Source organism: Amblyomma maculatum, chromosome 11 (genome assembly GCF_055883805.1).
Source record: "Amblyomma maculatum isolate TAMU_Amacu chromosome 11, ASM5588380v1, whole genome shotgun sequence".
Lineage (NCBI taxonomy): Eukaryota > Metazoa > Arthropoda > Arachnida > Ixodida > Ixodidae > Amblyomma > Amblyomma maculatum.
Genome location: NC_139354.1, coordinates 83913819 through 83985907, shown reverse-complemented (window position 1 = coordinate 83985907; position 72089 = coordinate 83913819). Strand labels below are relative to the sequence as shown.

The 72089-nt window shown below is 44.3% G+C and overlaps 2 protein-coding genes across 8 annotated transcripts; one reads left to right on the top strand and one right to left on the bottom strand.

Annotated features, from left to right (window-relative positions):
* The first annotated feature begins 13660 nt into the window (after positions 1–13660).
* Positions 13661–54263, top strand: LOC146174287 (bombyxin B-1 homolog). 7 transcript variants are annotated; one of them, XM_084584969.1, is made up of 4 exons: positions 13673–13763; positions 42261–42355; positions 42433–42658; positions 48389–48749. In XM_084584969.1, the coding sequence occupies exons 3-4, from the start codon at positions 42433–42435 to the stop codon at positions 48595–48597; spliced, it is 435 nt and encodes a 144-aa protein (XP_084441095.1). In that variant the 5' UTR covers positions 13673–13763; positions 42261–42355; the 3' UTR covers positions 48598–48749. The 7 variants fall into 7 exon arrangements, with proteins under 7 accessions (XP_084441094.1, XP_084441097.1, XP_084441095.1 ...); XM_084584968.1 differs by lacking the exon at positions 42261–42355 and having other exon boundaries at positions 13661–13763; XM_084584971.1 differs by lacking the exons at positions 42261–42355; positions 42433–42658; positions 48389–48749 and adding exons at positions 50692–50888; positions 53665–54263 and having other exon boundaries at positions 13666–13763.
* LOC146174288 (uncharacterized) lies at positions 23028–30366 on the bottom strand. Its single transcript, XM_084584080.1, has 5 exons — positions 30143–30366; positions 28237–28376; positions 26564–26652; positions 23453–23672; positions 23028–23210 (listed from the first exon to the last, which is right to left on the bottom strand). The coding sequence occupies exons 1-4, from the start codon at positions 30184–30186 to the stop codon at positions 23505–23507; spliced, it is 441 nt and encodes a 146-aa protein (XP_084440206.1). The 5' UTR covers positions 30187–30366; the 3' UTR covers positions 23028–23210; positions 23453–23504.
* Positions 54264–72089: the final 17826 nt, after the last annotated feature.

The window sequence follows — 72089 nt, the reverse complement described above, 5'->3', positions numbered from 1 at the left end:
ACGCCGGAGGTTGTTGAGAGAAATAACCAAATAATAAACATTAAAACAAAGATGACAAAATATCAAGTAGAAGGAATACAAAAAGTTTCAAATTAAAACTAAACACCAATAATACGATTATGCATCCTTGGTCACAGTAACAGCAGCAGAACTCGAGCTTTTGCATTCCTCCTGAGCAAGTTCTGCAGTGCTCTCAAAGTTTTCTTTTTATTTCTTCAATCGAGGAGACATTGTTACCTTGTTTTTTATTCAGTTCTTCCTTGGGCTCCGTAATCCGTTTTCACAGCACATAAGCATTGTTGTTCTTGTTGTTTTACCAACTAACATATTTCACATACCCACAGAGGGGGATCGGCCAAGATCTGATGATTACCTGCACCTCAAATATTCGCAGAGCGGGAACTTATGCCAGATCAAAAAACAGCTCGGCTACTTGGGACAAACAGAGAAGGGAGAATAACGGACAAGCGCTGACTAACAACTGAAGTTTATTCGAAAAAAGCACAGGTAATATACACTTTTTTTCTTCATGAACCAGGACGCATGCGCTCCCAAACAAGCATCAGTCTAATCATGGGAATCCAAATATACAATCTCAGTGTCATGCAGAAGCACCGATGGCGTGCTCACGCAACTATCCCCTTTTTTATGGATGTGATAGGCTTCCGATAACTCCCTGGTTAGTTGATCCTTATGCCTGTAGATTACATTAGTGTTGTTAAAAAGAGGTGTGCATAGTTTTTTATCAGGATATCTCTGATCATTATTTAAAGGGCAGTCCCTGTAGTGCAGGGCAAGGTTCGAAGATGGGGCATTTTTCAAAGATGCCTTATGTTGGCGTAGCCGGGTGTTGATACATTTACCTGTTTGGCCTATATACCTCCTTCCGCAAGAAACTTCTATGTCATACACCACGCCTTCAGCACATGGTACGAACTTAACCTGGTGATTTATTTTACACGACCTCCTCTCGCTTTTTTCACGGCCACTTAAGATTTCTCTAACAGGGCTGCGCTGCCGTATCCCACCTCTATATATTTACTTATCTGGTCTAGTACTTTGCCTATAGACAGCGCATATCGGTGAAAAAGCATCATTAGATCATACTTTTTTATTATTTTGCCGCCGCTTCACTGCGTTTAGAAGACGGGTGATAGAAAAGCAATTGCAGCACCCTGGCCTCAGTTTAAAAAACCAGACATTATTAATATTTGGCGCCACCATCCTTGGCCACAGTCACAGGTCTGTTTTTACCGCCATGAAACATTTTTTTTTTATGGAATCAAATCGTTTGCCTTGCTAAAATTTTTATAACAACACTTGTTCTACAAATCCCAGGGTCCATTTCTCGTGTGCTGCATTACTTTTGATTTTTATGTACTTTCTTTCACCTTTACATTTATTTTCCTATACCCCTCCGTTCATTTTCTTTTTAGACAAGTATACACTTGCAAGCATTCATGTAGAGCTAGAGAAATTGCAGTCGTCTTTCGTTTTTTTTTCTGCATTTTTCTACCGCTTATTTTGGACTCAGCGGGTATCATTCACTGCGTAATATTTCTTTAAGGCTGCCGTTTTCAATTGTATATTGAGCGCAACGTCATAATATATGGCCGCTTTTCAAAGTTAACCCCTTTTGTTTTCTGCGGAATGTTTTGTAGCGTTCAAAACACGAAGTTTCTTAAGAGCAGCAACTGGTGCGCATATCTAGCTCACTCAAGTTCGGGAGAAGTCAAAGGACAACTAAACGTGCGTAAGCAGTGTAGATTTGTTTTTCTAGCTCTGGTTATCAGCACTTCCGGCTGATGCCAGAGCCTGGCGTGATGTGCTTTTTTTTCCAGAAAGTGACCTTACACCGCAATATCAGTGCAAGAACGAGTTAAGATCATGTTATTATCGGTTGTTAATGCATGTTTCGTTAGCATTAGATACGGGGATAAACTTCGCGCAACGACATTCTGGTCAGTGTGGGATGCAAATAAACACGAGCAGCGTCTACGTGGAAGCATTCTTCGAACTTTGTGACGAAGATGAGTTTGAAACGGTGATTTTCAACGAAGCCCTGCATATCATTATATCAACTTGTACCAAAAAATCCCCAAATTCATTTTTCGAGCCTTTCTCCGGAGTTCCGGAGCTGGAGCCAGAGCCAAACCAATTAAGAGCTGTTCAGTGTCACCTATGCTAATATGCAGTATTTTGTGGTTCACTTAAGTTAATTTGCAAATAATTTTTGTTTTCTATTTACTTTCTTGAGAGAAAAAGTGTCAAGGTAAAAGTTGGAGACCTGGTCGAGAAAAGCCTACATTGCTAAGACAAAAGCCTTTCTAGGCTCAAGGAGCGAAATCACGTAGGCGACAGCTGTGGCACTTGTCAATCATTCTGCTGTTGTCATCAGAAAAATAAAAATCCTGCCTACTCCGCAAATCGAACCCCTATCCCTTGGATTCCCAGCAGAGCATTTTAACCAATTGCGCAACGGCCCGGATCGGGAAGCCCACATCATAATTCTCCTTTTCCCCGTGCGGATGATAGTAGTGATGACATTTATGAGATTAGCTATGATAATGAGGCGTATTTATTTTTTAATAATAATAAGAATAAAACGGTCTCATGGCCGAAACGTCATTGCATTTCTTTCTTCACCCCGTCTCACTTTTTTAAAACAAGTGAGAAGTGGTGAAGAAAATGTATTGACGTTACGGCCGCGCGATCGGCCTTCGTCCGAAAAAAAGAAAGAACGAATTGTCGTTTTTTGTCATCCCACGAATCCGAGTACCGCGGGCCGAAACATTATTACATGCTTTGCTTCACCACACGTGTATCTTAACGTATATATATATATATATATATATATATATATATATATATATATATATATATATATATATATATATATATATATATATATATATATATATATATATATATATATAATATATATATATTGTGGAAGAAGGCCAGGTCGAGACGGCAAGGCAAGGGATGCCGTGTCTGGCGTTTTACTCCGATGACAAAACCCAGGCGAGCGCCGGAGCCGGCGCCGCGGGACGATGATGATGGTATGTACAAATGAAAGAGGAAGATCATGGCATGTACAAATTAATAAACGTTCACAGAAGGCTCACACAATCTGCCCGGGGGGTCGGAAGCGGCCAGCCTGGCCGCTACTAACTAACCGATGCATCGCGGAGCACAAATGGTTTCAAGCGAGACACATGAACAATTTCAGTTCCACGGTGGCGTCGATCAGCTGGGGGATTAACAGGCGTCACTTTGTAGTTCACTGGGGAAGTTTGGCTTATGACCTCATAGGGACCTACGTAGCGGTGGTGGAATTTGTCGCTAAAGCCAGGGGTGCGCAATGGTGTATAAAGCAGCACTTCGTCACCAGGACGAAAAGGGACCACTCGATGTGTAGAATCATAGCGAGTCTTGTGGTCTTTCTGGCACGCTGCCGTGTTGAGGCTGGCAAGATGACGGCATCTGGCCAAACGAGATAAAAAATGGGCAGGTACTGACGTGGAGTAGTAGGGCGTAGAGAAGAAGGAAGCGTCGAGAATTGTAGTGGGAGGACGGCCATAAAGAAGAAAAAATGGAGAGTAACCGGTAGTTTGCTGTACTGCTGTATTATAGGCGAATGTGACGAATGGTAGAACAGTATCCCAATTTCGATGATCTGGTGTGATGTACATAAATATCATGTCCGATAAGGTGCGATGAAATCGTTCAGTGAGACCGTTAGTCTGGGGGTGGTAGCTTGAGGTTGTCTTATGAAGGGTGGATGACGCGTGAAGAACTTCGGCAACGACTTTCGATAACAAGGCTGTACCGCGGTCACTTAGGAGCACCCGAGGAGCGCCATGACGCAATACAATTGACTGCACAAAAGAAATTTGGTACTTCTTCAGCGGAACCAGTCGGTGCAGGTGCTGTCTCAGCGTAGCGTGTGAGGTGGTCGACAGCCGCTATAATCCAATGGTTACCCCCATCGGAGAGAGGTAGGGGACCATATAAGTCGATGCCGACTACGTCGAATGGCGTGGCGGGACAAGGAAGAGGTTGTAGAAGGCCAGCGGGCGAAGAAGTCAGCCGTTTGCGACGTTGGCACAGAGGGCAGGGTGCGACGTATTTGGCAACGGTGGAAGATAAGCCAGGCCAAAAGAATCGTTTTCTCACGCGGTCGTAGGTTTGGTCAAAACCAAGATGACCTGCAGTAGCGTCATCTTGGAGAGCCGCCAGTATACGTGGGCGAAGCACACGCGGCACGACTGGGATCCAGCGAGTTCCATCAGGGCAATACACATAGCGGAGTAGGATGCCATCTTCGAGCTTGAAATTGCGAAGCTGTCGGCGAAGCCTAGCATTGGGTGGGTCCGAAACGCCGGTAAGGCGGTCGATAATAGGACGGCAGTAGGCATCGGCTAATTGCTGTGGGAGGAGAGCGTGCTTGTTCTCAGAGTCGTCAAAACAAACGGTTGTGATATACGTCGGGCAAAGAGACGGTCGGCTCTGGTCAGAGGTGGTAATGCATTGGGAAGAAAACCAGCAAGTTGATTCCGAGAGGGGACAGCGAGAGGGAGCGTCGGCGTCTTGGTGTTGGCGACCAGATTTATAAGTGACGTCGAAATGGTATTCTTGCAGGGGTAGAATCCAGCGGCCAAGTCGGCCTGTCGAATTTTTGAGTGAAGACAACCAGCAAAGAGCATGGTGGTCGGTCACAACTGTGAAATGCCGACCGTATAGGTAAGGGCGAAATTTTTGGACAGCCCAGACGACGGCAATACACTCCTGCTCGGTAATGGTTTAGTTTTTCGCAGCTGGAGTCAAGGTCCGACTGGCAAAGGCAATCACTTTCTCACGCGATGTTGCATCACGCTGCAGAAGTACAGCGCCAAGACCGTGACCACTGGCATCGGTGTGCAGGATAGTTGGAGCGCTGTCATTGAAGTGGCCAAGAACAGGAACTGATGTAAGGGCCTGCTTTAGGTCATTAAAAGCAGTTTCGCACTGTTCAGTCCACACGAAAGGGCTGCGTGCTTTAAGTAGCTCATGAAGTGGATCAGCAATAGTTGCAAAATGCCTTATAAAACGCCGGAAATAAGACGCAAGGCCGAGGAAACTGCGCAAATCTGTAGTCCGTTGTGGACGAGCAAAGTTCAAGACCGCGATGATTTTTTCAGGATCTGGGTGAATGCCGTCATGGCTGACCAGATGTCCCAATATTCTAATTTCCTTCTGTGCAAAGTGGCACTTCTTGATGTTGAGCTGAAGGCCTGCCGAAGCGAGACAGGTGAGGACTTCATTCAGGTGCGTGAGATGGTCATTAAAGGTTGCCGAAAAGACAACAATGTCGTCCAAGTAACACAAACAGGTTCTCCATCTTAGGCCACGAAGCACAGTATCGATCATTCTTTCAAATGTCGCTGGTGCGTTACAAAGTCTGAAAGGCATAACATTAAATTCGTCAAGGCCATCGGGTGTTGCGAAAGCAGTTTTTTCTTTGTCGTCCTCGTGCATAGGTATTTGCCAATAACCTGAGCGGAGGTCTAAGGTCGAGAAATATTCGGAGCCTTGGAGAGAGTCAATGGCGTCATCAATTCGCGGCATCGGATATACATCCTTGCGGGTAATTTTGTTGAGTGCGCGGTAATCAACACAAAAGCTTACCGAGCCGTCCTTTTTTTTTTAACTAGCACTACTGAGGAGGACCACGGGCTTGTTGAGGGACGAATTATATTGCGATGGAGCATGTCATTTACATTTTCTTCAATTACTTTTCGTTCGGAGAGGGAAACCCGATAAGGCCGTCGGCGAACGATAGAGTTACCTTCAGTAATGATGCGATGGTGCGCAACACTAGTCTGTCCCAGTGGTGTGGAAGTGGCATCAAAAATGGCTTGGTGGTGTCGAAGCAATGTCAGCAGTTCTTGGCGTTGGTTCGGCGTGAGTTTAGGAATAATAGTCTTTGCGAGAACAGAAAGAGAGATGTCTGACGAAACATGTTGCTGAGGCGGAGGGGCGGTGAGCACCATCAAGGAAAAAGGTTGAACATCCACCATGCAATGCAGTTAAGTTCCTTTCGGGAGCACGAGGGATTCACGTGAAGTGTTAGTGGCCACTACTGTCGCTGAGCCGTTGTGGAACAGGACAAGACTTGACGGGAAGGCGATGCCGCGTGCAAGATGACTATATGATGGTGCTATGAGGACGTCCCTGTCAGTTATGTGGTCAGAAACAACAGTAAGTAGTTTTTCGCACTGAGGAGGCAAAACAGTATCAGCGGCGGCAACGAGGGGATGATGTCGTTCAGAAAAGTCAGATGAAAAATCGCTGTCTGTCATATGGATAACACGCTCACCACAAAAATTAGCTCTGAAGCGGTTGACAAAAAATTCCATCCAAAAATCATCAGATGCGCACAAGGTGAGAGCACAGCAAACTGCACATGATGGCGGAAGCCGTTGAAAACAACTTGTAAGGTGCACTTCGCTGAAGGGCGCAAAGGGACGTCATTGGCTCCATGGAGGTCAGGCCCATCATATGGTGTGAGTTTTCGCAAACGGTAGCACAAATCAGCGTGAATGACAGAAATTGCAGCCCCTGTATCAATCAAAGCTTCAACCGGTAAACCTTCAGCGATAACAGCAATCACGTTATACGGGCGATCAGGAGGACTTTTAGTAAGTTCGCAGAGTGCAGTTTGATCTCCGGAAACTGCAACACTTAGTTTTCCGGATGGCGGACAGGGAGAGTGGTTGCGGGGCGGAGAGGGGAAACTGAGCGGCGGTATGAGGAAAGGGACCGGCGTCGAGATACATGGGCGCCATTTGGTTCAGACGAGGATACCGGCGGTGGGGAGGATCGACAAGGTGGGCTGGGAATAGGTCGCCGCTGATAATATGAGGGTACGTCACTTTCGAAGGCGTCGTAACCACGCCGCTAGTTTTGAATGCGTCGACTACAGAAGCGGGATATATGCCCTCGGATTCCACAGTAGTAGCACACTGGGCGAGAGGGGCGCCAAGGTGCGTAATAGGGTGGCGTAGGCTGAGCCGTCGTAACGGCGTTGATGTGGTTGTAGGGCGGTGCCAGTTGGGGCGGCGGAACAAAAGAAGGGGGTGATGCTGCGACGTGTGCGTAAGTCGATGCTGGGTGGGGTGCAAGAGGGTCGGACACCATAGGCCGAGTGATTGTTGCCAGCTCATCCTTAATGATGTTGCGGAGACCGGCGTCATTAGAAGGTACCGAAGAATGATCGCACCCGTGTTGACAGACAGGCTTGAGGGCTTGGAGCTCCTCCCGGATGATGGCTCGAATCAGTGCCCGCAGATCTAGGTCAGCAGAGGTTGGGCCAGTAGCAATGCCGGGCTGCAATTGGGAGGATTGCAGCTGGTCGATACGTTGGCAGGTCGCAATAATGGCGTCAACAGTAGAAGGATTCTGGGCAATCAGGGTGTTATATGCCACTGAATTAATTCCTTTCAAGATGTGGTGTACGCGTTCAGGTTCCGGCATGGTGGGACTAACACGCCGGCAAAGTGCAAGTATGGCCTCTATGTAAGACGCGTACGACTCATCGGGACCTTTGAGGCGAGAGGCGAGCTTATTCTTCGCGACCTCAGTCCGAACTGCTGGGTCCGCAAAATATTGGCGGAACTGCTGCTTGAACGTGGTCCAGTTAGTGATGTGGGGTTCGCGGTTAATAAACCAGGTTCTGGCGACTTCAATGAGGTAGAAAGAAACATTAAGAAATTTTAGAGCATCGTCCCACCGGTTGTAGTTGCTGCAGCGTTCATAGGTGTCCAGCCAGTCATCGACGTCTTCATCGCGACGACCAGCGAACAGCGGCGGGTCGCGTTGTCGTGTGGGCACAGTAAGAGGGGGTGGTGCAGCCGAGGTAGAGGGTGCTGCCGATTCGTGGGTACTCTCGGTAGTCATAACGATGGTGGCAGGCGGTAAACAGCGACCGGAACGTAGCTTCAACGAGAGGCAGGGCACAAAACAGCAAGGGGATCAAGTCCTACCTCCACCATTTGTGGAAGAAGGCCAGGTCGAGACGGCAAGGTCGAGACGGCAAGGCAAGGGATGCCATGTCTAGCGTTTTACTCCGATGACAAAACCCAGGCGCGCGCCGGAGCCGGCGCCGCGGGACGATGATGATGGTATGTACAAATGAGAGAGGAAGATCATGGCATGTACAAATTAAAGAACGTTCACAGAAGGCTCACAATATATATATATATATATATATATATATATATATATATATTAGAAATTTTAGTTAATAATATTTGATAATAGCGGAAAAACTAAAATATAACTGCTGACGGACGTTACGCTTCCCCCGATAACAGCACTGGTTCATAGTGGCCACCATTAGCCTTTCGGATGAGCTCTGCGCCTCTCTGTGGTTAGTGCAGCTTTGCGCTATTCTTGCATCCCACATCCTTTCGGAGAGAGAGACCGCGTCGACTGAACTGTGCCGACGAAAGAACGGACTTTATCTGTGCGCTGTTTAGAGGCTATCCAGGTGTTTCTGTCCTGTAAGCATGGAAATAAGCCTGCATCCTTTGCTTCTTTAAACTAACTTTTTGAACTACAAAACCAATAACATATTGAAATAATCGAAGTGCAATTTTCCGGATTTTATTACTTGCATTTCGAAAGCTTACGCTAAGCGTGAAACGTCAATCACAGTAACTGAACACATTCATTTTTCTGATTAAAATTCGATTTTTGATCTCTTTCTAAATGGCAGGAAAAAAGACATTTTACACAAATATCTTTCCACCAGTGGATTCTAACCCTTGGCGTTCTCGCCAAGAAAGTGGAGCTTAAGCCTAAAATCAGTGTCGGCGGATGATTTATTATTTCTCTTTTTTTTTTTTTGTATCGGAAATGCTTGTACTTATGCTTATAGAATAAGAATCAAAATTTATTCAATGCAATGACTGAATACAAAGATGTTGGTAAATACAGGAGGAGGTCCCAAAATCAGTGTCGGCGGATGATTTATTATTTCTCTTTTTTTTTGTATCGGAAATGCTTGTACTTATGCTTATAGAATAAGAATCAAAATTTATTCAATGCAATGACTGAATACAAAGATGTTGGTAAATACAGGAGGAGGTCCCAAAGCCAATGGCTGCACAGGGGACCTTTTTTTTTACAAGCGTGCAAAATAGAAATGATTAAAGGGACAGAACACTGGCCAAAATATGTCATGAGATTATGGTGGAGATGAAAAGATCTTGCCTCATATAGTACAGATCGAGCACTACAATATCGAAGAAAAGAGGCTTTACATTTTTAATTTGCCATTGAAAATCGCATAAAAAAACCGAGGCGCTGCCTAGCAGAGAAACGCTAGTACTTTCAGTGTAGCCCCCCACGTGACCACATGTCAGCAAAATATCGCTGATTTTCAAACTGCACACTGTTTTCTTTTCTTCTAGGAGTGCTTGCCAAAATTTATTATACTTTGCGCTCTCTCCAGTGCGTCCTTATATAAAAACCACCCATGCTTTCGCACCGTGAGAGGTATGCTTTCAAGTTTTGCCACTAGATGGCACCACAGTGCTTGCAATTTCGTGAATGAAGCAATGACAGTGCCCACTAAAACTTTCGCCGACGAGGGCGTGCGTTATTGTGCCGTAACAGCATTAAGTGCGAAACTGAAAGGACGTTACTCTACGCAAAAAATGACTGATTACTGTCTGGCGAGTGAAAGTTATATTTGTTTTCGGTACGTCTTTTTTGTCGACCACCAGTCATCATCGCGGTCGCTGCTCATGGTTTCCAGCATCGGACTACATAAAAACGGGCCCACGCATTGATCGAAAAATTCCCAATAAAATTTTCTACAGCGTTTCTAACAAAACCGTTATGGAATGGAACATTTTAGACATCAATGTTTCCACTGCGGCAAAAAAAATAGACCTAAATTCCAGTGTTCTGTCCCTTAAGTACAAATTACAGCGGGGAAAAACTGCAACTGTTATATAATATAACTGTTCCTTCTTGCGTTTCGTTTTAGAAATGGGATTTCTGTATCTCAAAAAAGTTCACTTTTCATTGGAAAAAACTTGTTTTGGAATATAATACTGTATAGTATTGATATTGATAACTTTGTTTATTTTTTTCAAAATAAAATTTCAATCGGAGGTGTAATGATAGTGCGTTGACTATCGCATTGATTGAAATCAAACACAGGGAATATAACAGTTTTCACGCACTTCATTCTTTGGTATTCTCCTCTTGCTTTTATTTATCTTCCTTCATTCCCCTTCCTAGGTAACACGGTGTTGCTTAGCTAACCTCCCTGTTTTTCCTTATTTTGCATCTCTTTTGTGCCAATCCGGCAGAACCATGAAAAATGAGCCTATCGGTAACACAGCCTGAACATGTTTGATTTTGTACATTGGGTGAGAAAACTAAAATAATGAAATAAATCAACCACGCTGGCTCAGCAACTAAGGAAGAAAAAAAGGAGGAGGGGAGATAGGGATGTTAGAAGCTAAGGGGGTTGGCTGCAGACACCGAGGGAGGCAAAAGTTGAGTTTGTTTGCATTGTGCGAGGTAAGTGCAGGCTCATTAAATACATCGCGTCGAAATAAAGCCGCAGACCTCCACTGCGGCAGCCTGCCATGTCGATGTCGTTGTGCGACGCTAAAAAAATGAGGAGAACGAGCTCCAGCAGCGCTTGCGCCGTAGACCCTACACTGATCATCGCACAAGTCGACAGCTGCCTATACATTGTTAAATGCGACCAACGGCTCTACACTATTCCTCATAAACTACATGAATAAATAAAAATATTATGAAGGATGCATAACCTTCGCCATAACGTAGGCCCGCTTCAACTATTTAACGTGTCTGCATGGCCTGAGTAGCTTGAATGCAAATGTGGTAACAGTCTTATTACGATATCTCCCTTCTAAATGAAAGGAGAGACACGAGTTGGCAGCTCCTGCCATTCATTACTTGAACAACCTACGTTCTGTCATTTCGCGGCCATGTCAGATGCCAGCTACCTCCTAGCAGTAATACGCTCGTGATTTACCTGTCACAATGCCAGCGCCCGCTGCCGGGCACGATACCGGAATTTCGGTAAACGTGCCTTGAACGCTATCGCGTTAAGAGTCAGCAAGAACCCAGCAGCTGAATTTTCACCCAGCAGTGCTTGTGTGCCTGAACCTAAGCTCTTTTTGGTCGAACTGCCGGGAGAATCAAAATTACACGTGATGCGAAACTGCGCGATACATCAATTTTTGCAGCGCCGTTATGTAGTCAATCACTTGCAATGCGTAAATTTCCGAGAAGATGTGCATGCTGCACAAGGCTTTTCAAGATCAACTATGCAATTTTTTTACGTTCTTAAATTTTACTGAAATCTCCACAGTACGGTGATCGCAGCTTTTTGTCGTTTCTTGAAAACGTTAGCAGCAAGGCGACATTTTATGTCAGCTAAATAGAATTTTAAGATTTGTAATTTCATGATTCTAATAGGAAAGCTTTCAGATGACAACCTTGCAGATGTGACACCGCTGGATGTGATCTGTCGGCATTTGCTTTGCGTATGCTGAAAGATAAAACAACGACCTTGTTTTCGTAATCTCAGAGATACAGTGGCTTATGCCGTCGGTCACAATCGCCAGTTTATCCCAACAACTCACATGCTGAATGCATTGGGACCGTAGGTTACACACTTTGACGGTCTGCACTAACATCACAGCTTCATCGACCCCCAGTTTTAGTTTGTGTTTCCTTCTTCTTGCTATTTTAAATCACTCTTGTTCGGCATTCCGAAAAACGTTTTTTTTTTCCTTGGAGAAACAGAAACGTAACTATTGAGAAAGTGACTCAATCGTTTAAACTGAAACAGCTGAAAAAAAAAACTTGTATCAGCCCTAAAAAGTACCCCATGGCTGGGGCCCCAGGCATTGCTTCAATAAACATTTTTCTAAGAAGATGCGTCTAGCGACCTTTTGGCCGCAATACAAAATTTCCTGTAAGCGTCGTAGACTGTTTTTCCTTCATTTTAAAATTTGGAGAACTAATGGCCCACTTATATACTTTTTTTTTTTGCATTTTACAATGCTCATTCCAATCGTACTTTTATATATAAGAAAACTGTGGACGGACGTTCGTCGTATTTAAAAAAAACATCACAGATGTCTGAAGTCACAAGACGCGATGAGAGAGCTCAGAAAAGTTAGTTTAATTCATGCACGTTTTCCTCGAAAGTTACGAGAGACATTCGAGAAGTAAATATTGGGATCTGAAGATACTTTTCATTTGTCTTGAGATGAATGACACTTTTCCTTGCGTCCAATTCTCCTTCCCGGATGTTGTAAAGAGCAATGAAATCTTTCTGCACCCGCAAACACAAGTAAAGTTATCACTGGAACGTTTGGCATGCGCAGGAAAATGTCTCAGCCGCGATTTTATATTCGACTAAGAAATTCATAACAAGCCGCTAATAAGCTTCTATTTCGATTACTGTTTCCCGCTTGAAAACCAGTGAGATATTTCAATGCAAACTAAATCCAGAAATGATTACAGTGCTAGAATGTTATCTGACACGCACGTATAGGATTACCCTATTGAAACAGGGAGATAGATTTCTGAACTCTTCTGGAAAAGTGCTACACAAAGTTCCTCTGCTTTATTTAGACACAAAAAGAATGTGCAGTCAGACGCAAGGTACGGTTCACCATATCTCGAATACAATAGTGCCGGAGGCTGAAATCGGCATTGAGTTGGTCGTTCAAGTCCATGCTGTACCAGTTCTCTAAATGGCTAGGAATCAAGGAGCACGTCCTCTCAGTCAATGTGTTCGCGCCAATTCAGTCGCGCTCATTATTGTTAGTATGGAGCAGGCAACTGTCTAGGGCCTAATCTTTTCAGACGCCGTTGTTACTTCAGTCCAAACAACACTTTTCTCGCTGTAATCATATCTACGTGTAACTGGCGAGCAGAAAGTCTTGCAATGGGCCATAATGATTGTTTAAAATAGTGAAAGACATAATGATATTTTATATTATTGTATAAAAAGTGCGCAGCGACGTTAAGCTGCCTTTCAACTTAAAAGGTTAACATCGCTGCAGAAATGAGACCATTTCATATTGTTGCTGGCGGTACATAGTACCTGAAAAAACAAAGGCACAGAATATGGTGGTGGACGAACAGTAAGCAAAATGTTATTTACTGCTCTTCTTGATCGGTGTCAAAAGAACGCGATTTGGGTAGCTAATGAAGCCGCACTGACCTGAAAAAAAAAATCAGCTGTGTGCAGCACATAACAACAAATTGCTGAGAATTAAGTTTGTTAACTATTGGGAATAACGTGATTTATCTCAAGAAACTACACGTGTAAAGTCGCACGCATTTCTTATGACTAATTTTTTCGGCTTCACATAATCTTTAGCAGTACAAAAGTTAACTGGTTCCACTTACTCTCTTTTGGGACATCCCGGATGCCAAATTTCGGACCACGTGCAGCACCATGCCCCGGCGGGTATTAAGTGGCGCTGCTGTTGTCAGAGTGCCTAGGGAGTGCCTAGGGAAAGCGGCGGGGGCACGCCCCCTCCCTAGGCGAAGCTGACGTAAGCCGGAGCTCCCGTGGCAACTAATCCCCCGCGCTCAGTCGCGCCGGCGTGGGCCAGCCGGGCAGGCTCCTATAAAAGCGCGGCGAGACGTGCACGTGGCCCAAGCCGGGGTTCTACCAGCACCGGAGACCACCGACAAAACCCCCAGAGGTAAGCTCTTAGAAGAGCGCAGGAGACGAATGTGCGTTGAGCTACACGCTGCATGGCAGGTAAATTTTCCCAAAAGGCTCAATGAGACCATTTGAAGGAAGGAATATGTTATTTTCTCCCTATTACCCCAGTCTCAACGATGCTATATTTTTCCGGCACTGTTACAGGGACATTACTTTATATTTCCCCGCGCACTGCATCATCGCTTTGTGAGGCGTGACACTTCGAAAATCCATAATACGCAATATCTTGCGGCGAAAATATAAGTATGCGATAAATGACATACGTTTCTCACTTAAAACATGATGTTGCCAGGCTTACGTTCGTTCGCAGCTATTCGAGTGATACATGGCTCACTGCTCCCATCTGTTCAAGTTTCGGCATTGTTACTCCACGGAGAACACAAATTTCTCTTTGCTCCATTTACAGACCAGTTTTAGCGTGTTAAAATGTCTATTTGGCTTGCTTTACTAGTAGTTTTTATGCTGCGCTTTATTTATTGCAATGTATGCTTTTTTTTAGAGCCTGCCTTTGTCACTTTGCCCGCAGGAGAAATGGTTTGCCATTGCCAGGGGATATAAACTGATAAAGTAAAATTCTTTACAGACTCACAATTTGATACTACTATTGAAAATATTCGTAACCGCTTTACGACGAGTGCACAATATTCAGTTTAAGTTCTAATAAATGCAAAGGTAGTAGAGTTATTGATGCATATCCCTTGCTTTCATAGTGACCTCTATTTGAGGAACAAGTTATCGGATGCTTAATGATTTGTTAATATGTAATGCTTGTTGCAAATGAAAAGTTAAAGGCACGGCCAAATCAGAATTTGAGAAATGAGCGAGCAGTTTTTCCGTAGCGGCCCGTGGAATTATTCCGTCATCGGCCACAAGAGGCGTGCACTGCCTGCTAATGGGCCACCCCTGTGAGAGAAGGTGGCAGAGGCAGATGCCACTGCTGTTTCTTCAGCGATGGTTCGATCAATAATTCGTGAACTAGCCTTCTTCCGAATAATATATTTGGTTGCATGACATGATTACTTCGGGAAGGGTTCAGCCAAAAGGACTTTATTTACCTGTCACCTTAAACTTCTATGGCAAGAACGGAGTTGTCGTTTAGATTGTTGCTTCTGCCAATGGCATCCTTGGAGTGGGCTTGGTTAGAGCACTGACGGCAACATGCTTAGAAACCCGCTCTGTTTAGTGGCTCACGTTTTTCTTTGTGATGATCTGACAGTGTTCTTTGTCTTCACTGTGCTTTGTTGCCAGCGATTATTTTTATGCTTGTTATTTTCTCACCTTTCTAAAATCGCATGTTGAAAGCAGTATTTTTAAATAACATAAATACAATGAATTGTATAATAGGACCTACGTTTTCCTCTAAGGGAACCAACGATCTCTTAGCTTTTGGCAGAAACTTGTGCGGTTTTAATATCTGCAAGGCAACCTTGTAGGCGCGTTCTCTCTTCAGACCAGCGTCTTTGACCACAGCTTTCCACTTTGATGCGAAAACGCTTTGAAATTGAAAAAACGACGTATAGAAAGCGTGAATATGACACCTGGCGGCGTTCGCAGGAGTCAAGTACGCGACCGACGGGCTCGAAGTCAAAGTGGCAGGCTGCTAGAGACTTTATTTTACCGTAAAAAAAAATGATTATGTATGCGCAATCAGGATAACACGAAATATGACCAGGCGGCTTCTGGGGCAGGATATACCCGCGAAATGAAACAGCGCGGGACACTGTCTTGACAGCGAGTTCATTGACCCCAGTGCAAGCGGCTCTGGAGCTGTGGGCTTTCCAATGAAACCGCGCGCTAGGGAAGAGCGAAAGGCACGCGCGTATGTAGTCGGAAACGTAGGACTCAACTTCAGCAAAAGATGTCTCATGAGAGGAGTAATTCTGCGCGAACTCACTGAAACATCCATCGTTCCATGTCGATGAAATCGCCGAAACTGAAGGTCTGTGTTCGCCAGGCTAAGAAGTCTTAGGTACATGCTCATATGACTGCTGTTAAGTGCAAGCAATTTGTTCTTTGTAAGTTTGCCTATAATTGGCTGTATGGTATTTTAGCTGTTCAAAGAACTGATGTTCTGAGCTGCATCATTCCACGTTTTTATATTACTCTTCCCCATCGTTTGCGGCGCCTTATTGCACTAGCTAGCATAGCACATTTATGCTTACGCCTTGTCTAACCGGTATTCTTATATTTTTCTATGATATACAAAATATTCAAGGAAAGCATCATCTGCCCATTAGTGGTCTCTCTGCTATGCCTACCTTGATGCGTTCTCAAGTTTACGAAAAAAATATCCTCGTAATTCCCCACAAACTGCCGCTTCACTTGACCCTAAGCGCACTTTCCAGACGGCGAGTCTTCAGTGTTCTTGGAATGCGCAAATGACATGCACTAACTACTGCTTCCTACTGGAGAAAGCCGGAACTTTGAAGGAGAATTGCACACGTGACATCGAATGATTAGCCAAAACTCGCACTGTTCTTTTTCGTTAGGTTTTACATGGAGCTTAAGGATTAATCTGAAATTAAAAAAAAAAGGTTTCCAACCTCTGAACTCCAACTGATATGGACCTGCAGCCAAAGTTGTTGAGAGCACACAGTTCAGCTGTTATTCTGTGCTTTTTATTCGCACATTGGGATAAATTTTCCACAACTGCAGATGCTTCACGTGAGTGCTTAGAATGCTCATATTCAGTTCATACGAAATGTTCCACCTTCTATGAGAGGCCTCGATAAATTTCATTTGTGTAATTTTAAAATGAATAAAGTCTTCATGAACGCCAATTTCATAACACTGAGCCAACTGGGAAGACAGTTTATTCCTCGAGCATCATCGCATAGGAACTTTGTACTAACGTAGACGTCAATACTGTAAGAAAATGTTTCTTCACCTTTTTATCTCATCAATCGAAGTAACACAACAATACTCAAGGACATTGAATTACATGTTTTTTTTTTCAATATAACGATGGCCATGTTTCATCGCCCATTTAGTGTAAATCAAGAAGAAGAAATGGGCATAGGCAAGACATGTAGTGCGAAGAAAGGATAACCGATGATCGCTTATGGTAACAAACTTGATTTCAAGGGAAGGAAAGCGTAGCAAGGGGCGGCAGAAAGTTAGGTGGGCGGATGAGGATACGATGTTCGCAGGGGTCAAGTATATGCAGTTAGCACAGAACCGGGTTAATTGGAGAAATATGGGAGAGGCCTTCGCCCTGCAGTGGGTATAGTCAGGCTAATGATGATGATGATGTTTCATCGCATCTCGATGGCTAGCATACTTATAGCATTTGTAAAATATTGTTACAATATTCATATAACAGTGCGGAAGAGAAGGAAGCGTGGTGTTCCATGTTCGGATAAGCAGAGTCATCCTCATCAGCATCGGCAGCAGCAGCCTGACTATACCCACTGCAGACCGAGAGTCTCTCTCATATTTCTCCAATTAACCCGGTTTGTGCTGGCTGCATCCCCTTGACCGCTGCGAAGTTCTTAACTCATCCGCCCACCTAACTTTGTGCCGCCTCCTGCTACGCTTCCCTTCTCTTGCAATTCAGTTTGTTACCCTAAGCGACCATCGGTTATCCTTTCTTCGCACTACATGCCCTGCCCATGCCCGTTTCTTTTTCTTGAATTCCACTAGAATGTCAGTAACTTAAGTTATTTTTCTGACCCACTCTGCACGCTTCCTATCTCTTAATGTTACCCCAAGCATTTTTCGTTCCATAGCCTCCTGCGTTGCCCTCAACTTAAGTAATTAAGAGTCACTGCTCCACTAAAGTTGGCAGTGTTAACTACTCTTCTACTCAAATCAATAGTTCGGCTTCCACCAGATACTTTAATATCGAGCATTGCAGTGCGTTAACTCCCCCCCCCCCCCTCACACATATACGGAAGGTAAACAAGGCAAATACACGATCAATTATGCGCCTGTTTATGCCTTCATCTATGAGTTGATTGATGGCAAGCGCTAGGCAAAATATATTGTACCAGCCAAATTGGTTCCGTCCTGTAATATCTGGTAAACGTTACTGGTCATACCTTGACGAAGCACTTTTTCTCTCGAACTGCATTATATAAGTGTGTCGGGGGCACAGTAAAAGCATGGCTGCTCAGACTTCGATGTTCTGGACCAAACTTTTGGTCTTCGATAACTTTTCCGGGAACACAAGCTCATTGAACAGCGAGCTTAAGTAGTTTAAAAACATGAGCCCGACCTTAAATATTACGGCCATTACGGTTATCCTTCTTCTTGCAGACACCTTTTCGTTTATGCCAAGAAAGCGTAAGCAGTGTCGGCTGAACGCCTCTAGAAAGGCCGATTGAAAAATTTCCGCTAGTAGGCTCAGGGCTGGGTAACACGTGCATATCTTTTTTCGTAAACCAGTTGGCCGTCGAAGTCGCTGCAGAGCGCGGCGATGCTCCTCGAGAGGGCGGTCCGATAGGCAGCGTACGGTTGACACGGGTAGCGCCTGAAGCGCGCTCCGCTTTTTTTGTCAGCCGCGGAGTCGTGTCGCGCCAGAAGGAGCAGCAGCAGCGTTATCTCGCGTTGTGGTCGCGCGGCGTCCTCCCGACGACATGTGGCAGGCAGCAAGGAAACGCGGCCTCGGCGCCGATGACCGTGGCCGACAGCAAACCGGACAGCCGTAAACAGTGTGCTCGTGGTGGTGGCTTTCAACCGGGTGGACTCGCGGTTGAGCACCACTACTTGTCGGCGGGTACAGTTTGGGGCCTATTTGGCTGTACATCAACGCTTTGGTGAGTCGGTTTGAAGTGACAGTAAGGCAACTGAACAGACGGGAGAGGAATGAGCAACAATGTCATAGTGCATACGCCAATGGTTTTCCTTCAATATATTTAAAAATTATAAAACCGACATTACTGCAACCTCTGCTAGCCAGTCTGTTTAGGAAATGCCTCTTGCTGATATGTTACAGTACCAGGGCGTTTGTTCAGAATAATGGAGAAAAACGAAACAACACACAAAGACTAATTTACAAAGGAATTCATTTTAGCTATTCTGCATTTATGAAACCGTAGTCGAAATTTACCGATATTTAAAACAAAAACAAGTACAAAATAGGTTTTTCTTTAGGAACACACTGCCGTCATTGGGTGCTAACGAGTAGTTTTTATTATAACAGTCTTTAAAAACCTGGAAAACTCTTCCTCTGAACTATATTTATCTGAGCGGCACTTGCAGCGTGCAGGTGAGCGAAGCACGTGTATTTTTCTCGTATTCTGGGGTGGAGTTATCTTGGAATTTTATTCACGCCCGGAAGTCCTAGTACGGATAATGCAGATATGCCAGGAGCGCATTCCTTGGTATTGATAGACAGTCTCCGAATTCATATCTTTATTTATGTGACACAGCTGAAATCAAGATGGTACAGAGCGTGCAAACAACTGGGCGCAGCACCTCAAGTGAATTAGCTCTGTGTGAACATTTTTTTATTAATGTTTTTATTGCCACTGGGCATAAAGGAGCATGCTCTGTGTGAACATATTAGCTGTTGTTATTTTGATCGTGACGTTACAGGTGCCCAAACAAATATTTTGTGGACAATTAGGCTTTAAATTGATGTTTATGGCGCGACAATGTTAACGGCTTCCTTATATATATTTAAAATTCTGATCGTCGTTTCCGTACTTTCCAATTCCTGCGGCCGTAATTGCTAATTCCTGAATTTTAGCCTCCATTATCACACGTTATTTTCAAACAGTCTTAAGCAACTTCATAATATGATAGACCACCTGACATAGATGCAAAGCTTCGAATCAATGAAGGCATGCAAACCTGCCAATACAACTCGTTACTCAGGATTCAACAGCCCCGTGGGTTTTGTTGTCATCTTAAGGGAGCGGCAGGAGCTGGCAGCTGTCATCTTAAGGGAGCGGCAGGAGTTGGCAGCTTCTGGCACGTGATGTTGTCGAGGGACGTAACGCAGCCCACACACCAAATATCACCGCTCCATGTCACGTGCCCAATACGCGCCCTATCACCCTTGACCGGGATCTGTTACTAAGAATGCCTGACTTCGTCGACAACAGCCCTGTTAGATATACATAAAGCCCCAGCGCTAAAACATTATGCAGAGTGGAAAGTTATGAAGTACGCAAATGAAGTCATCCGCGCTCGCGTTCATTCAGATCGCTGAGTCCCGGCCCTTATGGTCGGCGTGTTACGTAATTATTTTAGAGCACTAAAGGAGGTTAGAGGGGGCGGGGGATCTTCAGTTCGTAAGTGGAGCCAACGTTTTGCCTGTGCCTTGTGTTCGCTCAGGCGAAGAAAACTTCATTTGTCGAAACATTGGCTCAACATGCGAACTCAGGCTTCCCCCCTCTACGCTTATTCAGTGCTTTCTTATACCGCGTTGTCATCTTTTTTCTCTCGTGCTTGCCTGTAATTACTTTAGCTTAGATTTGTGTATAAGTAGTTGGAGTTCGCATATTTGGTTCGCAGCCCGGTGACATTTGGCATCGTGTATGTAGCGAAAAACATTACGCTCTAAGTTCATGGCAAATAGAACGTAGGTTTCTTGAAATATTAACCACGTATTAGTAATTCATGGCGGAGCCTGTCGCTAACCGCAGAATGACGGATTTAACTGACTCAAGTGCGTTCTTCTATCGAAGATGGTGGTGGTAATTAGATGCGAATAGGACATATTACGGTGTCTAGCGGACAAAATGGTAAAAATAACGAGAGAAAAACAACGAAAGACCATTGTTTGTTCTTTGACAACCAAGGTTATCTGTGCGGCTACACAAGACAGCTCGCAATCTGAATCACGATAAGTATAGTCGCATGTGTAGCAGCAGAAATAGGCAATCATTGGGAAGATACAAGAGCAGGCGGTCCTTGAGATAGTGCACGTTAAGTTTGCCCACGCGACCAGATAGGGCGCGTGGCAGAGACGAAAACACCTTTTTTTTTTCGGCTGTTAAAAATGGCGTGATGGTGTGCTAGTATCTGGTTTTTGGGATTACAGAATAAAAGCGAGATTCGCACTAGATTTCATGTCATAATTGGTTCTTGCCTTGTTTAAGAATCTAGTGGCAAATGTACTTTTTGTACTGAGAGGCCAGCAGAGCAACTGCTTACATCTTAAATGTAAGACCTAATCTCGCCCCGATATGCGACACCACTTACCACTAGAGCGACAGTCAGGGTCAGTGCAGTGCTTAGAAAGGCAGCGTCTAGGTTTACAGCGCGTTCACACTGCCGCGTTACTAAGTATATGTTTATGCTGTACTAACGAACGAAGAATCTATTTTGCATATCCACAGCAGGGCGTTGTGGTGTCTTGGGAACATATCATTTATGAACCGAATAAACTCGCTCTGAGAGTCTGTTACGATTTTTGTACTTTTGTGGACCTTCATAATTTGAGCGATAGGACTGAAGTGCGATCAATCTCCATCCGCTGCTCAGTGAGAAGAAGTAGAATTATATTCAGGAAGAGTATCTTGTTGGAAGTGTGTTTGTAATTGTTGCATTCAAGTGCAGTTACCGTTCTTTTATTAGAGCACATGTGTCCATCCTTTCCTAGTTTTTCTGAGGCATGTTAACTTAAGCATTTCAAACAAAATTAAAAGCCCCTTTTCTCAATAAGAGTTCAGTCCTTTTTTTTGTTGAGAAAATGTTTACCTTTTGATGATATTATAGCAATAAATACCTCGAACACTCGCGCAAGACGACAAATTCGCCGACATAGACAAAAGAGCGGATGCCGATTCGGGCTGTGCACCTTCTGTCGGGCTATGACCGCCAGCCGCGCGAATGTTAGGGCCTAACCATGGCATCAAAACTTTGCTCAATTCCTGGGCGAGGGCGCGGCTCATCACTGAATAGTCTTCACCAGTATCAAGTAAAGGGACCGTGTCAGTTCCGTTAATTGTCACACAGAAATCAGAGGTAGTTCGCCGCATGCTGTCGCTACCCTGCCCCTGTAAGAAATCAGCGTAATGGTATGTCGGCGTCGGAGGACCTTCATTTTTCTAGGCAGCAGCGGCCTTGCCTCCGGAGATCACTGGAATTAGTTTTTCCGGCATGGACTGGGTGAACGCCGCTCAGGATAGCTGGCATCTCGGCGAGGACTTAGGGGACGGTAACGCAGTGGAGATGACAATCTAGAGTGATAGCGGCCGTATCCAGGCCATGACACAGGCCTCTTACGGGCCGATAGATGAGCTTCAATTTTGAGTGGGCGTTCGCCGTTCCGCGTGCGAGGGTCGTCGGGAGAGAAACCACGCAGACCAACTCGGCGGTACGGGCAGGCCCTGTAAAGATGACCGGCCTCACCACAGTGGTAGCAGAGTAGGCGCCGGTCCGGTGGACGCCACGCATTACATTTCCGTGGCCGTTGATAGACTGGTCGAGCAGGCACACTGGAAAGGCCAGTCTGCTGCACTGTTGAGTCGCGGTATTCACGTCGTAGCCTGGTGCTGGCGCCCGACAGAAGACAGATGCATAGGTAGGTCTGACCTCAGTCTATCTAGGAATCTCAGAGAGTTGTTGCTGCTGCCCTGCCAGGCACACCTCATCCCGGACGACTTCAGACAGCGATGTAACAGACGGCACGCTAGGAGGCAGCCTCTTTAATTCCTCCCTGACGATCGACCTGATTAGGTCACGTAACGGCTACATCACTCCCTAGCGGCATTGAAGAAACAGTGGGCCCAAGCGTGCTAACATCTCGATTGTATTACCGGAATTATTGAAGGAGCGTCGCCTCCATGGTGGTCGCTTCATTGAGGAATTCGGCAACAGTGCGCGTTGGGCTGCGCACAAGACCGGCGAGAAGCTCCTGCCTGACCCCGCGCATGAGGTGGCGAAGCTTTGCCTCCTCGTCCATGGAGGGGTTAGCACGCTTGAAAAGGCGCGTCATGTCCTCCACATGCATGCGGACGCTTTGGTTAGTCTGCCGGTTACGCGGGCGTGACCCTTATAAAAATGGGAACATCCTTTGAGTTCAATGTGAACTCAAAAAAGTTAGAAGGAGGCAACTTCTTCTGAACTGAGAATTGGCTACTGATTTTGAATTCACAGTGAATTAAATTTCTCTGACCATCCTGTGAATTTCCTGTGAATTTCCTTTGAGCTCCCAGTGAACAGACCGTTGTCAGTTTGAGTTGAGTTCACAGGCAGTGGCCAATTATGGGTTCAAAGGAAGTTCGAAGGAATGTTGACTATGGGATATTTGGTGGATGTTCGAAGGAAGTATGTTCAGACTGAAACATTTGTTTGTATGAGCTTATATTTATTTGAATAGATGTACTTCCTCTGTTTAGGCCTTGCAATTAGGCCTGCTTTCGAAGACCCTGCGACAAAAAATCGAATCACTGCCCACAATCCCAGTGCAAACATGCGCAGCTGCCGGTGACCACCTTGGCCAGTACTCCATTGAGCAAGCAGGTGTAGGCTGCAAAAAGAAAAACATTAGAAGCATGACTGCAATGAACAAGCTAGAGTACATCCAGCCTTCCTTAGCTTTTGTAAATTAAATATACAGAGCACAGACAGTGTGAGCACCATGCAGGCACCACAGCATTATGCATTAAGGCAAGCATTATGGCCCTGACCATCACTGAAAAGTCAGCTGTTTGGACAATATTTCAGAATGCTCTTGCATCACATGCACAGGCTATGAGCTCGAGGACTTACAGATAACAGCATCCAATTTTGGGCAGTCCAGTGCCTTCTTTGGAGCTTCTTCCTAGCGGGCATTGCAGACACGGCCGTAGAGTGAGCTTTCTTCCAGTTCTTCGGGTGAGAACACAACCCGCACCAAGTTACACGCAAACTTTGTTGCTTGATTGCCCGCACTGAGTTTCATGCTGTCAATCAACTGCTGATTTACCATAATATTGCTGCCAATGTGCACCTGCAAGAAAAAAAAGCAAATATTAGTACTATGACCAGTATAGTAACATACAACAATATTCCTTAATATGCAATAAGAAAATGAAGGGGCTTTACAAACAACAAAAAACTTAGACCAGCTTCAGAACATTCAAAGAAACCCCAAAACGCATAATTAAGGTCATTTGTTTGCAAGTAAAAATACACATTCAAGAAGCCATACTTTAACATGTACAACAATGAAGGCATACGAAAACTATTGGATGTTTTTGACACCTTCCCGAGCGGTGTTTTGATCTAATTTTTAATGCTGCCAAACATCTTTTAACATTTTTATTAGCGTAACCTGACAATTCTGTACTATGTACCTAAGGTAACTAGCCAAAAAGAGGGCACACAATGCCCCGCAAAGGATTGAGAACTAATAGTGCATTGCTATAGCAGAAGAAAAAACAAGAAATAAGAGATTTTTTAATGACCTAATTTATGCTTGCATTTCAACAATAAAAAAAACAAACAGATTTTAAGTCAGAAAATAAAGGGATTTACTCATTATTAACATTGCAAAGGCCATTAAAAGCCAGTTTAGACAGAGCACAGTGCCCACATTGTCACCTCCTGTTTAAAAATACTAACATCCTCTTCGTACATCAGAAGCTCAACCAATTAAAAAAACTGCCAATGAAGGTTTAGTAAAAGCATGCACTCCCTGCTCTGTATGTGCTACTTTGAGGCAACATTTAGTTTCCAGCTTGCACAGCTAGCTTTCATAATTTAACCCCTCAAGAGCTTTGGACAAGCAGCTCGTCCTTGTAAAGCTGCCCTCAAGCCATTTTGGACGAGTGTAGCTTGTCCTTGCAGGATAGATCCTCACCCTGAGAGTTTTAGGCGAGTACAGCGCTCCTCTGTGGCTTAGGTCATGCGCCATTTGACAGATGGCACCACTGACCCGTTAACTGCTTTTTGTTCTACCGCTTGAAAGCCTTTTAAGCAGCCTTAATGAGAAAAATGGTGCCTGGCAGAGGCAACGCATGCACTGTTGGCCCGTCATCGCAGAAAAGAAGCTTTTCTAAGCTTTTCTTTGTTGCCATCCTCGCCATCCGAAGATGGCTCAGACACCAATTTTTGCATTGTTATGGGAAGCGAAGACGACAGTGATGACATGAGTAGTTCTTCCGACGAAGATGATGACAGCTCAGACGATACTATTGCAAGTTCTGTGTCAGTGGATGAAAATTGACAACATTCCGATGAAACCCCCTGGGCTTCCATTCTTAGTCGTCCCTTGTAAAACATTTCCAGTTACCTCGCTATATGTTACTCGACTAGATTGCTGCTTATTGGCGGGCAGTTGATTTTTCACGTAATGAGCAATAAACTTCACTGCGCTCATTTGACTTAGTTTCTGGTTCAAATATTTTTGTCTCTGATACCTCCTTTTTTATTACACTACCAATAGAAACCAGCAGTAAAAATAAAAACTAAAGGGACACTTAAGCTCCGCATTTAAGGGTATGATGCGACCAGTGTAGGCTACCACCCAACATATAAAGCTCTGCTTTAACCAAGCTGTATCAACATGTCTGCGTTGCCTAGGTGTAGCAAGCCTGACTCAGCATTGAAGAGCACTGGAATGTTGATTCGTATTTCACCTTCCCACCTCAAATGAACGACCGGAGTTAGCAGCTCCTCCTAACTTTTGGATATCATGTGGTCTCGTTAAGCCACACAAATCATCGAAGAATGTGTGTTCGGCCATGCCACTTGCCAGCGCCATGCTCTTAATGTTTCACTTACAACACAGACAACAAATTTTCATGTAATGGGGCCTTTAACGATATCGTAATTTTAAGCAATTTTAGTTAGAAATCTCGAAATAATAGTGCTCAAGGGGTTAAAGTGAAATTGAACTATTGTTGGATCAGCTTAAGAAGCGACAACTCCTCAAAGGAGACCCTCCTGGCAATACCATGGTGGTTAATTGCCTTTGACTTGCCAGAGTGACATTGCAGGTGGCTGTCAGGTGCAAGTGGATTATCTGCACATTAGCTTGAATACCATGATGACTGGCCCAAGTCGCTAAAATGACTGATTAGAGAAGCACCAGCTGCGTCATTCGAGTTGTAGTGCAAAAAGATGGCCTTCCGAGATCGATAACCTAAGAAATTGCTGAATATTAAACAAGCTAATGGAAATCTCTTTTCTGATGAAAAGGGCTTTGCTATAGCCCGAGCGAAGTATGCTCAACAGGAAGCGTAAACAAAAGTAACCTTGCACTTCCGATCACTACAGCTTTCACAAAAACTCTTCCAAATCAAAGTACACACGAATGAACTAACAGTCACTAAAATGAAAAGAAGCAGTTGGGATATTTTTTCATGGTTGTTTTGACGAATTTAAGAAAATAGCACTGTCTGTCTTTTGTCGTTTCTATTAAATTGACATTCATTTAAAATATCATTATACTACTAATTATGCAGTCTGTGAGCCCAGCCTCATAAAGAGCATCCCGGCCACGGCAGCCGCTTTTCAGTGGAGGCGAAACGCAAGGTGCCCGTGTGCTCTGTGTTGTCGGTGCACGTTAAAGAACCCCAGGTGGTCGAAATTTCTAGAGCCTTGCACTACAGCATCTCTCATAGCCTGAGTCGCTTTGGACATTAAACCCTAAGAGCCAACCAATCATAAAGAGCATTGCTTCTTGCCTATCTCTGAATTCAGTGACTGCTGACTTCATTCACATGGATAATGAGCTCCTCGTTTCCCTATCCCTGCACACTTCTCAATGGAAGTGCATGACTTGTGGCAGTGCTATCATAAAGCTAGAACCAAGTTCTTGTGTGACCCTTAAAAAAGCTTCATCGAGAAAGGCAGTAATGAGGACAACCATGCAGACACTAAACTAAAGCAACTAACCTGAGCCTCGGTTGGCGGCACAACTGCTTGTGTTGTACACGCAGCATTATTAATGGATTCCGTCAGCTGATTGACCAGCTCAGCAACATCTGAAAAAAAAAAAAACATACTATTTCATCACTAGCAGCAGCAGCAGCAGCCCATGTAACATTCACCGCAGGAGAAAAGCCTTTTCTTTGCCCTTGACTGCACGACCAACCCCTTTCTGTCACCAAATGCGTCATTCAAAATTTAGCTGCTAGACACTGGCATCACTCACGCACTCACGGCGCCCTATCAGCGGTACATAATCTAGGGGATGCTGATAGCAATTGATGAAGCCAATGCTGACATCCCACTTCTGATCTCTTTGTTCACTGTGGAAATGCCTGGATTGAATTAACTGCGGAGGACGTTGTAACTACAGTGCAACTGATGGGAGCTGCTATTGCTTATAATGAATTCATGGGTGCGGATGATGATGCCGAGATAGCTGTGAGCGCTTTAACAGAAGTTAGTCAGATCACATCGCTGAAAAAATTTGTCGGTAGCAAGGGCCTTGAAGAGGTCAGCATGCAATATACATGTATGGCGGCAGCAATACGCCATACATTTGGACAAAGGCTGACACTCGGGTGTGTAGCTGATACTCGATAGCCCATGTTTCACCTATCTCGTGTCTGTCTTTCGTGTCGACATTTGCTAACATGGTGTAGTGACCGAGTTAAGTTAGGCAGATTGCTGAGCCAGCACAAGCATAAATTTCCTGTTGTGAAAAAAAAAAACACCACCTAAGTGACCAAAATGGCACAGGAAAATGAAGCGCATGCCATAAGGACTCCAAGGTCCAAGACAGGACGAGGCCACATATGATAATTTCATACAAATTTAGATTTTTTGGTGTATCTCCTGCGCTCAATCTAGATGCACCTGATCATTTGCAGGAGACTCTGATGTTAAAATCTGAGGGAATCAAGGGTTCCATTCAGATACGCCGTCCACAGTAATGCAAGAGCACCACAGACCTGCCGCAGCCATCTGGCTACAGCTTATACCCCGTGAATGTGTTTGAACCTAATGCAGCTCTCCGGGTTCACTGGAGTGTTGTTGTCACCGACCACTCCAGAACAGAAAGGAACCCGATCCCGTGCCTGTTTTTCGGCCTCGGCTTGAGCAGCACAAACCAGCACAGGGGCTCACCTCGAGTGGCATTTGTTTACCATGCATTTTCATGCAGCTATCACATACGACAACAGGCTCAATTTCAGATGCATGCCGATCCCAAGCAATGACATGTGACACGCAAGTCACTGTAACACAAACAAAGCATGCTTGCAGAGCAGGAGTGGCAGCAGTTCATCTGCTATGTGCACTGCAAGCGTGGTGGGTGGTGCATCATGCAGCAGCGTCACGGTGTAGCTGAGCACTACTGTACACCTACAATGTGTTGCAAAGACAACTACAGGAAGAACACCGATCCTAATCCTCAGTGTAGGGCGAACCTTATTGCAGCAACATAATCTTACTGGTGCTTTTACTAGGACGTGCTACAGACCAAGAGGTCTTATTCATTTAAGAGTTAGCACTTGAATTTGTTATGCTTTACGTAGCATCTGGTGACACAGGAAATAATTTCAGTCTCATAGCAATGGAGATCAGCATTCCAATGGCTTCAGAAAAAAGTGATCACATACCAAGCATCTGACCTGCTTCATCTCTTGCGGCCTTATATTTCTTCATTCTTTTTTTTTGCAGACTCCACTTCATCCTCAACCTCCAGGACTCTCTTTTTTGCGTCTGTTGGCTTAGACATTTTGTCACAGCTGCAGTTTTCCTGCAAAACGTCATGTGGCAAGTCTATTCACTAAATTGTATTTGCACTCAAATGCATCATACAAAAATTAATCAGTATAACGCATTGTGCAGATATCTGGTTCCACACATGAGATTAGCAAAATAGTGACCAAATGAAGACCACTGACAAGAGAAACGTAGCATGGACACTGTTTAGGGTTCAAAGCAACACTTCTTAAGGAGGAACATTAGCCCTTGAGCAAATCTTGGCACATAAAAGGACACGGTAATGTTTAACTGCGAGCTGACACCATCCAGCATCACTACTGCTCAAGTGGGCAGAATGCCCACTTGAGCAGTAGTGGACGAAACAAAGGATGCATTTCCAGAAAAACAGTTTGAGCTCCCACGCATACCGTAAAACATAGCCACTCTGCTTTATGGTAGGTTCATGGTGTTTTATGTCCCAAAGCGACTTTAGCTATAGCTAAGAGGGATGCCGTAGTGGTGGGATCACCTGGGGTTTTTTAATGTGCAAATGACATCATACAGTACAAAGTCAACTTGCATTTCACCTCCACTGAAATGCGGCCATGATTGCTGGGATTGTACCCATGTACAGTCGTGAGCTTAATGAAAGGGAGCACGCGATCCCGTGGCAGACAACCTCGTCCTGAACTAGCGGCAAAGCGCAACGGCAGCATTGAAAATGAAGTGGAAAGAGCGGTGCTCTTCCACCTGTTGGCCGTACCCCATGCATTGGGAGCAACTTTTAGATCGGCAGCTAAAAATCATTGCAGCATTATGCTTGGAAGTAGGATGGACAGTTGGGCGAGTTGGTACAATTGCATAGTCGGTGGAACAGCGCGAAAAGACGAAACACACTCTCTTCTTGTGTGCTTCGTCTTTTCGTGCTGTTCCACCCATTAAGCATTATGCTATTGGTAACTGATATCACTGCTTGCCTTGCTACGTTCTGACCTAGCGACCCAGCGTAGTCTGGTAACTCAGGCAAAAGCGGCAGCCCAGGCCACTGCGGTCTTGGAATGGCGACTCCATGCACTGCACCCCCCCCCCCCCACACACACACATACATTCTTTTGTTTTCCTTTTTTTAAATAAAGTTTTCTCTGCGCGAAATCTGGAGAATGGCTGGTAGCGAAGAAAGGAAGCATGTTTGATGCTTCAATAAAAAGAAACAAAGAAATGAACATGAAAATAAATGAATGCGACAAAACGTTGGGCGCTTTTATCTGCTTAAATTTCAGTCGCCTGCAGCTGTGAAAGCGTCCGTTTCGCTGCTACACTACCAGTTGTCTCGGAACGAGCACCCTGGGCATCTTTAAAACTTGTTCTAAATCAGCTTCAATAATCAAGGAGCTGCCATTCTCTATGCCGCACCGTACCGAGACAACGGTGAGAACAGAATCCTTTTTTTTTTACGGAGCCCAAATTGGAAGCCTACTCCTGTTATCACGAAACACCGAGAAATGCCATTTGCTGTGTAAACAGGGAAAATCAGGTCCACGTAACGATAGCAGGCGCGTTTATTCTACTTCTTATTTCCGCAAATTCTATTCATTAGGCTTTTTTTTTTATTTCACGTAATTCCCGGAATCAACTGTCTGTCTACACCGTGCACCATGTGCACTACTGTCACCTGCTGGTTACTGTCACCTGCCGGTCGTAATGCGGGCATGTAAACGACTTCGCGACACGACTCACTGCGAGTAGCAAAGGAAGGTGTTTTCACCGGTGAACATTATTACGAAAACGAAAAGAGACAATAGACGTTTGACTACTTACCCACTCCGAGGCTGAACGCAGGAGAGTACGACCCCTCCTTCCATCGGACATGTAGTACTCCTTGGTACAGAATAATCTTCCAGTATTTTGGATTATCGACCAGTTTCGCCTGTAGTTCTTTTGGTTGTAGGTTATTTACGTACCACTTCTGAGCGGTCGCCCATTTAACCAAGACGTGATCGGCCATTTGCACTACTCACGCTGTGAAAACACGACGCACACAACGAACGCGAACAATCAACTTCCTACAGTCATGAAATACATAGTGAAGTATGCCGCCGGCTGTTTTCACGAAAACGATAGCGCTAGTGTCTCAAGTGCCAATTTGAACGAATCAAAATTTAAATTCACTTTTGCAAATTTACCAACTTTGAAAATAAAAACTATGATTAAAAAACAACCTTAAGAGTTTGTTTTTTACTAATGATATGTGATGCGTAACAAACGCAAATAATTTAAGCAAATTATTGTCACTAGCAACAGCAGCGCTCTTTTTTTTTTTGCAGCGGAATTTATGTGATGCGTGTCAATCTTCATTGTTTTTACTCAACGTGAGAATGTTGGTTTTACTGGCAGTACTTGGAAACCTCGGCTGCGTGGGCTTCTTGTGCGCGATGGTACGGTCTTTAAACTGCGATAGGAGGTAAACGAGCTTGACTTTCGTGAATAGTGTGTCATCCGGCACTAGGCACATCGTGAAGTGCATTTAACCGCAGGCTTTTGAAGCCGTTATCGATGGTGCTGCGATAGCCGCCTACCCGCCGCCTACCTGTCGCACGCACTGGAAATGCCACCGCGGTAAAACCGTACTTGCGCGACGTCAACGTCGCGCCGTACCGAGGTGCACTAAATCACGACGGAAGCAGGCCTCGCTTGCTAACAGCGTCGCTACGAGCCAAGCGTTGCCAGGCTGCAGTGCCGACCCAAATCATACTGAAGAACCCTGCCAGCCCTACGCCGAGCTTCGTTGCGTACCGTGTCAGAGTGCTGAAGCAGCGGTCACAGATGTAGACGCCGTCTCGCGCATGCATCGCCATCGAAGCAGCGGGCTGCGAAAGCGATGAATTTGAACCACTTGAATGAAAATTCTTGAATGTGCTATATTTTATGTAAAAAAAAATTTAGAGGGGCAAGACATAGAACAAGTAATGCCACACACACAAAAATAAGCACAAGAAATGGATGAAATGAAATTATCTTTACACTTAAGGACAAAGGGAGGAAGGGGTGAATATTCTTGGTCCTTGTGTGGTGACTGAGAAGAAACTCGCGCTAAAAATAAGATCTAGCGCATGAAAAAAAAAATAGCATGGATTCAAAATAAAATGAAAATGATATTTACTTGCACAGCAAAGAAACGAATGCGATTGTGTATATTTTGATGAATGTATGATTGGTTTATTCTAAAAAGTTCAGAAGTTAAAAAAGTGCAAGGGATACTCATGAAAGAAAAAAACGAGAAGTAGAGCTGAAAAGAATGAGCTTCATATGTTTTCACTTAAGAACAAAAAAAAAGAAGGTTATGATGCATAAAAAGTAAAGGGAACTTACTTCCTCTTTACTTGAGGACAAACGAAGGAAGGTCATTATTGGTATTGCCAAAGAGAGCCAGTTTAAAAATGAGCTTCCTTCTGTCAAAAGAAAGGAAAGTCTCAACAAGGTGAGTTTAAAGGAAACTTCCTTTAGTCAAAAGAAAGGAAAAGTCTATAGGAAGGCAGTTCAGGAAGCAAAAAGGAAAAACAAAGGAAGTAAAAAGGCAAATTCCATTTTCATAAGGGGAAGCGCAGCTTCTGCTTTCTTCCACCAGCTTTGTGCACACAGAAGCAACGAGTGAGAAGCATGTTTTTGTAAAACGGCCTAAAGAGTATGGTGCAGCTTCCGAGAGGGTGCGAGGAGGCGAACCACACGATGCTAATTCAAGAGCGGCGGCATACACCGTGCGGCGGACTTCCCACCATCGCTCATCCAACGACAAGTGTAGTCGAACCCCGTCTCCGTCAGCGCGCGCTGACAGAGAAGGAGCCAAAATCACATTCAAGCGCTTGTCGCTTCGCTCGTGCGTCGTTAATTCCGTCCAAAAGTCATCCGCTTTATACAAATAATTCAATTCACATTCATTTGCTTGGCTGCATTTTGAGCGCCCTCAACACCGGAGCAATAGCAGTGGGAAATGATTCGATGGAAAGCCACAGTCGACTAGCCATCATTTCTACAAGTGAACTCACTACCCAGTTTCGTCTCACCTTTAATTCTTCTTCAATGTGATTTTTATTCTAAAAAACTTCCATCTCCCTGACTGCTCTATGCCATCTATAGGGTTCCATACGATATCAATTCCACAACCTTGTGTACAGCAGTCTTTGCCAGTATATATACGAGTGTATATATATCCACAAGAAAGTGTCGTGTTAGAAGAGAAAAAAAGAGCACTTTTCTTATTGCGCGGTCGAATATATATATATATATATATATATATATATATATATATATATATATATATATATATATATATTATTTATTTATTTATTTGAAAGATGACATACAAATACGAGCCTGCCCAAGCCAACAATGGGCTTGTGGGGCAGCGCTCGGCAGAATGGAGCAAGCCAGGGAGCGGCACCGTAAGTCAATATTGCACAAGACTAAAAATAAAACTAAAGAAAGGCAGTAAGAAATGACGGGGGAAAAAGAAAATAAAAAAGAAAGAAAGACAAGAAAACAAAATTACACATGCAAATGAAAGATATAAGATTTAACTTCTTTCCGTGTGCTGGAAGATAAAACATTATCTGGGAGGTCGTTCAACACATCAGGTATCAAGAAGGCACGGACACGTTTGATATATCTTGTCCGTACTCTTGGTAAGGTAAAGCGGTCGCGTGGACGTAATGTTCTGGCGGGGACTTTGCTGTTTCTACTGGAGTATGTTTGAAGCACAATATTTCTGTGGATATAGGTGGCCGTCTATTGCTGCCCAGTCAGCACAGAAAGGTAAAACTATCAGCCTCCAACTATCAGTTTCTTTTTGTGTTTGCTTGTTCGTGTCTGACACGCGAAATTCCAATGTTCCTTGCAAGTTCGATGGCCGCTGTCTGCTTCGGGCCAACTGTGTGTCTACGAGCCGCCAAGCTAACCGCAGAGTTATCTTAACTCTGAACGAGTAAGGCCGGACAGTCCTTCTCACCCTAGAAAGAAAAAAATAACTGACCAACTAAGGACATATGAAAGCATGAAAGAACAACATTTAGCCGGCTTGTCTTATCCTGCAAGCAGCGCGACTGTCCTTTCTCTGTATCTCTTGCGAAGTGCCAAAAATAGGAGTATACTTACGGTAACCCATTTAGACTCTGATCTTATAGGCACCGTAGAAAAAGAAAAGACAATAATGTTTAGGCCGTTCATATACTCCAAGGCAAACTTGAGGGATATTGTAGGGCATTTATTAATGCGTGGACCAAGGAGCGGCCTGCTTGAAGCTATTTGTGGCCGCATTGCAAATGTGGGAGAATTGAAGCGCTTGGCAGACCGCGTCCGGGCACAGGAAAAATCCCAAGTGGCTCAGGAGTACGCGCCGATTTAGATTCAGCGCGGAAAATTTGGTGAGGTTGTTTTTGAAATCGCCAAAGTATGTTTGAAAATTGTCCTTGGCTCTTGAATTCTCAATTACGTAGTATGCGTCCTAAGTTCTACGTTACTGCTCGATGTTTTCCGATAAAACCATTTTCTAGAAATTTGCTCTACTTCTACGTAAAAGACATCTCTAGAGAATGGAGACATAGTGCAAGTACAAAGTATCAAAAGGCCATTCACAGACTGTGGTATAAATGATGTTAAGTTTGTTTCGTATATCATAAAAAGGCCTCCAGCAAACATTACGAACTAAACCTTTATGTTGTCAGTGCACCGCTGGGGTTTCTATCAATTGCGCTAGATGTGCTGGATACATTTGAATTCGTATATCAAACACTGATAAAAATCACTGGGCAAAATATATACGAAACAAAAACTGCGAACTTTTACCACTGAGATCGAGGGCTGATAAGACGCACAGAACATAGCGTAGCAACATTTTTGTCACCGTAAAAATCAAACAGGTAAGCATATTTTCCAGCCTCCTAGCAGGCGGCATTTTATGGCCTGTTCTTTCAAAGTTTCTGTCACTAATTACGCGAACGTTCTGCCGAGGTGTTTAAAATGTCCGCTTTATAGTCGCTGACCTGTCGGAAAGCGACATATGGTACTAATAACAGTTTGTCTGAGAGATCCATTACATGCCTGCCCCTCTTCCTCGCCTTCAAGGGAGGCCTATTTGGAGAGCACAAGGGCACAGTGCGTCCTTGCGACGAAAGACAGTGATTGATGGACATTTGAAGTAGTTGAGGATCCCATCTTTGTGGAATGTCCGCCGCAATATTACCAGGCTCGTATGGCCGCAGATCAATCGTCGAGCTGCGCGTCACCAATACAGGGATGCACTGCTTCTATGACCGAAAAAAAAAAAAAAAACGAAACATGAACTCATAAGTAAAAGAAGTGGCAACGGAAACACTTAATCGTCCAGTGCCATCTCGTGCTCCCCTTTCATTCGTACTTCCGTGGTATTTTGCTAATCGGTAGTATGTTGTAGAAACAGGCCAGATTGTTTTCACGCAATACATTCCCGAAGGTCAAGCAATGTTTTCACAGCACTGGTGGAAAGATAATGACATCCAGTAGTAAAGTCGTACGCGATCTGCAGGGTACAGGACTGCTAATGTGACATGAGTGCTTGATGTCGAGGGTGATGAGATAGGTACCAAATTCACTTCAGATAAGGAGTAGCAAATTTAACGTTGCCTGTACTTCCATTGCCATTACTCACAGAATATTGAAGGAACATTCTACTGGCTACACAGTCTTATTCACACCCAGATATCGCATGCAGCTGGCTTTTAGTGAATAATTTTCTTTAATGCTAAGATTTGTTGGTGCTTTTCTATATAGGTGAGAAACAGAGGCAAGTTTGAGTTGTGTGCAGTGATTCCAAAAGGCCAAAAAGCAAATGCAAACAACTCCCCTACTTAAAAAAAAATAAAAGAATTTCCATAACTGTCGTAGGGGCAGCACCGAATTTGTTTGCAGCGAAATGACAAAGACCGACGAACACAAGACGCGGAACAAAGGTCGCTGCTTAATATTTTGGATATTTTGGAAGAAAGAGCTAGCCGTGCTCATACAGGTGCTCAGAATCCGCTGTTTTTACTTCGGCATCGAAGCACGCGATCAAGAGTTTGGACAATCCTCATCGATTAAGATAAGTGATAGAGTCGGATATAACTTGTTTGTCGTTACCGCCACACAAAATTCCTCCGTGACAGAAGGAGTCAGCTGTAATATATTTCTCGGTTGTCTGTATAAGAAACTGACTCTCAGATCAAGTTAAAATATGAGGTCAGGAAATTTGATGCCACTGGCTTGTAATTGTACAGCCAAGTATCAAAAACTGATCACGTTTACAGTTCAGCCAAGTAATACACACCCGGCGGACCACTTCGCATAGCTAGCAGCTGCTGTTTTATTTCAGTTGTATTCTAGTAGAGAAACAAACGTATTAAAACAATACGGGGCTCTAGATCTCATGTCTATTAGAAATATGTTCCCGAAGTATTTGCCGAAATAGCTTTTTTTTTTTTTTTTTTAGTGACATCAAAGTGATGCTGGGTGTATGGTGGTGGCGGCATTGGAGATCTGAATATTTTCTGTCACTTGCCCATTTTTGTTGCATTTCATGCGAGGGTAAGTGCGCTCAACTTCCCTCGCCCATTTGGTGAGTGCCGGGCACCGTGGCACAGCCGGCATCAGAAGAAGAGAGGGCGTAAACATCTGCTTATAGATTGTGATAGCTTACCGTTACACTCCTTGAACCCATTTTTTCTCTCATTGGCCTTCAAAAGCGCTGGCGGAAATTTAAGGGAGAATAAATATCAAGGCGGCAAACCTAAAAACAATTGTGCACTGCGCGAGAGGTAGTAAAGGTGTAGGAATCTGTAAAGACAGCGGGAAGCAAAGCTTACACTTTGCGCCGTGGTCTGAACTACGCTGGTGGCAGACTTCTTCCGCTGTATAGCAATCCGACCGAAAATGTCTGAGTAATCCAGTTCAATTAGGGGCTCATGTTCCGCGTCACCTTCTGTCATCTTCACCTTAATGTGATAGTGTTATTCCGCTTATATTCAAGATAATGGCATACGGAATCATTTCATAAATACTACGTTTACTATTCTACCATAGCCGCGAGAAGGAGATAAGCATTCGGAATTAGCCCAAAGACGTGGTGATCGCATGACAGCGATGCCGTGCTCTCCAGAACGAATAGAGGAAAAGCAATTGCAAAAAAAACATTAAGAAATTACTTTCAACAGCAAATCTAGCAGACAAGAACTTGCGCTAAGAGGAACGCGATAATTGGTTGTGGCGGTTCCCACTGTCAGGCGGCGCAGGCGAGTGCGGCGAGCGGGCCCTTTCGGACTGGACAGTCGGGGAAACGCCGAATGAGTCATCGTGCCCTGAACGCTTCATTGACCCCCAGTAGGACGCAGGCGGGGTCGGAAACCAACTCCCTTCCCGATCTCGTAGAGCGCCCATCAACCTAATCAAGCGTTCTGTTCGCGAACAAATGATGGATGACAATGCAAGACGGGTCCCAGCCGCATTAACTGGTCTCTTTCTGTCTCTCTTAAGCAACTCCTTTTTCAGCTGAAGGATATACAAGGGCATGAGAAAATATGCGCAGTGAGAACAAGTTGATAATTTAGTCAATAAGATATCTGCTACGTAAAAAATCTTGAATTTTAAAATCTCGAACTTATAATGGTAAAACTATCAAGACTCAGTGTGGGCTAACGGTTCAACAAAGCGCGGGGTGACTAAAAAAAAAACCATGTCACACCCCAAAGTTATTAAAAACTTTCTTCAAAAACAAGTTGTTGATGAACTCATTTTTTTCTTGAGAGGCAACATTGTATGGTAAAAATAAATTTCCCCTGAGGATGCTTGCATTTTGCATTATTAACGATATAACACTCAAAATCCCTCCTATGTGGCATCCTTAGCAGCGAGGTGGGAGCAGTGCCCAAATGTTTAAGCAAGAATTTTCTACGAACCGCAAGGTTCTACCATTCCCTTCAGAGCTTCAATAAATATTCCTTGCAATATTCCACAATGCCTCATAATAAAAAGGTATGTATTATAATACTTGTAGCTGTATTTTCAGCATCAAATGCAACAAGAGGAATAAAAAAGATGACGTGAAAAACTACTTGAGAAAATACCAGCAGAAATCTACTTAGAATTAGCACCTCTATTATTTGTCTTCGTTGTGAAAAGTCCTCCGCTTGGATGTGTTCATTCATTGTGCCTAAATTTATAATTTCGTAGCCAATTATTTTACGTTCCTGTTCATCATAATCATCCGCTTTTGCTCCCTGAGCTCCAAGCCCTATCACTACCAGGGAAGGAACATGCTTAAAGGAGGTATCGTGAAAGAAGCGCACTGTACGGTGCGTGTGAATTACACCGTACGTCCTGTTTTTAAATGCTCGCGTGTCGTGATGCCAACAGTGCACTTACCTGTATGCACATCGACCATTTTACGCTTTCCTGCAAATCAGAACAGGCGCCTGCGTGCGGGTTAGACGCTCAGCTTGTCTCTCGAAGCGGAACACATTTTTGAGGGCATGCGGAAAACCTTTTTATGTTTCCGCAGAAATGCGATCGAAGTAAGGGATATGGCGCTATAATAACCGCCTCTGTGAAATGAAGACATTTAGGTTGAGTATTGCAATAGGGTGGCGTAGTTGGACACTCAGGAGGGGCGAGTTCTGCGGTAGATCTTCGTACATATGGTGCTCAGCGAAGCACCGAACAAGTACAAAGCAGATAAGCAGATTGGAATTAAACTGAGAAAGGATAGAATAATTTTTCGCGTGCACGAAAATAAAAGTAGAATACCTTGCAACAACATTGCGAGAGCAGCTTAGATTTCAGCGCCGCCGGGTTGGCCGGGGTGGCGCAGTGGTTATGGTGCTCGACTGCTGTGCCCAAGGACGCGGGATCGAATCGGCAGCTGCTTTTCGGTGAAGGCGGAAAGCTAGGCGTCCGTGGGCTGAGCGACGTTAGTGCAGGTTAAAGAGCCTCAGGTGGTCGAAATTTTAGTAGCCCTCTACTACGGCGTCTCATAGAACGAGTCGCTTTGGAGCGCTAAACCCCTTACAGCAACTAACCAACCAACCGGATTAAATTACTGTGAAGTTAGCGACTGTAGCAAAACAGAAACCGCTGGTTACAGTAATCTCACGACACGTGACGCAAACAACCGCCAGAGCAGCATAACTAGTTATCGACGAGGCTAATGGAAGCGAAATGCACGCGGAGGATGAGATACGGGCGTCTGGCATATTTCGCCTTCCGTCCGCTGACCCCGTATAGTTCTCGGGTGTTTAAAAAATACACGACGCCACGACCAGAGCCCGCCGCCATCGCTGCCTCCTAGGCTGATCTCGGCAATACTCAACGTCAAACAGCATCCACCACTGCACAGACGCTAATCTTGACCGTGTCCTGGTGGACCATGAATGTGCGACGAGCAAGCGATAGCAGTTCAACTCTGTCGGTTGGGAGAGTATACTATAGCAAATGTTTCTTTATGACGCTGTCTTTTCATGCATATATAAAGATTTGATTGTAAACGCACTGTGTAAATTTGTAATGCACGCTAAGTTTTTCTCTGGTGGTCATGTGCTGTTATGTGCTGATTAGGTTAAGCGATATATCCGTCTTCACTCACAAAATTCGTCTTCCTGTAATTTTCAGTAATACTCTTGTTTGGGCGAGTTGGCTCATCTTTGAAAGGTTACGTATACTTGCTCGAAGAAGACGGGACACAAAAAGGCACGCTCCGTACATGTCGTATGTGTGCCTTTTTGTGTCCCGTCTTCTTCGCGCAAGTATACGTAACCTTTAAAAGATGTAATTTCCGCGACGCTGTCGCTGCCCATTCACTGCAACGTGCATGTCTGAAGTCCCATTAATGTGGCCAACGAGGCAAAAGCCCGCCATTCAGAAGCCGCTCAAACGCAACGTCACTTACTGGTTTGAAGCGGCCGCTGAGGCCGGGATTCGATCCCGCATCCTTGGGAACTCATGGTTTGCGATGCAAAAAAGTTGTCGCTGACATAATTGAGACTACACTACTCCGAAATTGGCCCCGCCTTGTTTCTTTAAACTTCAGAATACCGAAGCCTTATTGGGCCCGCAAGATATACTGGTCTATATTTTGTATGCCATAATTTCGCGCGAATCGCAATATATAGATCATGTAGTGCTTCGGCATGAACAAGCAACGTTCAGCCAGAAAGCATACGCTTGTTTCACGGTAGCACCGGTTTGCATTTTAGATTTTTCCGTCTTTATGCATGCCCGTCAACTGTAGAGAACTGCATGTAGTATAAAAATTGTTCCATCTGATTCGAACTAACTAATTGTAAATACCAAATCTGGCTTTATATTTGGTTCTTTTCTTTCCTCGGAATTTTCCACACTACGTTTTAGGAAGGAAAACGGTCAAAACTCAAGCCGAGCTTTGGAAGTGACATTCCCGCTGGCAATGTTTGATTGGTTTCATCTCGTTCTCTAAATAAAAAGCAAAACGAATGCGAGGAAAATTCTGTACAAACATCATGCCCAGGGTTTTAAAATGGAGACCCTATTTGACATCTTAAAGAGGAAATTATAGAGCTAACAGCGGGGTTAGTGAATATCAAACTGCGGAGCTTGACGCTTATAAAGATCAAGGAAAATTTAGGCAAGGTTAAAAGGAACGTAGTGGTTTAACTGTATAGCTTAGCAACAATACACATTTGCAGATGCTACGTGTCGTAGTGTCTACAGCGATGTATGATCTGACATTGTTGCCTGACGTTCAATTTTATTCGCAGTGAACCAATTAGCGGTACGTAATTAAGACTTACATTTAGTTCAGGGAAGGATACTTTTTATTAGCTAACCAACCGTATTAGACTTGATGCTGCAGGAAAAAGATCACTTTTCAATCACAATTACCCAATGATAAATATTCAAGACTTAAAATACGACCAAGGCAATCATTCTGGACATAGCCAAGCAGAAATATATGACTCCATGATTTACCGTAAAGTTTACTTTTCATTGAGAATTAAGTAAATAGCAGTAGTTTATTTACAATGCGTAATTAATCAAGAGGTCACTTATTCATCTACTTATACACGGTCAGTAAGTCTAGTGGTCATGCGCCATATCACCATTGCACACCATACTAAACTTGTCTCAACGCTACGCGGGCGAAGTCCCAGTTCGAGCTACAGAGCTTGAAGGTCAGGATGACATCCCAAAGCATTCTCCGGGTGGGTTGCCCGGAGTGATACTGGTATCGCTTTTATAGCCTGGATAAACACCCCCGCACAACGGCAGAGTGAATTTCACACAGAGCGCGTTCTCAGTGAGCACCAAGCGTAGACTAGTGCTTAGAACGCGAAGGCAGTGACGGAGAGGAGTAGCAGCCGGATTGGATCGGCGCCGAGTAATAATTGATGACGTTGATGTAGTAAACGTCTTGGGTGTTGTGCGCTGGCGTCATGAATGCCGGTGCCTAGGAACAATACTAAGACCCAATGTCGACAATCGACAAGCGAAAGCTCACGCGTCATTATTCAAAGAGTGCATCGCCGTCGTAAAAGAAGCTGCTACTTCAGACAAGGCAGCGAGGGCGCAAAAGGGCGCAGCTAATCGTCCACAGAGCATAGCTGCCGCTGGGAAGAGAAGACGATGCTCGAAGGTTCCATTTGTCGGTAGAGATGAGTTTCGTGCATCTTGTTCTCTCATTGCATGCATAAAATATCTATATACATACACTTGTACCGGGTCCACCATGCTGTTTGCTTGCATAAGCCAGACTGACTTCGCATTCCGGGAACGCCACCGAACCGGTTACCTCAAACGGAATAAAGCCGAGTACGCACGTTGGCACAGGAACGGCAAAACAGAATTATGAGACGCTGAAATGAGAATTCCACTTCAGGCCGTGATGCCGCTAATGCCAACCAGCATTCGCTGATAAATGCGCGACGTTCTTACGCCCAGCTTTAAAACTTTTATGGCTTTTGGTGTTGTACTGCTAGGACGGTAGCCCTGCCTCGTTTAATAACTTATAGATGGCCGTTATCCACGCTGGTCACTGACAGCTTGACTTTGCGTTTCTCACAGCGTGATGTTTAGCACTCTCATTCTGTAATCGCTTCTATATTAGAGACACTGTTCTGCGGTTGAGTGGCGTCACTTTTTTTTGTCGGCTTAATTGAGCGAAACTTTCTTGAGTCAGGAGGAGTTGATGTGCTAAGGACAGTTCGTCAGAATAAAAAATCTCCCTGACTCGTGAGAAAAATAGGAGTGCGTTGTAACTACACTTACATATAGATAAAAGCATCTGTCAAATTCTTTACCTCAATATATCGCAAAAAACGCCTAAAAAGCTGCGCTATACTTTCGCGCAAGGGAGTAACCTAATTAACTTTAGAATGTTTTACGCTCGAACATTGCGAATAAGTCCCACTTATTGAGGTAATCTGGGCTTGTCGCCTATTTTTATCACAAAGAATCGGAACTCTTCATCGTCTCGGAGATGCTAAAACTTTCCTTGAAGCAAGTCTTCGCAAGCAGAAGTGAAGACGAGCGCTCATCCTTTAGTGCCTTCTGTTTCTGTGGTTTTAAGCTGAGAATCGATTCCGCGAGATCACGGGTTCATTTAGGGCTTGGTATTAATGCATAATACGCGTAGTTTTCTTTGCATTGCAGAGATGAGCAGTTACCCCGCCCAATGTTTATAGGACAAAACTTGTTATATGGCGTGAAACGTGACTCAGAACCGTAGGTTAAAAGCAAGTGATTTATCTTCAAGTTTTTAGGGTACGGATCTGAGCGACGCCGCAGCGTATAGTTTATTTTGCCTTTGTCAGATTGGCCTTGATAAAACCAGGACTAGACGCATGGCGTCGCTGATTGCGGATTCACCTCCAGAACAATGACTTTCTCTTATTACTAATGCCAGAGTCCCAGCAACGGCTTTTTAGGGCCCCGAAGAGAGCACCTCAAGGCACCGCCCGCCATTTACGCGGCAGGCAGCGCCCTCTGTTTTTCCGCGAGGTAAGTGTCTCGAACGAACAAATTCGAGGCCCACGCCGGGCCCCATTCACGTCGGCTTACGCTCTCCACTCTTGCAGATGGCAGTTTGTCCCCGCCGCCGCTGGGTGTCGCATCCTGCGATTGTGATGATGGCAGTGATGGTTCTCCTGGTGGCAGCAGCCGCTGTGGCCAACGAATCATCGGGAAGTCACACCGGTTCCCCACGCCGGTGCGGCCGCGTACTGCGGGAGTTCATGGTGTTTCTTTGCGAAGGCGTCATCTATGACCCCTACGAAACCAGCGTGCCCAAGAGAGCTTTTCTAGGTAGGTCACTATAAGCATCCTCAAATACCCGAGCAAGAGCCGTGGTGGCAGTGGCTTAGAAATAGTCTTTCAACGGCCTGGTAGCGAGTCGGTTGGTCAAAATTTTCAGGGACTGTGCAAATTTTTTTATAATCAAAATCCGACTTTGATACACTGCTGCGATAATGTCGCTCCTATAAATTTCAATTCAATGTTACCCCAATGCATAGTAATGCACATATATTTCTTCACCGCTCTTGACGCGCTCACGCAAAGAAATATATAACAAATAGGACCTAATTGCCAGCAGCGCTGAAAAAAGTGATGCAGAATACCAGCACTTTATCTTTAGCCTGCATTACGCCGTCGATGCTCTTGCTCCTATTTACCCATGCTTTCTATCGCTGCTATATATAATAGGGGAATGTCAAATACAGGTATGAGTTAACTTCTTTTAGGTTATATCGCAAGAATATGAGAACCGGTAAATGCGACGACGTACTGCTTTAGTCCGCTTCAGCATGTCCCTGTCGTGCTGGATCTACAGTGCTCTCATACACACGAAAGGAAGAGGCATGTAAAGCAAAAAACAAACGAAACGTATATATATATAAGGCACCGCGTTATGGCGTCAGTATATCGGCTCATCCTATAATCTCCAGTGAAGCTGAGAAAATCTTTAGGAAAAGTAGCGGGCACGACTCAAAGCATACATATGAGTGGCGTTTCGCTAAATCACGTACTCATTAACGAAAGCTAGAATTTAATGCGATATTCTCACGACGAAATGGGTTTTCAATTCACATTTGGTCTGAGGCTTTAAAATGCAAATGAAAAAGGATCATCTCTGAAGGAAAAAAAAAATGGGGCAACGTGTAGAAAGGAGATGTTAATCTTGCAGCGATTCAGTGTCTTTAGTTTATTGCAATGTCCCTTTTTTAGCATTTCAGAACGCCACCGTAGGAAGTTTCTTACATTTATGGAAGGGTATTCATGTGTATTGCAATCATTGATTAAATATGTCGGCAATAAGGTGCCAGTGTTGCGCTATAATAAATACAGCAGAAATTACCAAGCTTTGCTTTCCCCATGGGAATTGCTATAAGGAGTATTATCCCAATATGCTTGGGTTTAGAGCAACGCCTGCAGGAAGGAACTCTAGCGAAATACGCAGAAATAACAATGTTTGAGCTCAGTGGCATCGCGAGAGGTGTGCGGGGGAAAAGAGTGGAAAATAGACCTAGAGTGGAAAATAGTGGAAAATAGACCTAGATCTAGAGTGGAAAATAGACCTTTGTATTTGACCTTCCTGGACATAAACGGGGCATATGACAACGTAAGCAGGGAACTCCTTTGGAACATATTAAAAGAAGAAGGTATCGGTTATGAGACATTAGAGTTCCTGCAGGAAATATACCGGGATAACAAAGTAGAAATTACGTGGCAAGGGATAAGAAGTACGGAGGATGTCAAAGTATGCAAAGGATTAAGACAAGGCTGTCCTCTATCACCGCTCCTGTTCATGCTTTATATGATAAACCTGGAACGGAGGATACAAGACAGTAACCTAGGTTTTGACCTGTCATATAGATTAGGTGAAAAGGCGGTAGAGCAGCGCCTCCCCGGTTTGATGTATGCAGACGATATTGTGCTGCTAGCTGAGAGTCTGGAAGAATTGCAAACTCTAGTTAAGCATTGCGGAGAAGAAGGGGATGCTCTAGGCTTCAGTTTCAGCGCAGTTAAGTCGGGTCTGATGATTTTCAACGGCTCAACTGATCGGGGTATTAAAATACAAGGCCATGAAATACCTAGAGTAGCAGAATATAAATATCTGGGGGTATGGGTAAACGAAGGATTGGCATACATTGGAAAGCATGAACAATCACTTAAGGCCAATGGGCGAAGGAATGCCGGGATAATGAAGCATAAGGCATTGTGGGGATACATTAGGTATGAGGTTTTGAGGGGTATTTGGAAAGGAATTATGGTGCCCGGACTTACTTTCGGAAATGCGGTTTTGTGCCTAAAATCAGAGGTACAGTCGACATTAGAAATAAACCAGAGATCTGTTGGACGATTAGCACTAGGTACCCACGGCAAAATTACAAATGAGGCGGTACAGGGAGATATGTGCTGGGCATCTTTCGAAGTACGGGAAGCTCAGAGTAAAATATTATATTAGGAACTCCTGAGGAAATTGGACAGTAACAGATTGGCAGCTAAGGTATTTAAATACCTGTACCTAAAAAGCGTTGACTCACAATGGAGGAAAAGAACTAGGAAACTAACTAGTAAGTATGCTAGTAACAAAGACGGAGAAATAAAGAGCATTAAGCAACAGGTGAAGAACACAGAAGGTAAAAATTGGATAAATTCGATGGAAAAAAAAAACAGAGTGTGGAATTATACCGAAGGTGGAAAATGCAGATCAGGAAGGAAGATTTCTTTGATAACTCAAGAGCAGTGCCCTACTTTTTGAAGCTAGATCAGGGTGCCTTAGAACACGCAGCTACAAAAAGAAATTTAACAATGGAGATAACGCATGTGCTGTATGTGGAAATTCCAGTTAAACAATTGACCATATTATACTCGAATGTAATGGTATCCATCCGGAAGTTGATGCAGGCGCAGTCACTGTTCCTGAAGCTCTGGGGTTTAGAGATACCAGTGGCCGGGTGAATAAACCGGCGGTGGAAACTAGCAAAAAACGACTGGAAGACTGGTGGCTTAAAAGCAGAGAAGTGACATAATGTTAGTAATGTAGGAACAAAAATTTAATAAAGAGAATATGGTTTAGTGAACCATTCTTATAAATAATTAAGATATATGGAGAAAAATAAGCATGATAGCTACTGCTTCCACCCCGTTTCAAAGGGGACGCTCCTATATTTCAGCCATCCATCCGGGGGGTGCGGTGCGCACCGGGTACAGCTGGGAAGTTAGAGGGAGGAAGGGGCGGAGGACGAAATCAATTATTCTGTAAAGACGCAAAGAGCCGCACATTGGTGCCACTAAGTCACTTGACGGGGATATGTGAGATCTCGTACAACGAATTATTCAGTTGTGAGCAGCGCTTGAAAACGCATGCCTTAATTTATGCCAGATTCCACGCCATTTAAACGTTGGACCGGGCATGCGTACGTGCGTGTAGTCTGGAAACACCACCATTACCATGACACACATCGGAAGACGACACCCGGCGGTGGCCACGCCGCCGCGTCGCCTCTTTTTCTGCATGTGTAGCTCACTCTCCTTTCCCAAGTGAGGACCGCTAACAGCATCTCCGGCAGTATTTTGTCTTGTTCATTTATGTCCTCTGCCTCTTTCGCCCTTCGGCCCAGTCACACATCCGCCTCTCAATTTCAATGCTCAGTTGAATGGTAAGTCAGATCTGTGCACGCTGACTAGAAGAAAAAGATCATATTGCGAAGCAGGTAACCTTTATCAAGGCCAGGTGCTTTAAAATGGGAATTGAGAGTGAATGTGGCCAAGAGTGCTCACGTAGTGCATTATGCGATGATTAAATTTCTTTCCTGAAAACTTTAGTCGTTGCTAATGTGAGAAACGCCACTGAAAGCATAAAAAAAAGGAACAAGGAGACCCTCACCGTCTCCCAACTGCAAAAGGCCGTTTCGCGCTTAATATTTTCTGTTGGTATAACATCAATGCGCGTTGGTAACTTTGCAGTCTGGATGCGGATTGATTGATTGATTGGTTCACAGGAAGGGAAAGGCGCAGTATCTGTCACACTTGTAGCTGTGGACACCTGAACCGCGCCGTAAGGGAAGGGAGGAAGGTGGAGAGAAAGTGGATAGAGAGAAAGAGGAGCCGTAGTGGAGGGCTACGGAGTAATTTGGACCACCTGGGGATCTTTAACGTGCGCTGACATCGCACAGCACACGGACGCCTCTTCGTTTCGCCTCCATCGAAACGCAGCCGCCGAGGTCGGGTTCGAACCCGGGTACTCCGGCACAGTGGTCGGGCGTCTTACCACTGCACCACTCCGGCGGGGCTGGATGCGGAAGTCAACTTGCACCTTTTGGAGGAAAGGAGAGGAGAAAAGTTAAATGTACAGATTGGAATTTAAAAGGCTTTCACCGATACATGTGGTATATGTGAATGGCTGTGCCTTGGGACCTAGCTAAAGTTTTGAGGAGCGGGTTCGGTCACAGAGTGAGTTGAAAGAGTGTTTCTCCATGAATTCTGCTTTTAATATAAACGGGATTTTTTATTACAACTTACGTCAATAAAAGGGGTTTTTATGTTTTCAAGCATTTTGTATATCGGTCGGTTCTTGATTGTACGTTTGCTTTACACTCTTTTTGTGAATATCTGCTTTTAAAATATCCTTAATATTTTTCGTTATAAAAGAAAACTGGCCTTAGGTGCTCAAACTTTTGTATATCGGTCGGTTCTTGATTGTTTAACGAATGTATTCGAGGGATACGTGCAACCCTGTTAAATTTCGTATACGTGGCTTACATAATTGACAGCTCCTGGTGACGTTTGCAAGTGTCATGTTTTCTGATCGCTGGCTTGTCTATTTTATGGCTCTAATTATTTGCTGTGTGTTCCAGTCGTCCTTGGGTTACAGATTTCCTTCTCTAGTTCTTACTTGTCACTCCTATGTATTCTTGCGCGCGTGATAATGTGCATAGTCTGACACTGTTTGTGTTCGTCATTCCTTTACTCTGAGTCTTGTTACAGACATAAGTGCAGTTGTTTATCGCACATTCGAAACTTGTTTGCTACGCTGAATTTGTGTAAACTGCGAAAGAAGCCCTAACCCAAAGAGCACACAGGAAAATGCTTCTACCGGTTGTCACGTTTTCTTCACTGATTCTTTTTGATAGTTCCCAATTATGCATGCGAATTCGTTAAAGTCATTGTAGCATTTACCGCTTCACGTGCGCATAGGGCTACGATGATTTCACTCGCTTAATACACTCCGTAAGTTCATGAGGTCATTTTGTTCTTCTGGTTTCATTCTGGGCAAACTTGTTATAAGCCGCTTGCGCAGTGAATATCCTCGCACCCTCTACTGCTAGTGGTTCTGCTTTCTTCAGAAATATTTGCGAAGTGTTGTTTTGCTGAATTATCAGTCGTGGGGTATGATGCTTGCGTCTAAGTGTTAAAAAGAAAAATGATGTCATTTCACGTGCACTGCGTGGTTGGGTGCTGAGCAAACTTGACTTCAAAGCACACCATCAGGACATAATAGGTGCAAAGGAACTTTCGATTCGGTGCTCGCGGGGACGAAGAGGGAGGGAAGGTGCCGTGCCGCGCCTCCGCACCGGGTACGGGTGATCCTCGCGACGCCGCTGTTTGAGCTCACTGCCCAGGTAATAAGGTAACGAGAGTGAGAGATCGTTTTTAGACGCACAAAGCACGAACACACTGCAATTAAATATTTCAAAGAAACGTACCTGCCATGCTGAGGCCACTGCACCTCCCTGGAATAAATGAATTCCTTCTGTTGCGCCTACTAGTCCGAGCGTTGAAAAAGGATAACAGCCATGCCATTATTCGCCTCAAAGGACGACAGTCCAAGCCGATGAAGAGCTGTAGTCTCAAAACCGGCCTCCTCTTGGAAGTGGAAGCTTCAGGAAACCATTGAAAGTGAAAGTGAAAGTTTATTAGGTTTCACATATTTACAAAGTGCATAAAATTTTCTTACGGCATTTTTCTAATTGAGTTTAACTATTTCCGTTTACCTAATTCCGATACGAAGCTTCTTTCTGCTTGTTCCAGGACACCGGTTTTTCCCGCTCGTGCCGCCGGCGTCGGAGCGACCCTACGGAGAAAAGTCTGTGGCGTCCGAACTGGGCTTCGTGCGTCCGGAGACGGCCCATCAGCTGCTGGGAAAGCGCCAATCTCAGCAGAGCGGCATCGTGTTCGAGTGTTGCTACAAATCGTGCACCATCGCCGAGGCACAGAACTACTGTCCGTCTCCGCAGTAGGAAGGAGAAATTGGCGCAGAAGAGGGGGCGACGTGTGCCATGTACTCGCAGGACGCCACTCCTACGTGCTGTGACGAGATACGAGACGGAATAAGAGACGCCGGTGAAACAAAAAAGCTTGTGCGTGGCAAGGGCAACATAAAAAGAAGCCCCCAGGTGGGGCTGACACTCTGTTCACATGTGTTCTCTTGACGTCTCGGTGCTGACGGCGTTCACGATACGTGAAAAGTCCCATATGACGGTTTTTACATCTTTAATACGAAAACCATTTGGGGATACCTACTATAAGTGTAACTGCTATATTAATATACACACGGAAAGTTTGTGCTCACCGTTTACAATAATATATGCACAATAATTTTAAATTACATCTCCGCGATATGTAATGTATGTGGAAATGATTGAAAAGCCGAAGAAAATTGAATACTTTTCTGAATCTAATTCGCCTGATAGGGACTTCACAATTCTGTATTTGGTTATGCATCGCTGATATGAATCCTCTAAACAGGCAAGCGCTTGGCACTTACATGATGTGCTATATGCTCAGTAGTACATTTTGTTTATTCATAGTTTAGGATGTTGCGCCGTCGTCCATGGGTGGAGTGACTGTTATATACGTTTAATATAAAGAATGGGCAGTGAAGATGTATGTAATATGTGCTAGACCAGCGCTGCGAGGAAAAATTATGCCTTAGTCTTTTTGAGCAAACGAAGTCACTGTATGTGCCCTACATGTCGCAAAAGATGCAAATTTATGATACGTATGTATAGACCATACCTAGATCAGAGATTATTTTGCATACCAACTCTGCTCTATAATTCTACTTAATGGGCAGGAAACATACACAGTATGTTTGACGGTACGTATCTGAATTAAATTCATGTTGACAGAATGCCCAAAGAGATACCCAATGCACACTTCTTCGATGCGTACAGGAATACATCAGCACTCAGAAGAAACGAAGTGTGCCCATGAATTATTCTATGATCGAATAAAGTTATATTCAATCATAATATTTTACGCCAGCAAGAAGCCTAGACTCTAGAGTTTTCTACCTTCGGAGCCTTTTTTAGGCAGCATAAGTGCTTTTTGTAACACGTGGAAGGTCTCTGGACGATCAGAGTAGAAATCCTTCTCTCGCAATACAATCCTTGTGTCAAAATAGGAGTTGCACAAATAGTTGCTCATTGTTTTCTTTTTCTTCAATGTATGTGGGGGAGGGGCAGAGGAGTCGGCACAAAACAACGTCTCACTAACAGCTAGGTGGAAGAGTTTCCCACAGTGCGACAAAACGAGAGAATCTATACGAACCAAATGAGGCAACATCGATAGTTGGTGAGTAGGTTACATTTCGTGGGCATTTTCTCACCATAAACGCTTGTCCATGTCATTCTGCCCATCTTCATCGTGTCTTTGCATTATCATTTCATCATGACCATACGGAGGAGTTGAATGTGCAACCTATGTAACAATGATTCTTTACCACGCACTGTAGCCCAACTACACGACTACAGATAAATGCAAACAGATATCACCGAAAACTCTCTTGCTTCCTGTTGTCATCATGACATCACTCTTGTTAATGCTAAATTACTTATATATTGAAATCTGCTTTACCTGTGGGATACCTTACAGTGTAGTGAACAACGTTTCTTCCAGGGGAGGAGAGGCCCCAGCCGCAAGGTTATCGCTAAGTAACCACCGATTCAAACTTATCTGCTTGCGACCTCACTACACTTTTCGACACGACATGAAGGGAATGGCTGTGGGGGAATTTCGAGCTTGGGAAATATTTGTAGTTAGTGTTTTTTGCAGCAACCTGGGCTGCCATAACCCTCAGTAGTGGCTCCTGTGTACAGACTAAAATTGTGCCACAACTCTCACAACAGTGAGGCTGCCAACTGGTTGACTTGACAAACAATTGTTCCAGGAGCGTATGTAATATCGAGAATCGGGTGCCACGTTTAAACAACTAATAATGTGAAATTGTATGTAGCTGTCCCCAGGATCTCTTTCAGTTCCTCGCCATCTAACAATGACGGAGGCAGCGCCAGTGACAGGTCGAGCTGATTGCGCGACTCCCCTGATCGCAGAGCAAGCATGGCTTCCTCTTCCTGCATCACGACTTCCGTAACGGTGTGCGCCCTGCTGCTGCTTTGTGCCGCCACGCTGGTGTCTTCGTCGTCCAAAGAAAGGCGGGCCCGCTACTGCGGAAAGGACCTTCTGGAAGCCGTGAACCTCCTATGCGACGGTGAGATCTACGACCCAGCACAGAAGAGGGACTCCGTCCGTGAGTATATTCGGCAGATGACAAGAGGCATAGAACGATGATTGAGTTCGATCGAGCAAAACCATTTTGTCCGCTTTACCATTTGGTACGACCAGCCGCTTTGCTAAATGGTAAAGAATTTTACGAATAAGATCGGCGCGGACAAGGGGACGCCGAATGCTACTGACGAGAACCTATGATTCAGTGCGTGACCATTGATGCCTCGCTATATTACTATCGCCCTAACGAAGAGGGTCGCCCTATTCTAAAACGCGTTATTGGATAGAACGATGATGCCGTCAATGCCAGCCACGTGGAGAGAACTCCTTTGTACCAGCCATCACAGATACTCACCTATCCTATCGATGTGTTGTCATATTCGTGGTTGCGCAGAAAAAAACAAAACTATCAGCAACATGACGGGGTCTAGGTCACCTGTTTCGATTTTGAGTGTGACGTGTACATCAGAATAGGGAATGGGCCCATTATGTAGAGGTTATTGCATATATATGGGATGATTTATTCCGTCCCTACGGATTGTGGTATGCCGACAATGACGACGGTACATAGGGATTTCGACGAAGAATTGGGCGGAAGAGAATAAATTTACGCATCTATCTATGTGAAATTGCTCAGCGTACCTTTATTATGCATGAGCTCGTTGAATTCCTTATACTAAAAGCTAAAAAAAGGCATTCACAGTCGCCGTGCCCAGTTTGTGAAGGCGGTTCCAAACACGTGACAAAATTATGGAGGCATTTAATGGTGTGAATGTAGTAATGGTTTCGAATGCAGGTTGGCTGGTGATTGGGCATGGTTGACTGGATAATATTGTTACGAGGCACGTCGAGATGTTAGGAGGCGATGGTACGTCGTAGCCGCAATAGTTCACCGTCAGGGACACACTCACAGGAAAACCAGACGTAGCTGCAGCGTCGTCTTTCTCCACTAGCCCAGCACTTCGTCATCTTCTCTTTCACTGCGTACCGTAACAATATTAATGGCAACTAATTCGCAACTCCTGTAAATAAAGAAAATCAAGCTAGATTAGACTGGATAAGGTTGAACAACGGGATAATTATTTAATTAGGTTACGATGGATGTAATTGAACTAAAGGGACTACGACGGAATAAGTTATATTAGGGGAGACTATGACAGAATTACTAGGAATGAGGCTAACTAAAATGAATTACGTTTAGTTAAGGCAAAATTGTGGAATAATTTGGATTGTGGTATGATAAGTTTGAATGAGCGGGAATTTATATTTGACGAATTAAATAATGTAAGAAGTGATGTGACCAACGCAAGAGCAGGCATGCTATAACGTAAAATCCAATAGTGGAGCTAAGACGTCGTCATATTTATTTGGAAAGAATTCAAACTTCAGCGACAGCTGAGGCGCAGTGACATGCTGATTACGGCACTAGAAGTGTTTCGAGACTGCGAATTGGTGTAGTGGAACGCATCTGTTGCCACGGTCACATAAGCGGCGCTAGTATAAGCTTAGGTGAATAGGATGTCTAGTGAGCGTCTGTTTCCGTAGCCACATAAGCGCCACGAGTGTAAGGTTGAGTGAGTCTTACACTACGAGCGGTGGACTTAACCCTAGTGTAGCAATGAGCAGCTTGGTGCGCAGATGGTACTGCCGAAGGTATTGCGTCTTCGGCGAGCATATACCGCATAAATGTATCTCTGCGAGAATTGACAGGCTTTTACCTTGCTACTCCGATAGAAATGTCTACAAGGCTACGAAGCCGCCGAGGAGAGCCCAGAACAGACCTACTTGTTTGAGTTAGAATGGGAAGTTGTTTCTGGAAGTATGCAGAACATTTGAGCGCTTGAAGGAGAAACAGATTTGAACAGACATTTCTTACAGATGGCTTGCAATCCTACTTTTGAGCCACAGAACGACGCGCTACACAGGTTTAAGCTAGCATGTGTCATGGCAGTTTAGGGAAGGAGAGAGAAGATAGATAAAAGCAGCTGGGAGCTTTAGGATGAAAACGTACTTGTCTGCACTCCAGTCCGCGTTAGGTGGAAATATGCTTATATCTTTAACTTAATAGGCATTTGTTTATCTAGGGTGCACTTTGCGCCTAAACTAAAACGAAGATTGGCAGGGGCATTCGCGAATTGTGCCTCGATAAAGTTATGAGACGAGTGCGAGACCACAATTAACGCTTCAAGAACATCCAGGTGGCCGATTCAGGTCTCGTACTTGGGCACCAGATTGCAACAGGGGTAGAGTTTCTTTGGTGCGACATGTTTCCCGCATTCCCCGAAAAAATGGGATGTGATGTGTATCTTGAAAGCCACAGTTGGGTAGCACTACTCTGGTCTGGAATCCGACCGCGTTTCTGGTTTCGGAGCCGGGACGTAAGAATCCAGAGCGTTGTGATGCATGATTAAAACGGCATGGCCTCTACTCCTTGCCCTGTACCACGGCTTAGTTAAATATGGCATGTAAAGAAAGGAGATATCATTGGTAAGTATGGGTAAGGGGAAGGCACAGGTATGGATAAGGCATGGCAGCCCTCAAGGAACCAATAGCAAGTCTGAGGTTGTCAGAGCCGAGTATCACGGCGGCTGTTTTCTTGGCATCTTAGAACCTTACTTCCATTCGCGAGCGAAGTCGAAATCGGAACATGAACAATGAATAAATGCGTCTGACACACAAACAAATTAGGGCGGAAGGTAAGCGAACTTTCAGGTGTGAGTGGAAGTTTGCTTGAAACAAGCAGCGGAGGAACCGAAGGCAGACCCTGTGCAGTTCCTTATTTGACTCGGTATTCGCAGTACCACCTTGGGTGTCCTTCCTGGATGGCCGCACTCGGAAGCTCGGATTTCTGGACGCCAAGACAGCGCTGCAGCTGCTCCGGCCATCTGCCCACTTTGGTCGTCAGACACGCGGCATCATCGAGGAGTGTTGCTACAAGAGCTGCACTCTCAATACGCTTCTCGAATACTGCGGCAACAAGCCCAGCGTCGACGAGTGAAGGGTGCATAAAAAGAGAGCCCTCCGTCCAGAGTCTCGCGAGTGTCACTGCGTTCCATGAGTGGCACTGTGCTGCATCGCGCATGCGTGGCGGTATCGTGCACCGCATCTCGCCATGAAATGCGACAATCACGACCGGTAAACGTCGGACTAAAGTATCCTACTTGCCAACTTTTTTCTTGAGAAACGCTGAAGTTGTGTTCCGAAGAGGATTGGAATTCGTTTTTCAACTGAAGTTGACATCCTATGTGATATTGTCCTTCTATATGCTGCTATTTTGGAGCATTGATTGTAAATTAGGTCTCGATGCTATGTGATGTTCTTTCATTTTTTACCACCCCTATTGCGGACATTCCCATTGTATGAAATTCATTATTAAAACCTGTTCATTTACTCCGAATACGCACTGGCTATGTAATCCTTACACCAACGCAAGTAGCAAACAGTTACCTTGCGAAAGTGTTAACATTTTGTAGTCTGTGAAGTGTGTGCTTAAAACATCTCAAAATAAGTCGCGAAGATTTAGAGGCATCGGTTGATGCTGATTAGAATTCTCTCACCTTGCTATTAGTAACCCTGAAGCACTTTTTCAAGAAGACGTGAAGAGGTTGTAGCGGTAGCTTAGAAAGAAGCGGTTCGAAGAATTGCACTCACAGAAAAGTACATATGTGTAATATAGTAAAGTGCTAGATGGCATTAAATTGATTACGCGAAAGGAAACATAATTGATCACAGTAGGTTTGCTACAAGGCACATCGAAGAAAAACGAACCTCGTATATATGTAGCAATTTAGCAAGGTAAAGAAGCAAATATTCTTTTACGTATAAGAACTATAGCTGTGATTAAGGAAATGGCCCTGCATTAAACTCGTATCTTGTAAAATGTCGCTCTCCCGGTTGTGCACATATCGCGAAATAATTCTTACTCCGCAAAATTACAAAAATGGTAATAATAAAGCAGCACAACATTTTAACACATATCTTAGGCATTCCTTAGCTCGACTCGGAAACATTGGGGGAATAGCTGGCCGCACTCACTTGGATGCTTAACAAGGTCCGAAATGGATATATTCTAAATCGAACACAGTCCCGCTTCTGCCCTCTCCTGAAACTCCCAAGAAGAGAAGCCTGCGAGTGCACCGTACAGAGTGCAGGGGACGTTTTCGCCGGAATGACCTTTTGAGTAGTAACGGGCTAACCGTTGCAGCACCCGACTTTCAAATAGGAGCAGCTCCATTCAATCCCCTGCCCTTGTTTGTACCCCCACTTTCCTCACTGTAACAAGCCCTCTCCCGTTCTGGCTTTTGCATTTAAACAACACGAACGCTTGGCAATATGAACGTGTGCGCCACCAACGCTTCCGGTGGATCTTTATCTTCAAAAAGAAACAAATCGGCCTGCTGTTGTAAAAGCCTGTATGGACTGATGTTGAGAGTATATGCCAAATCACACGGTCTTGAACGGGTAGTTTGGCATAGGGGAGTATAGTCATGGCTTTTGCGAGGCATACTCGCGAGCGGCGACTCAACTCTGATATTCGACGGAATTTCAAAACTGAAGATTTTCTGCCACAGTGACGCCCCAATGGATAGCGGAATGCTAGTGCCTAAAAATCCAAATGAAGAGGCGGTCTGCAACCGCCTCTTCATTTCGATTTTTAGGCACTGAAGAACTCCTGGTGCCGCTGCGGCGTGGTTAGTCGTATACATTATTTTTTAAACCTGGTGTGTGCACTCCGTGAAACTTAACTGAGTCAGAGGTTTACTGGTAACGCGGAATAACAGGCCTTTCAGTGAAAAACATGAGGCTTTACTCGTAGTAAGGCAGTTCTTCATTTCTACGCTTCGGCTCTTGAGCAATCATTTTGGCACCCTCACGTTCGAAATTGCCAGGGACTTCAGCAGAAAGAGCTACACAGAGTACACTTAGCTACTGAGGGTTTTGTCTGTTCGTAAATAGGGAGGCGATGCGGAGATATTGACAGTTATTTTACGATGTAATTTTCGGTGCTGCTATATTAGAGCTGCAATATCTCTAATGTAGACAAACTTGTTCGTAATCGAAGATGATACAATAAACGTGTAGGATAGCTGACCAATTGGATTCAGCAGCCATTGCTTTTCCGATGTCTCACTTTTGTAAAGACAACCCGCCAGACTGAAAAATGCCACACAGAATTTGTACATGATTTCGTTATACCGGCTTATTTTGTAGGATGAATCCATGAAGCTTGACAGAACTGTCATATAAGATTATTAGTCGGCGACCCAGGTCTCCCGAAAAAGAAAGCAGACCCCTTTAGAAACAAAAATCAGTGGCAAAAAAACACGCTCGCGTTAACAAAAGAACAATAACGAAATGTAGATAACTTTTGCCGCCTAAATCCTACTATCACGCGAAAGCAGTGCTGGATAGGTCTGCATATTCTGCCACCATGCCCTAGGTATTAAACACACAGCCTGGTATCAAATACACATTTTTTAGCAGGTAGGTTTCTGCAGTTATTGACTGCCTGTGCGACTGCAGTGCCATACTGCTACACTTGCCCTTGCCTTATAAACGATTTGCTACGCAACTGTTGCTATACAGCGTGGATATGCAGCTGGGGACAAATTACAGCCATTTTAGAAGCAAGACAAGATATTTCTTGAGGTAATAGCCTTCGGATCGTTAATTTCGCAATTAATCCAGAATATGTCAGCGCAAGATTTCTAGCCGCGATTTATTTTTACTTCATACTCTTTTCCGCCAGCGTAAATGTGCTCTGTCGAGCTTTGTAAATTCTTCTATAGTGCAGAATTGCAGTCGTAGTTAGCCGGTTGCCTCCGAAGTATGCTGAATATTTCTGTTGGCAATCGAAATGTGTAATCAATGCCCCGAATGTAGTAGAGGAACTATGAATTCAGAAAAGAATTAACACTGATATATGTGGATAGGACGAGGGGTAACTAGCACGAGAGGATAATTTGTAAAAATATGTACGAGCAGAACGGTTATCTGAGAGTTAAATAAAAAAGCAGCGAAGGGGTTATACGTGAAAGGCAGACGGGAAAAATACTACGGAAAAACATAAACAGGGATAGCGCACGCTTCACTTGGCACCGAAATGCCGCGTCTCTCTATCAAAACGTAGAATAGGAGGAAGAATATGGCAACAGGGTATGAAGAATGAAACAACACTGAACAAGGGTGAATGAGGAGCCTCCGTTCTCTAGCCGAGCTGACGTTTCGGCAAAAGAACTTGTCTTCGTATGGGCAGTGCGATCATCAAGACGGAGGGCTCAAGGAGTGTGAGGGAGAAATAAACAGAACAAGGTGGGAAATAATGTTTCCTTCGGCATTAATTTCTGAGTCTGGAAGCGGTAATTTCGTGGACAGAATAGTAAAATAAAAAGTGAGAGCAGTAGGCAAAACTACACTGAGGGATGGAAGATAAGGCAGCACCAAAAGTAGATTAGATGCAGTCACTACTGCTTGAAAGAGGACAGGGTCCTGATTCCAAAGGGTCCTGATAAAGAATACAGCTGCAGGGGAATAGTTATCAAGAGCTTTGCGCAAGGAGGGTGAAAGAGCAACAAACAGCTAAACAACAAATCAAGTGAACCTACTTTCTACGCTTTACATTATCTGAATAAAATGATTAAAGGGACAACCAAAGTAAGAAGTGAGAAGGAAGAAACCTGTTTGAAAAACACAAGTAACGTATGCTGTTACGATGATAGGGAATAGAGCCTACACGTTCTATGAACAAACTGTACAACTAACTCTATATGGGCTGCTTTCTCGGCTAGTATTCGTTATCAGGACCCTTTCAAATGCCCGTCCCCTTTCAAGAAAGGCGTATAAACATCGAAGTTGTTTTAGGTGCTGATTCATTATCCATCCCGCATTGTAGTTTTTCCTTATTGCCGCTTTGCTGCGAAAGTTGCACTAGGGTAGCAGAAGCGCAATCCCCGGAGCCAGACAGAGTCCACTAGTGCGCATGCGCTGTTACCATGGCAATCAGTTGCGTCATTCCACAGGTGATCCGCCGCTGCGCTCCCTACAGGTAGTAGGAGGAGGTAGCGCGGCATCCCAGCATATGCGCGCGTCTGCGCGAAGAGAAGAGTCGCCTCACTAACCGACATCCATCATTTCAAGACTGTTATCGAAAGACATTTTTTATTATAACCGCCATACTCCAAGCCCACCCCTCATGTAATACACCTTAATTGGGGCCTTTAAGAATTCAATAAATAAATAAAATAGTAGTTTCTGCACTGAGCATGCGCGCGCCGTGGCGGACAGCGGACCGAGCACAGCAGGAATGCGTATGCTGGCAACTCGTGCGCATGGTATGAAAGTGCATTCTGCCTAGAACGCCGGTGATTTTTGATGCGTTCAACGGAGCGCTGTGCGTGTTCGATGCAATGCTCAATCTCTCGCAGCCAAAGTTTTCTCTCGACATTCGATTTAGCAGCGTTGGACCCTTCTAATCTTCTATTTTCGTTTTGAGGCCACGAGATCACCAGTACCAGGCTCAGAAATTCATACCGAAAAAAACACAACTTTCATCCTTGCGCTACTCCTTTATTACTTTCTTACGCTCCTCCCTCCCTGGTTATTTTCTTCAGAAACAAACGAGTATTTAAACTACCCGAAGAGATGATCGCACTGCCCAGATGAAAGCAACTCCACTAGTCAAAATATTACCTCGGTGTGCGAACCACAACACTTGTTCAGTCTTATCATTATGTCTAAACAAGTAAAAAAAAATGCACACATACCCACTAAGCCCAAATTTCCGCCCATATTCCGTTTCTTAAATCCCGCTTCCAATGGTAGTGGCTTCGTTCAGCAAGGCGTAGAAACCATCGCATGCCATGTGTCTGATGATAGGCGGAATGGTTTTAGTTCAGACACCTGTTATACATCCGCACACTATTTTTGATCATTGGCCCACTTGCTCGACGATACGCCCTGCAGCACCGCAGCAGGAAATGTATAAACCACATCTGCAGCATGGATATACTGGTGTTCGAGCTCGGCCGTACACGTGACCTTGCTCTGACCGTACGCAACGCGCCTGTATAGACAACTGCCGAGGAGAAGTCCAAAGACCCGCTTACCAACAACCTTCTTCAGGTTGTAGGCCACCTTCTGCAGAATGGACGCAACTTCTAGCAGGCCTTTGTTCAGAGGGGCTTCCAGCTTTTGCCCACGTCTCTTGTGCCTCAACTTCCGCATCAATGATTCCGCCACTGCCTGGTCAATGTGTAGCGGAAAGCCAGCCTGCTGCACAGCATTGCGCTTGGTGCTGAAAACTTTCAGTTGTTTCTGCTAAAATACTTTCAAGCGACTGTTCTCATACAGATCATGGCTATGATTGTCTTAATACGTTTGCAGTGGCCTTCTTGGAACGCCACATATAGGTCACTTAGGGAAGCATGCTGCACATGTCTCAATTGAATGCCCTAATTGTCTTTGCTTCTTTTTAAAGGTGAAGTGAGAATGCTGGGTATAATGCAATAATGTTGCAGCGCTTCCTTTGTGGCTTCGTCGCGTAGAGTTTCATGGTTAACATTTAAGACTAAAAATCATCGATGTATATAAACGTCTTTTAAACACGAGGATCGACAGCGTCAAAAAAAAGCTGGAGCTAGAAGATAAACACATCAAAAAAGTTCGCACAGAACAGGCCCCACACACGATCGCATGTAAATTCCCCATTTCTTGACACGGGTTCTGGTCATACAAGCAGATTACATCGTGTACAAAGATGTAACTTATAACTGTGAGGTTATAGTTTTTAGCTTTAAGCATTCTTATTGTTCAGCCGTGACACGATGGAAAGGCAAAATACAAGGAAACGTTTAAGTCTGCTTAAGAGCAGGAACGGCGAAAGTCACTTTACAGGGCTGTTTAATTAACTGCATCATCACTGTCATACCTACAATCATCATCACAATCACTATTTCTACTATCATAACCAGCCAAACGCACAATGATTTGTCCTTGTGACCCCTCTACGTTCATTATCGCTCACTGACTGCATCGTCGGTGTCATCTCTACTACTATCCTGACGCTAGACAAGGAGAATTACAATCTGTTCCTCGCGAGCACATGGCGTGGCCGATCAGTCTATACCTTGTGATGAAGAAGAAGCCGTTCTGAATGGCTGCGTTCGAAAATCAATTTTTGGCCGATCCCCCTATCTGGGTATGTGCCACATGTTATTTGGACAATATACCAAGCTGGAAACAGCGCATCTGAGCGCATCTGCTGTTGTTACACATTACAATTTGAAATTCCGCAGCATACTCTTAGAAATTTCTCCTCCCTCAACTTCCTACCGGTAATCTTGTATGAACAGAATTTTTCGACATCCTGATTTCCTTAATGCCCTCATGCAGATTTTGAATCTCCGTGATTTTGTTTGCATTGGTCAGTATCAAATGAGCCACGTTTGGATGGTTACCTGCAAAAGGAGTTTGCCAAAGCAGAAACTTGTTGAAGAAGGAGATTGCCAAATGATCCATGGTAGGATGGTTGCCTGCGACAGGTTTGCCAAAGCAGAAGATTGTTGAAAAAGCAGAGTTCCTTCTCAACTGTATAAAGCGCATGGTGTTTGATCCGGAAAACACGATCATCAATGTTAAGCTGCTTTAGCCCCTCGCTATGTGAAGAACAGCAGAACCGAAGAGGCTTTCGATCCTTAAGGAACTATTACGACTGTGGAGCGCGAGAAGTGGCGATGTCTTGGGATGGAGCACATGGAAACTGCCTAAAGAAAACTATCGCTGACAATCAAGGCCGGAGTCACCGCAAATAAAATTCCTCATACCATTACCGTCGTTGGAGTGGATGCGTTAGTTTAATCTTAGAATGGCGGCCACTGTGTCCTTGGTGAAGCCTGGTTTGTCACGTTCAGCGACAGTGCCGACGCTTTGGACGTAGAGTGGAGAGCTGCGTATTAAAATATGCCGACAAGTTGAGTCAGTGCCAAGGGACGCTGAACGATGATGTGGCTTTCCAGCATGTTATGGATGTGACACACATTGTGCACGCAACAAGTGAGCTCAGCCATGAGCTCGTAACAGACATAGGAATGAAATCCTCTCTGTTGAACACCAATGGATAACCTGCAACAGGTTGTCCCCTAGATTCAGCGTCTGCGGAGCCCAAGCCACCAGACCCAGCCCGGCCGAGCTAGCTACTCGCGGTCGAGTGCCTACAGTGCGAGATTCCTATTCAGAAGAAAAGGCGTACATTAGACTCGCGAATTTTAAGGTATAGCTAACTCGCTTGATGATGCATCTTCGTAACTGGAACGCAGCAGTGTTCCAAGTGCAGTGCCATCCTCTACTAGTGCGGTCCGTGCTTCATCGGCTGTGTTGGCAGCGAGTGACGTGGTCCGCTGTGCTTCATGGGCTGATTCCATCATAGTATCGCAAAAGCTAGAGGCCATGAAGCGCAGTGCACCTTTGTAGCATCCTGCAGATGAGGTGGTGTATGTAGATGGTGATGAGTAAAATATATCTGGTGTGATGACTGCGGGGGAGGTAAATTCAAAGAGAATTCAAACAAAACTCAAATTTCTTCATTAATACCGTTTCTTGGGCTAGTTGGTTCATATTTGTACTGTGAAAAACTGCGCCGAAATAAACACACCACAAGAAAGAAGACGGGACAGAGGCGCTACTCATAACTGAATTTATTGAAACGCACGAGTGATCTTATACTGGCGAAGTTTCCAAAGAGAAAGAAGGATGGGGAGAAAGATAGGGGAAATCATCAAACGACCATCGAGAACGCAAGGAAAAAAAAAACTCGGTTAATGGATAAAAGAATCTAAAAACCTAATTTCGGAGGCCAGAAGAGATAATGAGGGGATGCTGATACACCTGCTGTCAAACTTCTTAATGTAGAAAGCCTCCAAACTAACACGTGCCGTTTTATCCTTACTCTTTCCAAGAATCTTCGTCTCATTCAACCTGGCCCCGCATCCGTTGCAGTTGATTACGTGCGCAACCAAATGTGCGTACTTGTCTTTTAAATGGGACAAATTTCGTGCATGTTCCCCCAAACGCTCGTTGATGCATCGGCCAGTTTGGCCTACGTACAACTTTCCACACGTCAAGGGAATTGCATAGACCACTCCAACAGAACACTTTGTAAACGGAGAGTCGTGCTTTATCTGGCAACCCCCTTTTCTTGGGTTGAAAATTTGGGGGCACAACTTTCCCAACTTAGTAGGAGCCGAAAAAGCGACACTCACGCCATGCCTGTTGGCCACTTTCCTCAGGTTGTGCGAGGTTTTGTGCATGTAAGGCACAACAAGCGGCTTCTGCGTCCTCCGTCTATCCTCTCCAGTACATCTTCGCGTTCCGCTCTTGATCTTTGGAAGGAGGGTCTCGCAAACTGCAACCAACACAGAGCAGGGGAACCCAGCCGCCGAAAGCCGGCTCATCTGAATATGAAAGCTGGATTGCAACTGATGCGGGCAAGATTTCCTGAGCGAAGACTCTAAGCAATGCGAAGCTATTGCTCTTTTCACAGTTTTCGAATGCATAGAATCATAAGGCAAAATATTTTTCAGCACGTGGGTAATAGCCCAGCAAACGTGTCTTTCAAGGAAGGTTAGTTTCAAGTCTAAAAACTGTAAAACGTTAGTGTCGGGTAGTTCATGGGTAAAAGAGAGCCCAAGTCCCTGTTTGTCAAAAACACTTAAAACATCACCTACTGTAGAGGGGTAGGTGCTGGAAGTCTGCTGTTTTAGAAGCACTAAAAAATCGTCAACATACCTAAAAACATGTAAACCCCCCCCACGCAAACATTTATCTAAAGATTTGTCAATCTTTGGTAAAAAGATGTCGCAAAGAATTGGAGCCACGCAAGACCCTATACAGACACCATTGCGCTGCAGATAAGGCAGATTGTCAAAAAGAATTAAAGTAGAACATAGGTAAAATTGCAATAAATTGATAAAATGATCCACTGAAAATTTTGAAGAATTCTGAAAAGACACGTCGCCGTTTGCTTCAATGCATTCCATTACAGCCAAAAAAAGCTGGTCTTGAGGAATAGAGTAAAACAAGCCTTTAACATCTACTGAAAACACAAAGCCAATATCATCAGAACTCTGTAGGTACTCAACAACATCAATCGATTTTTTTTGTCAGGAAGGGATCGTCAAAAACAAGTGATTTAAGATGCTTCTGCAAAAAGCCGCTAACGTTTTTTTGCACTAACCGCCCTCGCTGACAATCGTTCGGAATGGCAGTTCTGGCTTGTGGGTCTTGGCTGTAAAGAAAGCATTTAGGCTATTACCTCTAGATTTATTTATATCCATAGCAAGCGGTTCCAAATTTAAATTTTTACAAAATGTAATGAACTTTGTTTTAATTCTAACAGCACTTTTCTTAACCTGTACAAAGTTCTTATTGACCGTAGCACGTGCTTTCTCGAATTTCTAAAGAGCAAAATTCAGATCTGCCCTACAGGACGCAAATTTTTAGGCGGCCCACAACAATCCAGGGGATGGCGTTCAATAACACAGCTACCAAAATATACGCGCTTCAAACCATTTCAAGTCGCTGCCCTTAACGTTAAGGGTCTGCGCAGTCGTTGAAGGCAAAATCAGTTACTTCATCTTCTTAAGGTATAGCCTGTGAGCGTGAGAACCATTCAGGAAAGCAAGCTGCCCTCTCACGAGGATACGGAAGCAGCTGTTAAGCCATTTTTGCGAGAATACAATGTTATCGTTAGCTGCTTGAAAGGCTTATCTAGAGAGTGCATTCTATTGCCGACCAACACACTGAATGTTACATCGATGTCATACTGCATAGGCGATGAAGGTCGACTTATATGTTGTGACCTCACAATTTTGGATGTTCAATGGAGTTCACAGGGGTAGAAATTTGGGCTAGTCGGTAACGGGGATCTATGACATGAGTGTGTAGCGCTAAAGGACGAAAGCTGTGTTGTGTATCCTTTCTATGCTTCGTCCTTTGGCGCTATACTCTCATGTCATGGTTCAATGAAGAATTATTTTTGTTTACACCCCTCTAAATCACCAGTTTTTAAGGCTATTTTTTCTGTCAGTGGTTGGCTATTTGCGCACAGATTGTAAAATTACACTGTTGAGAGGTTTCAGTTGTGTTTGCAGGGATACAACTCGTACAGTGTTAAGTAAGCCTTGTAACCAAAGTGCTGCTTTACTTATCGATTTAGCGTCTGAGTAAAGTTAGAGTGTTCTACAAGATAAGGGTGACTGTTTTCAGCTCACTCAATTTTTCCTCAAGTGCTGGGCTTCACCTGATTTACATTTCACTAGGCTGGTAAGGCAATGTTTTTGGTTAGTGGGCACAGCCCATATTCTTCAGCGATCATTGCATCCTGACGGTCCAGAGAGAAACGTCCAGTCGGGGCACCCTCGTTGGGAGTTGTGGAAAATCAATAGCTTTTTCCGGTCTGATGGAATCTTATAGCGTGCTGTATCTGCTTGCTTGAAATGTACATGTTTTGGCGCTGATCTTTTTTTTTTCAAAAGTACCTGATTTACACATACAGCATATAATTTCGCCCCTGAAGCTTCAGCAAGGATCGCATTCCTGCAGAAGCATCACCTTCGTTAGCTAGGGCGTACTGTAATTGATCTACATGAGCTACAGAGAATTCGTCTTTTTACCTATGCAGAAGAAATCAATGATGTTAAAGCAGACATTCAACAATTTGCTTCTCAGAGATGTAAGCAAGCCTTATTAAGGTCTAGATCCAATACCTTTTGTAGAGAACAGCCGTTTCGATGGGCCCTTAATTGTGAAAGAGAGACAGCTCTTGCCCAGGAAATATTGGAAATTCTATAGGGCGGTTTCACCTACAGTGACGCACCTGTAATTCTGGATTCTTTTTTTCATATTATCGGAAGCATTTTTGGAGTTGTGGAGGCGAAATAGAAGATCAGATTTCAATCGCCTGCTCGAAGCTTTCTTAATTTGAGGATGAGCAGTGTGCTGAAAAAGAACGACGTATAACATTGGACGAGGCTAAATGTACTATTTCTGAATTGCAGGGTGAGAAATCTCGTGGGCTGGATAGAAAACATTTTTGCCTTGCCTTGCAACTTTTTTTGTTGGAAGTTTTCTAGGCATCATATGATGCTGGTTTTCTGCCTTCTACTTCCTATTCTAGTCATAAAATATCCATAATAAAAAGCCAAAACAGTAATCGCTTGAAGGCTATTGAAGGGTATCGTCTAATTTCCCTCTAGATAAATAAATGTTCGCTAAGATTCTTTGTGGCCGTATGGAAGTCATAAACTTAATAGGAATGTGCGAGGTCTGGGCATCATGGTGAGGCCGCAATATATAAACCCAAAATCCAAATTTAGCCTTCGGCATTGGAGACAATATCAGATGACACTAACCACGTAGCTCCGATTCAGATTCACCTCCCGAAAGCGTTTCATGAAGCCCGTCACGATTTCTTGCTTCCGATCCAGCAGCATGCAAATATTGGCGATATTTTCTGAAGGGCATAAGGCTGTGCTATGTATATATATCTGGCATATAAGCTCACTAAATATTTGCGATGGGCTAATATTGTCATGTCCATTGATGAACTGGAAGATGAATGTCAAACAAAAAATGCGATTGATCCCTGCAAGGGAAGAATGGTAGACGGTTTTTTTTGCTTCAAGTAAATAGAGGTAAGTGCAAAGTACTTACTGATTGTTTTCACTCCTTTTCGAGATAATTGAAATATTTTGGCACAGTGTGACCACCAGCAAGCGAAACAGGAACACGGGCGAGAAAATGAGAATATTCAATATTTTTATTCAAGAAAAGACAACCCTGGTGGTCTCAAATCGAGTTAGAGAGATGGGACAGGAGGAGGACCCAAAAAGCGCACGGGTCGTGATTTTTTTGCCTGTACAGCCCCCCACACTCATGATCATAATCATAAACTACATTTTGATCGAAATAATAAAATATTTTAAAGCACTTTGCGGGCCTACGGCAAACGGATCCAAACGTGCTCAAAAAAACAAATACAAACAAGGAACACAAATTGCCAAAAGATGCTACAATGAGAAAATTTTTCTGAAAGAGAAACGTGCGTACACAGCCACAAAAATTATTAGAAATTATAAGCTACATAAAACTCAATGACAGAAAAAAACAATCAAACTATTTTCAACAAGCTGCGTAAATCACTGCTATGATAGTGAATCTCCATGGACATGTGAGAAAAAACATGAAACGTATAATCTCCATCTCCTTGATTTCATTATAAAAAATATGTAGGGCTCTGTTATTGTGCAGTACGAGGGCCACAGGTCGCTCCGGACAAAGTATTTTCACTCACGTGAATGGTAATTTTATACTCAATGGGGGGAAGCATCTCTATATAGAGGCATGGTAATGACGCAAGCGCTAGCCTTTCAAACACTGAGTGTACTAAGTGGCCCGCAAAAGTCCTCAGAGAACCCATAAATGAGATAATGAGCAAAAATATATTGCCTTCATACATTGTCTGCAAAAAAAGGATCATCATAACAAGGAGAATTTCTTCTGGCGTGTACAGCAAAATATACAAGTGACTTATTAAGGAAACGCACCACCATTATTTTAAAATATACTTTTCAAATTATGAAGATACATTTGAAACAATGTTCAGTTCAGTTCAGGCGCTCAGTCGTGTCCGACTCTTCGTGACCCTATGGACCATGTCACGCCACGCTTTCCGGTCTCTCACTATCTTCTTAACATCACATAGCTTCATCTGCAATGCCTCGGGAATGCCATCTAACCATCGCGTTCGCTGCCTACCCCTTCTCCGGCGACCCTCAACCTTTCCCAACATCAAATCTTTCTCCAGCGACTCCTATCTTCTCATCAGATGACCACAGTAGCTGAGCTTTAACTTTAGAATTTGACCCTCCAATGAGCAGTCAGGGTTTATGGTCGACAATATCGACTGATTTGATCTTCTGGCAGTCCAAGGAACTCTTAAGAGTCTTCGCCAGCACCACAATTCAAACGCGTCAATTCTTCGGCGGTCAGCCTTTTTCACAGTCCAACACTCGCATCCATACATCACAACTGGAAAGACCATAGCACGGGTTATACGGATCTTGGTTGGCAGACTAATGTCTCTGCTCTTTACTAGGCGGTCAAGGCTAACCATTGCTCTCTTTCCCAGAAGCAGGCGTCTCCTAATTTCATGGCTGCAGTCTCCTTCCGAGGTAATCTTGGCGCCCAAGAACAGAAAATCTGTCACAGCTTCCACTTCTTGTCCATTGATGCTCCAGGACTTGGTAGGGCAAGACGCCATGATCTTCGTCTTTTTAATGTTCAGTTTAAGCCCAAACTTCTCACTCTCTTCTTGTACGCGCATCAGAAGTCTCTTGAGTTCCACTTCGCTTTCTGCCATTAAAGTGGTATCATCCGCATATCTAAGGTTGTTGATACGTTTTCCAGCAATCTTCACTCCAGCTGAAGACTCGTCCAGACCGGCCTTTCTCATGATGCACTCTGCATATAGGTTAAATAGGCAGGGCGACAGTATGCAGCCTTGCCTCACCCCTTTCTCAATCGGAAACCAATCAGTAAGACCATGCCCAGTTCTGACTGTGGCCTCTTGCCCTTCATAAAGGTTCCTGAGGAGACAGATGAGGTGAATTGGAACTCCCATCTCTTGGAGAGCTTGCCACAATCTGCTGTGATCTACGCAGTCAAACGCTTTCGCATAATCAATAAAGCAGAAGTAAATGGGTTTCTGGAACTCTCTTGCTTTTTCCATGATCCAGCGAAGGTTGGCAATTTGGTCTCTAGTTCCTCTGCCCTTGCGAAACCCAGCTTGCACGTCCGGAAGAACCCGATCCACATACTGCTGCAGCCTACCTTGCAGGATTTTTAACATCACCTTGCTAGCATGCGAAATAAGCGCGATCGTGCGGTAGTTGGAACAATCTTTGGCACTGTCTTTCTTTGGAATGGGGATGTAAACTGACCTCCTCCAATCCTGTGGCCACTGCAGGGTTGTCCAAATCTTTTGACATAATGTATGCAGTGTGTTAACAGCGTCGTGGTTGAGGTTTTGAAGCAACTCAGCTGGAATACCATCAATTCCGCTAGCTTTGTTCTTAGCAAGGCTGGCTAAGGCCCATTCAACTTCACTCTTCAGGATGCCCGGCTCGAGATCAGTAATCACAACCATCCTATGTTGGGTTTGCACATCCGGGTCCTTCTTGTACAGTTCTGTGTATTCCTGCCACCTCTTCTTTATCTCTGAGGCTTCAGTGAGGTCCTTGCCTCGTTTGTCCTTTATCACGCCCAGCTTAGCACAGAAGCTTCCTTTGATATCTTTGATTGTCTTATACAGAGCTCTTGCGTTCCTTAATTGGCTGTTGTCCTCAACTGCTTGACACTGTATGTTCAGGAAGGCATTCTTATCTCTCCTTGCTATTTTCTGAAAATCCGCATTGAGAACCTTGTATCTCTCTTTCCCCCATACCTTTTGCCATCCTCCTTTCCTCAGCTATTTGCAAAGCCTCTTCAGATAACCAGTTTGCTTTTTTGCATTTCTTTCGCTTTGGAACTACCTTAGTAGCAACTTCTTGTATTATATCACGAACATCAGTCCACATCTCTTCGGGCTCTTTGTCTTCTAGATCTAATTCTTGAAATCGATTCCTCACTTCCACAGCATATTCTAATGGAATCTGATCCAGATCATACCTGAAAGGCCTTCTAGTTTTCTGTGTTTTCCTCAATCGAAGCTTAATTTTGGCAACAAGAAGCTGATGATCGGTGCCACAATCGGCCCCAGGCCTTGTTTTTACTGCTTGTATAGCGCTTCTCCATCTCTGCCGGCAAATAATATAATCGATCTGATTCCTGTACAGACCGTCCGGTGAAATCCCTGTGTACAGGCGCCTCTTGTGCTGTTAAAAATGAGTATTCGCTATGGTCAGGTTATTTTCTTGACAGAACTCTACTAGCCTCTGCCCAGCTTCATTTGGCTCACCAAGACCGAACTTGCCTGTAATTCCGGATATTTCTTCACTCCCGACCTTAGCATTCCAGTGTCCTATGAGAAAAACGACGTCTGATGATGGGGTGCGGTCTAAAAGGCATTGTAGGTCCGCATAAAATCTCTCAACGTCAGCTTCTTCAGCAACAGTGGTCGGTGCATAGACTTGGATAACTGTTATGTTGAAAGGGTGACCTTGGATCCGAAGTGAAATCATTCGGTCGTTTTTGGGGTTGTACCCTAGCACTGCTTTGCCCATTCTTCTGTTTACTATGAGAGCGACCCCATTCCTTCTCTTGGATTCGTGCCCACAATAAAAGACATAATGGTCGCCGGAGTTAAATTCTCCCATTCCGGTCCACTTGAGCTCGCTGATACCCAAGATATCAATGTTCAATCTGTCCATTTCTCGCTTGACGATATCCAGTTTACCTTGCGTCATAGATCTTACATTCCATGTTGCTATGTGATATATCTCCTTGCAACATCGGACTTTCCGGTCGCTTCCCGACACATCCACAACTGAGCGTCCTTTTGGCTTTAGCCCAGCCGCTTCATTCGTCCTGGAGCTACTAGGAATCGCCCTTTGTTCATCCCCAGTAACATGTGGGACGCCTTCCAACCTGGGGGGCTCATCTTCCGGCGCCATATCGATAATGGTATTGTGACTGGCCATAGGGTTTTCTTGGCAGGAAATACTGGAGTGGGTTGCCATTACCTTCTCCAGTGAATCACATTTTGTCAGAACTCTCTGCCGTGACCTGTCTATCTTGGGTGGCCCTACACAGCAGAGCTCACGACTTCATCGAGTTTCGCAAGCCCCTCCGCCACGACAAGGCAGTGATCCATGAAGGAGGAAACAATGTTACTAATATTCAATACTCAATCTCAGGACTCCATACAAAGAAATCCGTGAGAGTAAGAATAAAACTGCAACAAACACTGTACTGACAGAAACAAAGCATCAATGACAGGGCATGAAACATTCTATGTGTAGGTAAAGTTGAAGGGGAGATGACAATGTCGTCTTGCAAAATTGTTCCAGTCAAGGATTGTTTTCGAAGAAAAAGTGTATATAAAAAAGCTAACCCTTCACCTGTATTCTCGAGCTTTCATCGAGTGATCCGTTCAAAGAGACACATAGGTTGGTGTCCTAATGCATACCTCCTTATCAATGGCTGTTCTGTAATGAAATATGCTAGTTGTGATGTCTGGATGCGAGAGTTGGACTGTGAAAAAGGCTGACCGCCGAAGAATTTACGCGTTTGAATTGTGGTTCTGGCGGAGACTCTTGTGAGCTCGTTGGACTGTCAGAAGATCAAATCAGTCGAATTGTCGACCATAAAACCTGACTGCTCATTGGAGCGTCAAATTCTAAAGTTAAAGCTCAGCTACTTCGGTCATCTGATGAGAAGAGAGGAGTTGCTGGAGAAACATTTGATGTTGGGAAAGGCTGAGGGTCACCGGAGAAGGGGTAGGCAGCGAACACGATGGTTAGATGGCATCTTAGAGGCGCTGCAGATGAAGTTATGTTAGAAGATAGTGAGAGACCGGAAAGCGTGGGGTGATATGGTCCATAGGATCACGAAGAGTCGGACACGACTCTATGACTGAACTGAAAAAAGACACACTCTAAGATATTTTCTCCTACTTTCTAGCTGTCAACTGGACGATTGACAGTACTGACGGAATAGATCACTCCTTTTATTTATCAGACCCGGAAGTTTTTGGTTCGTTATCACTATCGCTTTCGACCTTTGCCGGCGTTCCTTGGGATGTACGGCTGTGTTAGGATAAGAGGTTTGCTTTGAAAAGATTCCAGGAAGCGTTTAATCAAGTGATGTGCCAAGCAATTTGTATTCCCGCAAAAAATCGTCGAGCCACAGGAAACCAGAGCGAGAGTCATCTTTTTATTAAAAAGAGGAATTTGCGAGATGGAGAAAGGTATCGACGCGCTGCAGCACAGGATAGTTCTGCTGAAATCACTACGCGGCCAAATATGCTGGGGACTGTGATAGCGAAATATATAAGTCCCGGTCAAAGAAGGTATCTAGCACAGATATAACGCAAGATTCAATTCTTGTTGGCATTTGTACATACTGCAAATGTGAATAGACGTAAAAGAACTCAAGAAAAGCACTTCTTTCTTCTTTCATTCTACTCTATTTTAATGAGTTTGAAATTTCCGCTGCGAAGGAGTCTCGTTGCGTTAAAGCTGAGTGATATAATATTCAATTCAAATCATCATCATCATCACCATCGTCATCAGCCTGAATATGCCCACTGCAGGTCGAAGGCCTCTCTCATATTTCTCCAACTAACCATGTTCTGTCCTAGCTGCCTCCACTTCACTCCTGCGAACTTCTTAATCTCATCCGCCCATCTAACTTTCTGCCGCCCCCGGCTACGCTTTCCTTCCCTTGGAATCCAGTTTGTTACCCTAAGCGATCATCGGTTATCCTCTTTTCGCACTATATGTCCTGCCCACGGCCATTTCTTCTTTTTGATTTCGACTGTAATGTCAGTAACTTGAGTTATTTCTCTGACCCACTCTGCACGCTTCCTATCTCTTAATGTTACCCCTACCATTTTTTGTTCCATAGCCCTCTGGGCTGTCCTCAACTTAAGTAGAACTCTCTTGGTTAGCCTCCACGTTTCAGCGCCATAGGTGAGTACAGGTAAGATGCAATTGTTATATACTTTCCTCTTTAGCGATACCGGTAAGCTGCTAGGCATAATCAGCGAGTGCTTGCCAAATGCCCTCAATACCAATCTTAATGGTTTTGTTATTTCGTTTTCATGGTCCGGATTTGCGGTTACTACCTGCCATATTCGCCAACTACTTCCTGTGCTTCGCTACCTAACGTAAGCAGATGTTCCTTTCCGAGGCTGTTGGACATTACCATAGTCTTCTGCATATTGATTTTCAAGCCTACCTTTCTACTTTTCTGGCCTGGGTCATCAATCATTATTTGCAGTTCATCCCCGGAGTTACTTAGCAAGGCAATACCATCAGTAAATCGCAGATTACTGAGGTATTCTCCATCTACCCTTATCCCTAACTGTCCCCATTCCAAGTCTCTGAATACTTGCTCTAATCAAGCTATGAATAGTACTGGGGAGATCGTGTCTCCTTGGCTGACAGCTTTCTTTATGGGAATTTTGTTACTTCTTTATGCAAAACTATGGTTGCTGTGCAACCACTAT

What these genes read in the sequence shown, in the direction of transcription:
- LOC146174287 (XM_084584968.1), top strand. Translation starts at nt 42,433, where the DNA reads ATGGCAGTTTGTCCCCGCCGCCGCTGGGTGTCGCATCCTGCGATTGTG. An exon ending in GCCCAAGAGAGCTTTTCTAG is followed by an intron (nt 42,659 to 48,388) that starts GTAGGTCACTAT and finishes TGCTTGTTCCAG; the next exon opens with GACACCGGTTTTTCCCGCTC.
- LOC146174288 (XM_084584080.1), bottom strand. Translation starts at nt 30,186, where the DNA reads ATGGAAGGAGGGGTCGTACTCTCCTGCGTTCAGCCTCGGAGTGG. An exon ending in TGAAGCAGGTCAGATGCTTG is followed by an intron (nt 26,653 to 28,236) that starts GTATGTGATCAC and finishes TTTTTTTTTCAG; the next exon opens with ATGTTGCTGAGCTGGTCAAT. An exon ending in TGCCGCCAACCGAGGCTCAG is followed by an intron (nt 23,673 to 26,563) that starts GTTAGTTGCTTT and finishes TTTTTCTTGCAG; the next exon opens with GTGCACATTGGCAGCAATAT.